At 37.8% G+C, this 72,089-nt stretch overlaps 1 protein-coding gene, 1 long non-coding RNA gene and 1 other non-coding gene across 3 annotated transcripts; 1 reads left to right on the forward strand and 2 right to left on the reverse strand.

The window, feature by feature from the left end:
• Positions 1–8,515: 8,515 nt before the first annotated feature.
• On the reverse strand, positions 8,516–12,124 carry LOC113706370 (probable serine/threonine-protein kinase PBL15). Its single transcript, XM_027228261.2, has 5 exons — positions 11,536–12,124; positions 10,426–10,561; positions 9,762–9,898; positions 9,465–9,588; positions 8,516–9,137 (listed from the first exon to the last, which is right to left on the reverse strand). Exons 1-5 carry the CDS (start codon positions 11,953–11,955, stop codon positions 8,680–8,682), a joined length of 1,275 nt encoding a protein of 424 aa, XP_027084062.1. The 5' UTR covers positions 11,956–12,124; the 3' UTR covers positions 8,516–8,679.
• A 1,887-nt stretch (positions 12,125–14,011) lies between these two features.
• On the forward strand, positions 14,012–16,238 carry LOC113706371 (uncharacterized). The gene is made up of 3 exons (XR_003451996.2): positions 14,012–14,193; positions 15,774–15,903; positions 16,041–16,238. It is a non-coding gene; the product is annotated as an uncharacterized lncRNA (long non-coding RNA).
• A 55,411-nt stretch (positions 16,239–71,649) lies between these two features.
• LOC113707566 (small nucleolar RNA R71) lies at positions 71,650–71,756 on the reverse strand. The gene has a single exon (XR_003452289.1). It is a non-coding gene; the product is annotated as a small nucleolar RNA R71 (small nucleolar RNA).
• Positions 71,757–72,089: the final 333 nt, after the last annotated feature.

The following is a 72,089-nucleotide window of genomic DNA, read 5'->3' on the forward strand; positions in this document are numbered from 1 at the left end:
AGTGCTTTGTATATGTTAAATGGATACTTAGGCGAGAATGTACTTTATCTCACTCGTCCTTAGCCCATCTATTGTTTTGATTTACAATATGAGAATATATGTTTTGTGCTGAGTAACACCCTTTTGCTGTGTGCTGATGGGGGTGATTACGTGACTTGAATTGAACCCCATTTGCTATGTGGTGTTTGGGGTAAGTATTTTGTTGTATATTTTGTTGAGAGATACCATCTATTAAGAGATCGGATATCTCAGGGATTGGTTCCAGTCCGGTTCCAAGGGTAGACGAACTATTTGAGCCAGCCAGGAATTGGTCGAAACTAGTTCCATGCTAACCTTGGGATTTACTTCTTTGTTAAAGCTTTGATGAAAGCTAAGTTCTTGTTTCGCTTCAGCTGTTGTGTGCTATTGACTGGCTAGCGAGGGTTGATAAGGTGAACGGGGAAAGTTAAATGGACTCTACGGATCATGAGTACTTTGGTTGACGGAGTGTCAACAGGCATTCAAGTTCGAGGAATTGAATTGGTTTTGGAGCCACCCGTATCCTACCATTGTGATGTTACATTTCTGTATTGATGTTTGATTTATATGTTTATTTGAATGTGCTTTTACATTTAACCCCAATTATTCACTAAGCACATAACTTACCCCATTCCATTTTTTTTTCCTTAGTAGGGGCCGACACGGGGATCGCTCAGGTAGGTGTATAGACTTTTGGTTATAGACTATTTGACTTTGTACCTGTTATAAGTTGACTAGTAAGATGTATATAGTTGTCGTGGTGGTAGTAGTATCGAGGGTTTACTTTCTAGTACTCGTGATATGTAATTCTTGGAGAATTGGATGTAATATTTGAAATTGATCTTGTAATTCATTTGAGGACAGTAGTGAGTGAGTGAGCCCCGGCGAGAGTTGGGCAGGCGACCCACCGAACCCTGGGGTACGCCCTAGGGAGAGGTGGGCCGTCACACCCGCTCGTCAAGGTTTTGATATTACTCGAGTATATTGTGGCAATACTATGCGAGTATGCCAAGTAAGGTCTCTCCAATAAATCAAACTTCATGTTTGCTCATGGTTTACTAAACTCCTCGACTGAGCCCATGCCAGCTCGATTCGCAAAGTTAGCCGATGAATTTGGGCGTCTGCCACGAGTAGGATTGGTCGACGAGACATCGCTCCAATCAACACCAAGTCACATACGAGTATAGTTTCAAGTATGAGCAAGTCAAGTAACTAGTCAAGTAAATCGAGTAACAAGTCAAGTAAATCAAGTAACATGTCAAGTAAAGAGAGCGAGTGCGATAAAATACACACTCGTCTTGACAAGTTAAATTCACGTATTCAACTAGATGCATTTCAAGTATTAGGCAACAAGTCATGCACTTGACACTCACCAATTCAAAATAAGTGAGTAAATAAGTCCTTTAGTGTTCCGCTCTGAGGTTTCCTTCAATATCCTCTTGAGCGCCTGAAGAAATAGTGATCAATTATCACTCACATATACTCACAATTACTTAACATACAAGGAAGGAAATATATTTGCTTAGACTTAGAACAATGTCTCAAAAGAGCTCCATACTATTGAAATTCAAGATTCAAAAGTAAGGATTTAAAATCTCAAGGGAAAACTTGTATCCTCCATGAAGTCGGGTTTAAAACAAACTATCAATATCAAAAGGAAATGAAAAGTTCTTAAAACTTATGTCCTACGAAATCGAAAATTTTCCACTTTTTTTTTTAAACAAAAAGTATCATCTTTTTATTCATCAAAACCAGAGCACAACGCCAAGGAACCAACTAGATCCCTATATCCTAAGAGAAAAATGAAAACTACAGAAATTCTACATGTCCAAAGATAAGAGCCCCCTGGAGCGTTGGGGTAACTGAGACGCTAAAGTGAAAATAGAACGAGAGCCACACTCCACCCCAAACATTGCCAGCGAATCCGCCACCATGTTCCCCTCTCGGTAGCAATGACCAAACTGATGGCCAGCAGAGGTAACCAGCCGAATAGCACGAACAACTGGCCGAATCACTACGGGGACCCCCCAAACCCCCTTTAAACAATTGATCAAGACCAAGCAATCGGATTCAACAAACAACTGAGAAATCCCTAAGCAGTACCCTAGCTGAAGCCCTAACAGGAGAGCCCGAGCCTCAGCCTGCAGGGAATCTAGGGGGCCAAAAGAGTTAGCAAAGGCAATAATAAGTTTCCCCCCCGAAGCCCTAATCACCCCACCGCCCCCACTACCACCAACCGTAGAACAGCCGTCAGTGTTAAGCTTAAATGCACCCTCCACAGGGAAAATCCACCTCACCACCTTAGATATTAGCACCCTCCGGGTTGACGACAAAACCTCCAGGAAGCCCTCCCACTGGTGAGGCAAACGCGCAATCCCCGGAAAGTGGATTTGAAGTAACCTGTGCAATTCAGAAATGATAGAGACCCGAACCTGAGCCCCAGAAACCTTGCGCCCCTCAAACCTGGACGTATTCCTAACCCGTCATAGGAACCAAAGAATAAGGATCGGAAGAATTCGAGACACCCAACGGAGCGCCTTCCCTTTTACAGGGAACATCCACCAATCGTAACATCGAGACCTAAAGGAAACACCCCGTGCACAAACTCCTAAGGAACGCTCAAAGAACACCCAAGTCCCAACTGCCAATTGACCAGTAGAGAACACATGTTGCAACGTTTCACCTTGAGCCGGAAAGCAACAATGACACTTAGATGGACCATGAATCTGGAATTTCTGCAGCACATCATCCACTGGCAGATGGCCGTTTAGTAAATGCCACATGAAAAAGGATACTTTCCTTGGGACAGACGACTACCAAATATAGGAACACACCCAGGAGCGAGTCCGAGCCGGGCGAACAAGTTGATAAGCAGACCTCAGCGAGAAAACCCCTGAGGGCTCCAAGAGCCAAACCAGATCTTGAGTTTGAGAAGTCCAAAATTAGAAAACTCTATATCGTTGGAAACTAGATCCAAAGTTCTAAAAGTTTTCAAGAGACACTTTTCCAAGATTCCAAATGGAAGGCATTCATTTTTCAGCTCAAAGTTGCTGATTGAAGAAGGTAAAACAGAACCAGTCTTGGTTTTCGGCGATATTTGAAAATTCGGCAAAATTCACAGAAAGTGAATCAGCTTTTGAAATTTGTAACACAATAAGAGTTCCATACAAAGTTTCAAACGCAATAAGTGGAACTAAATTTGGAGTTTTGAGCAACAAGATATAACAGTTTGAATTCGGTTGATTTTTGTAATCTGATCAGTGAATTTCCAGATTTGAAGAGCAATGTTTGGGGCATTATTTAGGCATCGAAATGGTATTGAAATTACACCAAATTTGGTACACTTAAACCTCCATATAGCGACTACTTCTCTATAAAAATTCAGGTAAAAAATCACACGAAAAGGTAATTAATGAAACGACCGAAATTTGGGAGAATTTCAAAGCTAATCTGCCAACCGTAGTTCTCTTCCTTTCTCAAACGTTTTGTCCAACACAATCAGCCCCAATTCGCTCCAATTTTGAAACCAAGATTCCAGAAACATTTAATAAGTAATTTATGGTTAAATGACAGTAAAATTTTTGAAATATAACATCCTAAAACAGATTTGACCATTTGGTCTGCAAGGAAGGGAAAAGTTTCCAATTTCCAGCTTTGTCGCATTTTTGAAATCAAGCCATATCTAACTCTATGCAACTCCAAATTGAGAATGCTTGATGGCATTGGAAACTAGGTTCAGAATTATACAATTTATCAGAAGACCTCATTTTGAAAATCTTTTCACAAGTGGGACAAAATTGAGCCACAAGATGCAGCTTCCCAGTTTCATTCGAACACATAGGCAAAGCAGAACAACCGACTTTTCCGATTCGCTACGAATCACTCAAAATGAACTAGTAGGCGATTTTTATACCGTTGGAAAGATATCAACGTCTAGTTTTGAATGCCACAAACGGCACTCATGTTTGATTTTTATACAAAGAGTTACATTCAGACAAAGAAGCACTGTCTGAGTGTATTGTTATACGTTTTCTAGATTTGAATCTTTACCAAAACTCAAGTTTTGTGCAACCAAATGAAACGATTTTTGAAAGGCACCTTGTACACACAATATACAACATATATGTATCAATTTCACGATCAACCAAGTATCAAAATTTTGAAATACAAACAGGACAACATGGACAGAATTTTCAGCCAGCTTCCTTTCCAAGTTTTCCTTCGATTTCTGTCTACTTTCTAACCGTAATCAAGTTATATATCACATAAACAACCACAACGAAACTGTTGATCTTGATCCCTATCTTTTGATATTTACAAAATAATAGATAATACTGATGTCTCTTCAAGAAATATTTTCAGTTATGAAGCAAATCAGATTCAAAGATCAAGTGCAAATGAAAGGGACAATGGCTGCTGAAAGCTGTCGAATGCTTGGATCGGACGTCCGATAATCATTGCGCAACTTCAGACGCATGAAGAACTCCACCGCCATACGTCCGAAGGAAATAATACATTCCCCCTGGCTCACTGACCTCGATTGGATGCAAGCATTGGACGTTCAATAGGATCGTTCAAACTCGATGAAAGCTGTCGAACGCTCACAAAGACAATACCGGACGTCCGATAAAATTGAGATATTCCTTCTAACTCATTGCCTGCTTTCGGATGCAAGCACCGGACGTCCGATAGTATTGAAGAAGATTTTTCAAACTCACTGCCTGCTGTCGGACGCAAGAAACCAGACTATCGGACGTCCAATACTCCAACGGCTAGTTGGCTCTTCAGCTACTTTCTATTCGTTGGAAGCATTAATGAAGCACTTTCTTGGTCTCCTATAAATAGAGTATGGTCAGAAATTTTAAACAATTTTTGCACACTGAAGATACAAAAGATCTAGAGTAGTTTTAGTGAGAAAACACTCTCCAAGGAAGATTTGTAGTCTTAGTAGTGTGAGGTTCATTGTAAGCTTTTTATTTGTGAGTGAATACTTCATGAGTGTAGCTCTGTGAGGGTTGTCCTGAGGGATAGTAAAACTTCCTAGGTTGATCGAGTGGAGTTCGGAGTAAGGAGGAGGTGAACCTTTCTTTGTACACAAGAGTGATTGTAATTCATCAATTTGAAGAAGCTTGTTTGAATTAATCTACAAGCTCAAGAGGAGTTGGGTAGTTAATTGGTTTGCAATTATTTCCTTTGTATTTACTTATTGTTACGTTTGTGATCTTTACATTGCTTATCTCTTTTACTTCTTTCAAGTGATTTTGTTCATTCATTAATTGATTCATTGTGTGAACACTTAGAAAAGAGGGTAAATTTCATATTGAGCAAAAAATGCCCATAACTTAATTAGGTTTTTAATCAACCTAATTCATCCCTCTTAGGTTGTCTTCGATCCTTACACAAACAATCAAGCCTCAAACCAGCTACCTACAAGCCTCCTCAACACCGCTAGCCTATGATTTAAAGCGAAATAAATGATTTCCTCAAGTCCTCTAACCTATTTTCTTGCTTAGGGTTGTAAACCCATGAAGATTAACCGTTAAATTTCTTGTAGTTTGAAAGATAAAAGAGGTGGAGTGGTTACCCTTAAAACCCTTGAAGAAAACCAGATTATCCACCGAAATTTCCTCCAAGAAATTCCATAGGATTGCTTCTTACTCCAAGCTTGGATGAATCTCCAAGAAACTAGAAAGTTGGATGAAGATTTGCAAGTGAATTGGAGCCAAAGAAATGGAGTTTTTCTTCTTCCTTTTTCCTCTTGATTGGTCAGGCTGAATGAGGTGAGAGAAATGAGGGTTTTGTGTGATGAAAACTTGGAGAGAAAGAATAGAAAAAGCTACTTTAAGATGGTGCACAAAAGTCAACTCTTAATAGTGCAAAATATGGTTTCGTACTACCATTTTCTCTCGGGTTTGATACACTCATACACTAATCCTCCAACGTAATTCCTTTAACACTGTAATTACTCACTCTTACGAGTCTAGTATTAATTTCTCAAATCTTTACTTAGTTGTTTCGACGCGAAATGCGCGAACTTTCGACTCGTGCGCGATAAAGCAAAATTTTGAACTCACTCACCTCTAATTCCTCAATTAACTTTTTTTAGTCTACTAATGATCATACTTAATTCTCCAAGATTATTGCACTCTCGGATTGAATATTGCTTCAAAAAACGTGCACTCGTTATTCCTTACTAGACGAGCCGCAGAAAAATTTAATTTGCTAACATGACGTTTTAAAAATATAAGTGAAACATTGTTCCATGTAAATGAATTTAAAATGGTTGAAATAAATTATTTGGAGAAAACGGGTGAATAAATAATTAAATAAACCAGTAAAATAGAATTAAAAGTAAGTAAAATTCGGGTCCTCACATCTTAGGTTCGTTCAAAAGGAGGAGAAAATGAAGTGAATTTTGCTCAAAATTTTCAAGATAAAGACCAAAAATATCTTGGTCAAAGGATGAGTAGTTGGCCAACAAGTGTCGACTTAGGATTTAAGCTTATCCCTTCATCTTTCCTTTGTCTCTAATGGTTAATAATCTATATTGTTTCCTCTAATTCACTCTTAGCACTTCTAATCATATAAACCCTTTAGTAAAATATCCGTTTTCATTCACTAAATTTTTTTTACGCACCTCACTAGTGGATCCCACTTCTATAATGCGCTACGAACTTTATATGCACTAATTTATAGAAAAAAAATGATTAAAAATCTTGATTCATTTATAAAAATATCTGGAAAACTAAGGCAATAAAGTAAAGTAAGGAACATTGTTCAAACAAATAAAATAAAATAAAAATAATTTTCGGGTCCTTACAGGAGAAGGAGGAGGAAAACAATCAAAGCTCTTTGGCACACAGATTTGTTATATCACACAACTCTCTTTATGCTAACGGGCAAAATAAATTTCTGCTTTTTCTTTTTTAATATTAGTAAAGGTCATAACACGCATCCAAGTGCTACTATTGAGGATGCGCAAAAAGGTAAGCTCTTAGTGTAAGCCTGGATTACAATAACAGCGTGGGTAAGACTTACCCACATAATATATGCTACACTTTAGATGGAAATTAAAAATTGTCAATTGTATAAAGTAAATGTTAGAATCCTTCTAGAAAAACCGGAAACTTCTCCTTGTATTTCAATCTTAGAGTTAAAATTTCTCAATGGCTTCCAGCCCAACTTGAGATTCAAAGCCCATATGTTGATTGAGTATATGATTCTAAAATAGACACCTTGTAAAGCCCTAGGTTCATGGTTGATCCAAGCAATTTTTGAAATGAAATCACAAATGATAACTCAAGTTATTCAATAGTTCATGATTCATGAGTTATATACTATTCCTTTCTCTTGTCCAATCTCAACTTGGGACATTTCACCTTTAGAATTTTGCATGCATAGAAACCACATGAGATTTGCTTTAATACCATTTATAATGGTTCTAAATTCACGGGTTGGCCCAAGTAACTTTTGAAGTGAAACCACGGGTTCGAAATAGTGAATCCAAATTATTCAGGAGCTGATGAGTGGTAGGTTATATATGATTCCTTTCTCTTATTCCGTTTTGGTGTGGGACATTTAAGCCCTTGTAGCCAAATTCAGTTTTATATTTTTGATGTTATCAAAGTCACCTTTTTAGTCTTGTATAGGAGATCAATATTTCCTGCAATTATTGGTGCTTATTTAAAGTTCTAATGATAACAAACTTAAATGTATGCACGTTAGAGGTGTCAATCATAACGCATTTGTATTAATTCCGTTCAAACCTGCTAGTTAATAAGTTAATTTAGATATGCAATGTACTTTAAAGAGATTTAAATGAATGACTCATTTAGACCAATTTAATTGATGGGCAGTGGGTTGACTCAATTCACTCATTTATATATATTTAAAAATAATTATATATTCAAATTCAATTTTTGTTAGATATTAAGGGGATAAATTTGAATTTCTTACTAATCTAATCACAACAAAATATCCTCATTTCTTGTCAAACAACATGCAAAAAAAATAAATAAAATTTCAAGTGAATCATAAATGGGTAATTGGGTATACCAGCGTCAATATTATATCGAGGATATGCGGTTGTGGAGGCATTTTTCCTAGCGGCTAAAAAGCAATTGCCTTGAGACTGTAGCACTATTTGAGAATTATCTTTAGTAAGTTAATTGGTAGCACTTGAGGATATAAATAAATTGACCTAATTATACCCATTATTCAATTATGAACTGTCCAAACCTATTTAAGTCACCCTTCTTGACACTTCTAATGCACATGTATGACAAAAAAAAGAAAAAGAAAAAGAGAGTTTGGAACTTAGCATTGGCTGATCCAGGCACTTTAAACGAAAAAAGAAAAAAATTGTTGTGTTGGTTTAAAAGTTGGTGTCATAGGCTGATCCAGGCCCTAATTACTTTTCTCACATGTGAACGGGGAGATATTGATTTTTTTCTTTTTTCATGGAGAGATATTGATGTTGAGAGTTTATAAATAGACATTGAAGGCAATTGAAAGATACATTTGATACAAGCATGCAAGTTGTCGCATATTTACAAGCTAGTCTTAATAGCTAGCAATACGTGCTTTAGGTAAACATAGATACAGCATCTAAACAGCTAACTTTCTACACTCTCACACTTTTAGTTTTTTTTTTTTATTAAATTATTTTGTTTTAGGGCAAGCACTGGCAAGAATGGCAGATCGTGTAAGGAAAATCCCTTGTCCCTTTTCTCCTTTTCCTCTAGCATTACAAACTGCAATTTTGTGAGATTTTGGTGATGCTGGCCACTGTCCACAAGTCACAGCCATGTCCCTCAAGTTTTGAAGGCTTTCAAGAGTTTCAATAATAACAGGCATTTTTGGCCTATCCCTAGGGTTCATACTCACACATTGTAGTGCCAAATGAGCCATCTCCTTTGCTCCCTTGACCGAGTATTGCCCGGAAAGTCTAGGGTCGACAACACAGCGCAACCTCCGGCTGCTGGTCAAGTAGGGTTTTGCCCAATCTGCAAGACTTTGCTCGGTTTTTGGCCTCGTTTTATCCATTGCCCTTCTTCCCGTTAGTAGTTCTAACAGTACCACTCCAAAGCTATATATGTCACTTTTGGTTGTTAGGTGACCTGAAACACATTAATTCAAATTGTTAGCAATTAGGCATTGATTGTGTTTTTAATCAAGATTTTTTTAATCTAAACTGCAATCAAATCTCAACATTTAGCCTTGTATGATAGTTAATTTGAGAAAACAAAAACCACATTTGAAACCAAAGTTTGACACTCTGCTTTATTTACAATAGTAAGATAAGTCGATTGTATTATGATGTCTTTGTAAATTATGAAATTTCATGGATCTTGTTAGAAAATATCTGCATCAATTTTGTCGGCATCCATCATTTTTAATTTATTGCAAGTATTTAGTGCCAACAAATTTTGTTTCAAGCAAATTACCTGTGCTTACATACTCTGGAGCAGCATAGCCATATGTGCCCATCACTCTAGTGGTAACATGGGTGTTTGATCCTTCAGGCCCCATTTTGGCAAGCCCAAAATCTGACAATTTAGCATTGAAATCCTGGCGAAATAAAAAAAAAAATTCTTACTAATTTGTTTGTTGATGTATTAAATTATTTGCACTTTCTACGTCAACTAATTAGCCCCAAAAAGCCAAAAATTAGATCAAAGAAAAATTTAAAAAAAAAAAAGAAAAAGAAAAAAGAGATAAATGATCAACTTCCATATGCTTACAGAATCCAGCAAGATATTTGAGGTTTTGAAGTCACGATATATAACAGGCTTCTCTGCGCCATGTAAAAAGGCAAGCCCTTTTGCAGCACCTATAGCAATCTTCAATCTTGTGCCCCATGGCAATGAAACTGATAACCCTGCATATTAAATTGTAATAAGCTTCATAATATACCAATTCTACGCGAGAAACTAGAAATAAATATTAGTTTTTATCTCACTATGTCTCACCTATATAAAACCATCTTGTGCTAAAACCGATGAGTACAATATTATCTCTCATGTACAATTGTTCCTGCTACAAATATTATTTAGTTCATCTTACCCTCTCTCTTTTTTTTTTTTTGCTAGTCTTCAGCACGCCATAAATAATTTATGAGTTTTTCTTCAAAACCTGTATACAGTTTCAAAATTTTTTTCTTCAACAATTACCATGTGGAAGCTTGAAATTTTGCATAAACAAAAGACTCCAATCAAGTCGTTGAAAACACCCGAAAAACAAATGAAAAGAAAAATTATACTATGCAAATATTTTTATTTCTGCTTAAAAAACTTGTGTTTTCAGGAGGAATTGACATGTAAACCTTTGTAAGTAGCTAATTCAAAATTATAAAGAAAAGCACTACTGGGAAACTTGTATTAAACTGAATAGTACTAAGTAACTTACTCTTGAATAAATGGTTTTCTAAGCTACCCCGAGCCATGAATTCATATACAAGCAACCTTTCTTCATCTTCACAGCAGTAGCCAATCAATTTGACCAAATTTGGGTGCCTCAGTTGACCAAGGAAAATCACTTCGGCCTTCAAGAAAAAATTTGTCATAGCAAGTATAATTAAAAGCCCAAAAATCTGTTTAAACTATAATTAGCAGCAAATATTCTGATGTTGGAGCAGTTAAACATCAAAAAAATAAAACCAAAAAAAAAAAAGTGCAACAGATTAGGCATACAAATTTTGTCACCTTTAAGAACTTATACTGTTAATCCTAAAAAATAAACTAGATTTGGAGTGAACTGAATATTTCTCGCAGGGAATAGTGAATGGGTTGGGCCCTTGGGATGCTTAGGCGATCCATCCCATGACGGCTTGTCCGATATGAACGGGCTCTATAATAGGCTAGTAGGTTTGGGTCTACCGGTATACTGAAAATTTGAAACATTTTGCAAGGACCAATAAGAAATAGTGACCCATATCATTGGACACTAACCTGACTTTTTGCTGATTTTTTATTTCTGTTTTTGGGAGGGAAACTATAAAAAGCTCTCTCTGTTTTTTTTTTTTTTTTTTTGTAAACAACAAAGAGAAACTTCTCATTACTCCAAAGACTAATATAGAATCGTATCAGACTTTCCACCAAAAGGTTGAAGTCTTACTAGCTTGATTGTCATTAAGTCTTGTTCTGCAGAATATTCCTACAACATTTACATGTGTTGAAAGGGACCCCTCTGAGAATTAAATAGTTTTATCCTGTCATATCCAGTATTTGTTTATGGCCAATAGTTTGCTCAAAAGTCAAATGTCTTAATCTTTGGTGCCTCAGGTTTCAAATGTTAAATTGACTATATTCTTCTTGTGAAATGATATTTTTCTGCATCCCCAGAGCCTACTATCCTAAGCAAAACTGAAAAGTTCTTGTTAGTATGCTAATAATGTTTTCTAACATGAATAAGAAAAATTAACATCCAAATTCCAATCATGCAGTCATGAGAGCATTTTAATCAAAACAAAAACTTTATTATTGTTAAAAAAAAAAAAGAAAGAAAGAACCGCCTTACAAGCCATTCACGGTGTCCTTGCAGCCCTTCAATATCAAGAAGCTTAACAGCAACAGCTTGAGCCTTCAAACCTGGCCTAAAGTTATCATCAACATAGCCCTTATGTACGGTCCCAAAACCACCCTCTCCAAGCAAGAAATTGCTCGAGAAATTCTGTGTTATAGCCCGCAATTCGCTAAGCTGAAAGTCGAACAAGTCAGGGCCGAATGATTGTGCAAGATCCTCATTGATTCGAGCGGAAGAAGAACTACTAAGATCAGAGAAGGACAATCGACGAAATGATGGCATTGGAGCAATGTTCTTAGAGAATTCGGACCTAGATGGACGACACCGGCTAAAATTTCCAAAAACAGTATGGTCTTCAACTGTGCAACAGTTTGCTGTGAAAGGCATCCAAGGCTTTGAATTTGAGTCCTTCATTTTTGGTGGCAAAGATGGAGAGGTTGAGGAAGAATATATGTGTTATAAGTATGAGAGATTCTGTTGAAATAATGGTTGATTTCTCTCATCTGAAAGCATGCTTTTGAGGGAGAAGCAAGTACAGGACATTCTTTCTCTAACTGCTCCAACCACTCTACTAAATAGGCTATTTTGTTCTAATCTTCTTCTATTATGCAAATAGTTTTAGTTATGTGTTTTGTCATCTATTTTGTGCATTTTTGTTTTCATAGCACAAAGAGTCAATGTAGTAAGTATTGTTGCAAAATGTCACGTAATGTTATCTTAACTATGAATTGAGAATGAATTTTTTGTAGCGTAAGGAGTACTAAAGTAGCAAAGACAACAAAACATGTCAATTGGTCACACTATTTCTCATCACTATGCACTATCACTCTAGATGATGTGTTAGGGAGGAAACAGAAATGTAGCTCAAATAAATTGTATTTTCCTTTGTTTAGATTAATGTTCTCATATTTGAGAATTATCTTCAGTAAGTTAATTGGTAGCACTTGACGGTAATAGTTGAGCCTATACTGATACATTAGTTAGTAAATAAAATTGTTTACCCAAATAAAAAGAGAAAATGAACAAATAACATTGCACAGGATTTTCTAGATGGTGTTTCTATTTATACAAGAAATCAATTGGCACAATAATTGAAAGTTTTGCTAAAGTTTTGGAAGGGAGGGAGGAAGAAGGACATGTAAAAATAAAAGCAAAAAGAAGAGAACACTTTTAAAAAATGTCTTGCAAAATTTAAAATATAGCCATTTGGTTGGTGGGTGATCATCAAAATTGAACAATTAAATACCCACTAGTAATTGGCTTTAAATATGTAATTAGTTTTAATTTTATCTGATGGATGATCCAAACTCACCCACTAATTAAATAATTTCATTAGATCATCCATTTAGACCTAATTAAAATTAAGTGCACATCTACACTCATTTATTTAATTGGTGGGTTTTGGTAAGTTAACCAAATTAAAATGGAATTGACACCTATATTAACATACAGGATCATTGTCCAATTGATAATTTTTTTTATTCAAAAACTAGTATCCATGTACCGACATGGCCAAGATGGCATTGAGAAGAAATGTACCTGCTAAAGTGTTAAGGTACAAGAACTCAAAAGTACAAGATCTCGGGGGATGCAAAATACCGCCAAGGGATTAACTCCACTTACTAATAAAATGTTGTATTTCGAAAATTTATACTGATATATGTTTGGCAATTATAGTTTGCTCTAAAATGTCTAGACACTCTTCTCACTGAAATTCAAAATATCACAAATATTTGCTAGTAATAATTTTAATTTGAGGGGGTGAAATACATGTACATATAAACTTCCGAATCAACATAAATTTTTTTAAAAACAAATTTTGAGGGACAAATAATATAAAATATATAAAACCTTTCAAATTTTCTAAAATTTTAAGTAAAAAAATAAAAAATATCTAGAACTTGCCTTAGTTCCATCCTTGCTCTAAGCATTTTTTCTAATTTGATGATGTCAAAAATCTGTTTTATTATTTATTTTTTTTATTTTTCATAGACCTCTAATCATATCTAGCAGGTGGATTTGGTTAGTTTTGTGAGAACCCGAAAAACTAGGTTATATTCATTGTATGACTTCGCATAAATTTTCTTTACTTTACTTTATTATATGAATTTTTTGGAGATTTTTATAAGTGAGTATAGTGTTTTAATCATTTTCCTCTTATAAATTAGTTCATGTCAAGTTTGGAATGTATTATGGACATGGGACCCGCTAATGCGGTTAGTACGATAAAAATTTTGACGATTAGTTGAAATTTGGTAAAGGAATATTATTTTACAAGGTGCCAGTAGATAATGAGAGGTTAGTTAGATAAATTAACCATTGGAAGGTAGAGGATTAGAGAAAACTCTAGAAAGGCCAAGTGTCGCGAACCCATTGGAAGTTGGACTTGAACAAGTCTTACTAAACTTTACTAAAACGAAAATTGACCCAAAATCTTCTTCATTCTTGCCTTGCTTGGCCGGCTCTATGGAGAGAAAAAAAAGAGATAAAGATAGCTTCATTTTCCACGTCAATTTCAAGATTCAATCTTGAGTTCTAGCCAAACCCTTTGAAAAATACTCCATAGAAGTAGATTTCTAAGAAAGTTTAAGGGTTTTTGTGGAGTGATTTGGGAAGATAAAGATGTTGGTAGCTCTTTGCATAAGGTTCAAGGTATTTATGGCAATAAACTTTCCTCTACTTCAAATATATGCAAACTAGTAGCTTATGGTTGAGATTTTGGTAGTTTTCCATGAGTTGAGGTGGTGATATGGAAATTTTCAGCTTTAGTAGTGAATTTTCTGCCCTCATATGATGCTTTATGATTGGCCAGGGTTTGATAACTTTACCATGTGTAATATTGAGGGTTGATGTGGTAGTTAACTTGTTTAAAGAAATTTCCAACTTATGTGCCTAAATTCCAGCTTTAAGGTTGAAACTGCCCTGTTCTGACATGTTTAATTCGTTCATGTTAGAGGCTAAACAGGCTTAGGTCAAAACATAAAAGTTGTAGGAAATGGTGTTAACTAGCTGCCTGCAAAATTTCAGCTCAATCGGAGCACTGTAGCATGTAAAATGACAAAAATACCCTTGACTGCCAAATGTACTGTTTTGCGGACAGTTTTCTGTTTTCCTCTAAGCTGTCACATTTTGATATTGAAAATGCACGAATTGGATGTTGATGTCTTCATAAGAAATGTAGTTCTCTGTCTTAGCTTCGAAACAGCATAAAGTGTACTCCAATCCGATAAGTGTAGTTTCGGTTGTGACCGAAACGCCAAGAGACGTCAAACCTGTTATTTTATTATTTGTCTTGAACATTAGTTCCGGTCGCATTGCAAGCATTGTTTTGTAATTGAATAACATTGAGCCTAGTGAAAGGCTATTGTGTTAAGAGTATTTATGTGTGACTTTAGGACTGAATTGAGAAAAATAATGAAGCCATAAATGGGTGAAAAATAGCTAAATACAAAGGGCATGCTGCCCAAATTTTCGCTCGAGGGCAAGTTGGATGTACTCGCGACTTGAGTGAAAGGCTTTAGGGTTGTTCATGTTTTAAGACCAACTGCTACCTTTTTACTCCAACGCCACATTGTTATGTCTTTGCCCTAGTAGTTAACTTGACTAGGCACACGACTTGTAGTCGAGCGTCATTTGTGCATTCCGTTTCCTGGGTTTGTGGATGGGGGAACCATAATTATTTTATCTTGGTTGTTATTAGGACGTGGCGGTGATCAAAACCATCCTTTGGGAGGAAACTTTTGAAGTTGTCCTTGTTTGAACTGATGAGTGTATCACTCCTATGATTCGTTGCTTAAATAAATGGGTTATATGTACTTGCAATTTGTGACTTAAATGACTATACCATCTGTTTATTCTGTACGAGACGAGGGTGTACTTTATCGCACTCGTTCTCTACCCTGTGTGACTGGGTTATTGTACGAACTTGAATTAGTTGATCCTGTATGCGAACTTGCATGTTTATGTGCATCTGAATCGAGACCCTCTAGTGGGGTATAGCCGTTGTACTAGCTTGTTGTATTGTCCAGCACTGCCAGGGACGAAATCCTGAATCGAGACCCTCTGGTGAGGTATAGTTGTTGTGCTAGCCTGTTGTGTTGTCCAGCACCGCCAGGGACAAAATTCCCGACTTAGGGCTAAGTTATATTCTAAAGTTCTGGTATACTCGAGTATTATCATTTCTGTTTCTGTTGAGGTGTTCGGCCCTAATAAGGGGTATGTTTGGTGGACAGAATTTGGCGTAAGGGGGGTCTATGGACATGTTTGTTACATTAAACATTGACGGAGGGTCAACAAGTTTGGAATCAAGTCCTACAATGGAAATTTGGCTCTTGAGAACCATCAGTATCCTTTCTATTTGAGGTGTTTGTTTATTTTCTCATTTGGTGTGTATATTTGGCTGATTAAAATGAAGTTATATGATTCTTTACTGTTTGTACTTTTGGTACCTCATTGAGTGAAAACTCGCCCCTTCTCATTACCTTTTGTTTTCCTTACAGGGGACAAACTTTGAAATCACGATTTTTGGAAGAAAGGGTCGAGCTAGTGTAAATGTTCTTTTATTAAGCTCTTTTGTAATCGAAAACCTTAGTTGTAGTTTGATCAAGTATCACATTTTGACTTGTAATGTTTTCAATCTATGTATCTAAGTGTTTAACCCTGTAAATTAAGTGTATTTGTTTGAGTTGTTATGTTTCTATGGCTTTGTGGAACTTTTCTTGTACTCGGTAGAATGCCTGGGCGAGTGTGGAACTTGAACGAGGAAGAAAACAACTTTGGCGGGAACACTGTTCATCGAATCCGGCCGCATATCCGGTCGGATCTTGGTCGGATAACTGGCCGGATTGACAGGGGAATTGAATGACATTTGGGATGAACTACTGCCTCCAATCCGGCCAGGAATCCGGCCGGATATCCGGGCAGATCTCGGCCGGATTGTGACATGGCAGCTTTTCTTTCCAGTTTTCATTTTTTATTTTCCTTTTCGTTTCATTTTTGTTGAACGTTTAATCGAAGTACCATTTCACCATGTGGTTTAAAAATCATGTTTTCAACTTAGTAGCCTCCGATTGTTTGTTTTCTTGGGGTTCTATCGCGTGTTATGTAGGGTTGGTGTGTTGTGACTCCGTAGTCCTGGCGAGAGCTAGACAGACGGTCCCCCGAACTCTTTGGTTCGCCTTAGGAGGAGGTGGGGCTGTCACAACTTTTCTCATGGATTTTTTTTTTTGGGTCTCAAAAATATACCCGAAGAGGATGCATAAGACACATTCATTTAATTGGATTGAAATGCTCTCCCTAAATTTGTTGAAGACATGCATATTCTAAGCCATGGGAATAGTCCACAGACTCCTCACTATCTACCTGGAAGTGGAAGAAAAATGCAGATTGGGAGGGGGGAAAGGTGAAGTCGATAATACCGAAAGTTCGTTCTTTGATGAACAATGGATTAGTTTTTCATGATCTTGTGAAATACATAGTAATCTACATTTCTTTTGCTACACAATTTCTAACGAAAATGTAAAGGGAAAAATATGACTAGCAGCAAAAGTAACTATAATTAATAACATGATTAGCATTTGGCTTAAAAATTTTCATTTTTTCAATGGCTTTATCCTTGCCGCCTGATGCGATTATGCATCTGAAGTGCAAAAAGTCAAAGAGAGTCAATATAAACCTGAGGACCGGATTGATTAAACTAATTTTCTCATATACATATATATATATATATATATGTATTTTTCATGAGTTTTTGCAAAAGGATTAACTGAAAACATCACATTTGCACTATTTTTCATTTACTATTTCACTATAAAATATGCACTATCTATTAATTGAGTAAATTCAAATTTCGCATATGTATATCATGCATTCAAAATTATGATAATGTATATAAAATTAATTCCTATTAAATTAATTGGTTTTAATTAATTAACCAATAAAAGTTTCTTGTTTTCTTTTGTTTACGTGAAAGTTAGCAAGTCAGACAGATAGAGCCAAGAGTCATCGCATTAACCATTCATCCCTTCAAGAATTCTTTTTTTTTTTTTTTGGGTGCTTCGTCTGTTGATCAATTGCTTACTCATTCATATACTTTCAACTTTAACACACAAAATTCGTTCACTTAGCTCTTTCTCAGAGGTCAAATTTGAACTACAAACAGTGCCATTCGTTTTGCACACTTCAATATTAACTACTTTGAATTTAAGCATTTAAAAATGAAACACCATAGGAGGATCCACTTGAAATATGAAATTGGTGTACTCAAGAATGATACGGAGGTTCTAATGATATTTGAATTCATTACATGCAACACTAAGTTGTAAGCACACTTCCTAGACAATTACAAATTTACACTCCCTCTGCCCCAATTTTTTTATTATGTTTTGGAAATTCAACTCTTTAAAAATATTGATTTGATTGCAATGTTTACACTTCTTTTTCTAACTTTATTCTTTGACATTCAAAATTTGAATTTGAATGTAATATGTGCTTGATTTAAGGAAGAGACAATCATGAAAAAAATAGACTAAAAAGAATTTCGACTTTCTTAATATGAAAAATATTTTAAAATATTTCAAAATAAAAACTATGATATATTCAATAGAACAAAAACACAGTATTAACTTAGTTGCATCTTGAGAGCAATATGGCTATGCAGCCGAGGCCACTACTTGTTTTCCCCTACGTGATGTTATCTATTTTTGGATTAATGTGGAACCCACATAACGCAAACATAGTATGCATCATTGTCAACCAGAACATATTTCTAGCCTAAGTTTTGGCTGCAATATATATATATATATATATATATATATATATATATATGTCTCTCTCTCGGAGCAGTTAAGAAAAATGAAGTGATGAATGACGTCCATAGAACAGCCTTTCCTGCTCCACAACAACAACTATGGTTTTGGGTACTTTTAACTATATTAAAAGGACTATACTAGACTAGGGGATATTTATAATATCTTGCTTTCAAGGTGTAATTTGTGGCCAGCATACGGAAATTGCTCTTTTCTGGACCCTGCAGGATTTCGAGTTTGTGATTTGGCAGTTGTTTTTTAATGTTTTTGTCTTCGTGCAGAAGATTTTTTGAGTTCTTGGTTACAATGTTGCTTTTTTTCTATTCTTTCTTTCTTTTCTTGGGTTCATTACAGTTTGCTTCCCTGAAAGTTTGGGTAGTTTCAGTTTTGCCCTAAATCAAAACTTCATGTAGAGGAGAGCAAGTTGCACCCCTGAAAGTTGGTTTCAACGTAAAGGACTTTTATAAGTACAATACAAATAAAAAGTATTAAGAATTAACTCCAGTTTTTTCTTAATTATTAGTAAACTATAAATGTCTTTTTTTGAAATAAATTTTGGGTGCAATATAATTTTCCACTTCTTTAGTTCACCCACTAATATTACTAATAAAATTTAACAATAGTAGCTATTATTAAACAAAATCTGTTCCTGTAAATGTTGTATTTGGTTCTTGGAAGCAATTTGAGAATCGAACTAATTTTCTCATACTAATTTAAGGGAATTGATTTTCTCATACTTGGTAGCATAGTTATTAACCCAACCCAGCCCAGTGGTCGAACCAGTCAACCCGATGAACCGGTCATTGGACCGAGTCGGGTTTTCTGTGACGGTCCCACCTCCTTTCAGGATGTACCCTAAAAGTTAGCGAATTGTTTGCCTGGCTCTCGCCAGGACTCATTAATTTCACATTAACTTCAAAGATAACATTGTGGTATACTAAAACTACACGTTCAAATCTTTTACAATGCCAAGTTTAATACAAAACTTCAGCTGTGATATGATACCAGATAATTTACAATTACAAAAAACTTCATGTTAACTACCTAAACTTCCTCGTTCGTTTTTCGACCACCAACTCCTGTAAGGAAAACAAACTACAAGGTTGAGCTAAACCTCAGTGAGGTTTGCCGAACAAATAACATTCAATAAACACTTAAACCAGTAAAATTAAGCAAGTAATGAACATGTCATTGTATAGTCATTTTCAAAAGGATACAAACTCCTTCTGGGAGTCATTTCAATATCATTGTACACTCATTTCAATATCATTGCACACTTCGCCAATTCACCTCCTTATGTCCTCCAAAACAATAAACAATCTCCTACATTCAATAATCAGTTCAACAATCTCCCAACTTTAGGGTAATACTCGAGTATACCGAAACACTTACCCAAAGCTTTCGTCCCATCCGACCAAGCCTTTTGTTGGCTCGAATAGTGCCATCCTACCAAGCCCTTTGTTGGCTCGAATAGTCCGTTGAACAGAGGGTTTTGGGGCCCAGTTCAGCCAATGTGGTAAAGTACACATACGGCTTACATTCATGCACACTTGCAATAACATTTGATCAATTATCAACCTTCAAATTCAACTAAGTCGAGTGCGATAAAGTACGCCCTCGACTTAGAAGGCGAGGGACAATTGAGATACACTTTATAATGAATCACTAGCAATATTCCATAATAAGCACATTTATCACATAATTTCACTTAAGTAAACATAAACAGTTAAACACACAAATTCGGAAACACTCACCAAATACCCAAATAAATTACTCTCAAGCCTTGGGTTTGTTTCCTAACTCACAGCTACTTCTTGAGACAAGTTCATAATTCCAAAGTAAATATATAATTTGTAGATGTTCACCTATTATTTATTATCCTATTATTTAAATTATTAGAATTAAGTTTGACTTTGAAATATAAAATATAATATATTCAATATTTATTCTACATTTCATTTCGAGACTTATTGACTTTATCATTTTAATCGAAGAAATATAAATATTTCCAAGTTTATAATATACAAAATATTTGAATCAGAATTAAACCATTTTCCACTCAAGATTCTAAGATTAAAGTGTGTGGACACTCTATTGGTTCCTATATTAACTAGTTAGCTCTAAACCATTTGTAAATTAGATTTTATTTCTCTACACTAGTCCTTGAAGTTCTAAAATCTTTAAAATGCTTGTGAGGACAAGATTAGGTGATTTGAAGTCATGTTATGTATATAGCTATAACGAGTTATTTTAGGGTTTCCAAAAATGTCATAGAAAGGTTAGCTAGCTACTGTTTTAGTCAATATCTAAGTTTTAGCAATATACTTCATAAATTATGTTAATATTTCATCTTTTACTTGGCCAAATCATTAAACACTCGATATTTATTCTGTCCCTGCTTAAACTAGATTAATCAACATGTATTATCAATACATAATTCTAGCAATTCATTCCATCAAACATTTATTCCTCCAACAATGTAGCAGTTTGGATTTCCGCTTTTCCTTGCTAGTTTTAGCTAGAATTTTCTAAGGATTTACCAGCCTTTTAAGTGTTAAAAGTCAATAGAGTGCACATGAGAGCAGGGACAAGATATTACACAATGTTTTACTCAAGATGGCAGCTGATTATCATGAAATCAACCCCTCTTTCTCTCTACCATTAGATAACTTTCCAGCAACATTACTTCAGAGATTTGGTGGAGATTCCATCTTTTACTTGCCCGAAACTCCAAACACACGACATACGTTCTGTCCAACATGAATTAAGGTCAATGTCTCATAATTTCAACAGGTTATTCGACCAAATTCCCCTACAAAAACTACCATCAGCTATTGTGGCCTTCAAGTAGCTTCCTAGCAATATATCAGTCCAACGTTTGCCATTTCTCTCAAGTTCCACCGTCCAATTTTATATCCCAACTAGACAGGTTAATTACATTTATTGCAGAACGTGGAAATTTTTGCAGCTAACTTAGAGGAAAAGATTGATAAACTCTTCCCTTCTTCTCTCGGCCATGAGACAATTCAGTGGCACATTTCATAGTTTTCCTCCCTATTTGCCTTAGTTCAACTCTACTCATGGAACTAGTCATAGTTACTAAACCACAGAGTAACCTTAGTTCTACCTGTGGAAGTTCACAAAATCAGACATTAGAAGAAAAACTGCTCCAAAAACTGATTTCCTTCCCTTTAGTATCATAGCAGATCGTATCAGCATCCTTTTGTCAAATTTAGTTAAGCTTCCTCAAGTTTTTCTGATTTCCAAGGCACCTATCTGTTAAGGTAAGGAATTAAAAACAACAAATTGTAGAGTCTACTTCATTCCCTCGGCCAACCAACCTGCCATCACCTGCACTCATTCCTCCTTTAATGCTTAGTTGAGTTGCTACTGGTTTCAATCTTCCTTGTTGAGGTTTAAGTTGTTGGTGTATTTTAACAAAATCTTAATTTTTGACCAAATCTTTACAAGGAGTTACAATAGAATTTATTGGTGAGTTATGGGAATTATAATTGTGGGAGTTACATTGCATTTTGAATGGAGTTATTGTATAATTATTTGAATAAGAGTTATAAAATAATTATTTGGTCAAATGTATTATTGTGGGAGTTACAAAAGAATTATTTGAATAAGTCTTTATAACCTATTCAAATGTGAATTAATTCTTTAGGTTATAAATTCTACCAATTAACTACAATTTAATATGAAAAAAACCGTTACACATTGGTTTTTCCTTTACCTAAGGTTTTGTAGCCTATAAATAGTGGGATTCTCTAAAGAATTTTACACACACTTCTCTCAACAAAAAACCACTCTAAAATACTATCCTCCTCACATTCATTTCTTTCTCCTTCATTCTGTTTTCTTTGGGCAAAGAAAGATATTGGGAAGCTTCTGCTTCTCTTGGTTGTGCAGATCAAAGAGAAGTAACAACTATAGAGTTGGGCTGTTGTATCCTGGAGGCAGCGCGCTAGACCTTCTGCATCGGTTTGAAAAGTACCGTAGGGGGGCGTATCGTCTTAAAGAGAGCGTTCTACGCGCCTCAGCCCTACCGAACTTTTTAGTAGCTGTCAATTCCAAGGTGGTTATTTTTTGAAGATTAGAGATTGTTCGTGTACTCTCCTCCAACAATTTTAAGACGATACTCAAATAGAGAGCAACACTAACTCTACTATCCCTACATCCGTTGGAAGTTCTACAGATCTCAACAAGCCTTTCAAGTTCAATGGCGAACACTTCAAAAGATGGACTAAAAAAGTACTTTTCTACCTAAAACTCATGAAGGCAGCTTGGGTACTTACGGCAAAAATCCAACCAAAATCCATGTTGATGACATGGATGAGCAACAGAAGCAAGAGCACGAACAAAGTGTTCAAAAATGGAGAAGTGATGAAGAAGATTGTAAAAACTATCTTCTTAATTGCTTATCTGACGAGTTTTATGATTACTATTCCACTTCTTATTCCACAGTTAAAAAGATTTGGAAGGCTTTGCAAAAGAAATATGATACTGATGAAACTGGAGCCAAGAAATACGCTTGTAGCCGCTACTTCAAGTATCAAATGGTAGAAAATAAATCTGTCCTTGTTCAAATACATGAACTACAAAATATAGTTCATGAAATTCAATCTGAAGGCATCAAGGTGGATGAACAAATGCAAGTGGCCGCTATAATTGACAAATTACCAAACTCTTGGAAGGATATTCAAAAGGGACTACGCCACAAGCAATCGGAGATCACTCTAGTCAATTTCATGGCTCGACTTAGAATTGAAGAGGAGGCAAGGAAGCAAGATAAGCCTGAGGAGACAAATGGCAATGGTGACACTAATAAGGTACATTTTATTACTTCAACTGATAATGTCTCTAGAGGTCAGAATTTTAAGAATAATGCATACTTGAGACCTAGAGGAAAAAATATGAAAAATAAGAATAGACCACATTATCAATATAAAGGACCTAGAAAGAACCAAGAAACCCCTTCTACTAATAATAAAACTCTTAGGGGTCCATGTTTTGTATGTGGAAAACCTGGCCACCAAGCCAAGGATTGTTATTTTAGAAAACGTGGACAACCTAAAAAGTATGGTGATAAACCTCAAGCTCATGTAGCTGAAGAGCCTTTAGTGGCTATGATAACTGAGGTGAACATGCTAGACAATCATGAAGGGTGGTAGGCAGATTCAGGTGCTTCTAGGCACATTTGCCATGATAAAGATTGGTTCAAAAGCTACACTCATGCTATAGAAGGTAAAATGGTCTTACTTGGTGACTCACATACCACTAAGGTGGTGGGTGTTGGTGATGTGGATCTAAAATTCACCTCTGGCCGTACTTTAACTTTGAAAGATGTTCTTCATACTCCTCAAATCAGAAAGAACTTGGTTTCAAGTTATCTTCTCAACAAAGCTGGATTCAAGCAAATTATAGATTCTGATCAATATGTGATTACAAAAAATAATGCATTTGTTGGAAAAGGCTATGCATATGATGGTATGTTCAAATTGAATGTTGAAATGAATAAAGTATCTCCTAGTTCTGTTTATATTGCTTCTAGTACTAATTTATGGCATGCTCGACTTTGTCATGTTAATTCTAAATACTTAAAGAATATGAGTTATATTGGATTGTTACCTAAGCTTTAAAATGATTTTGAAAAATGTGAGTATTGTAGCTTGACAAAAATCACAAAACAGCCACATGTAAAAGTAGAAAGGAGTAGTGATTTACTTGAATTAATACATACTGATATTTGTGAATTTGAAGGCACTCTTACACGTGGTGGTAAAAGATATTTTATAACCTTTATAGATGATTTTTCTCGATATACTTATGTATATCTTATGAAACATAAAAGTGAAACACATGAACAACTTGTAACATATGTACAAGAAATTGAAAATCGTTTTGACAAGAAAATTAAAAAGTTTAGAAGCGATAGAGGAAAAGAATATGAAACTTTGGGACTAATTGATTACATTAAATCTTTAGGAATTGTTCATGAAACTACTCCGCCTTATTCACCTGCATCTAATGGTGTAACAGAACGTAAAAATAGAACTTTAATAAATTTAACAAATACAATAATGGTGAATGCAAGTGCACCAAAGAATTTTTGGGGAGAAGCAATTCTGACAGCTAATTACAAAATGAATAGAGTGCCTGGAAAACAAACTCTTTTAACACCTTATGAGTTATGGAATAAAAGGAAACCAAATTTAAACTATTTTCGTGTGTGGGGTTGTTTGGCATATGTTAGATTAGCCGATCCAAAAATTCCTAAACTAGGAGTTAGAGCTAGAAAGTGTGCATTTGTTGGATATGCCTTAACTAGTAAAGCTTATAGATTTTATGACATAGAAAGTAACATTATTGTAGACACCAAATTTTTAACTTTATTTTTCATTATTAGTTTTATTGATGTTTATTTTAGTTTGGTTTTACTAATCTCATTTTTAGACATTTTAGGAAAAAAAAAAAGAAAAAGAAAAAGCATTCAAAAAATATGATTTAGTCGTTTGTAATTTAAATTCAATGCTTTCTTGAAGGTGAAAAAAAAGGAAAAAAAGTGAAAAATGATGAAAAATGAAAAATGAAAAATGAAAGGAAAAGGTTGAAAATGGCAATTTTGTTGTTTTAGTTTGTTTATTTTGATGTAAAATTGTTGTTTTTTATTACTTAGTTTTTATTATCATTTTTGTTAAATTACTTTCAAAAAAAAAAAAGGAAAAAAGAAAAAAAAAGGGGCAATACACGACAGCAAGCTGCGTTTTTTCCGCAGCTTTGCAAGGGAGGATCGAGCAGCCCCTTAGCTGCAAATATAGGAGAAGTTGCTAAGGGTTTAGGGTTGGAAGTTCCCGTATAAAAGGAAAAGAAATGCAGCCGAAGTAAGAGGCGTTGGCGGCTGGGCTGAGTAGGAAGGAACAAAGAGAGGTTTTAGAAAGAACCGAGAGGAAAATTGAAGAGGCTACAGCCTGGAGCAAGAAACCTGAGCAAAGGGTTTGAAGAGAGATCAAGAGAGAGGAGCGGAGAGATAGAAACAAAGGAAAAAAGAGAAACGGAAAGCTTCATCTGAAGGGGAAAAGTCAGGAAGGCCGAGAAGGGTTTTAGAGAAAAGAGAGCTTTGTGAGGCAGGGGAAAAGAAAGCAGAGCAATCGCTGCTCATCGCCACCACCGCCCGCAAACCTCCATAACCACCTCCCGCGAACCTCCCACCACCAGTCCGTATTTGCTGCCGCTGCTGTCCGTCGACCACCACCAGCACCACCACCACCCAGGTTCAAGATAACTTCAGAAACTGAGAGCACTTGGAGGTTGCAGTGATGCTTTTCTTGGTTGCAGAAGAGTTTTTCCTCGTATGCATGCATGCAAAGGTTCCCAAAAATTGCCTTTTAACCCCCCAAGTCCCTTTTTGTTTCACTATGGCCCAAACAATTGGAGAAACCAATCAAATTGACCCCTCAAATTTCTTTAGTTTTTGCAATCAAGTCATTACTTGTTTTAAATTTTACATGGGCTGTTCACCTTCCTTTAAATGCCTTGGATTGATTCAATTTCATGCTCATCCCCATTTCATGTGATTATTTCTTGATTAAAGTGATGCCTTGACTCTTTTATTATTTTGGAGGGTAAAATAAGTGATTTCACTCCACTAGGGCACCGTTGCAAGGGAGGTAACCCCTATTTTCTTTGAGTTCATTTCTCCTACGTGCTCCTACGTGTTATGTGTGAATATGCATGCTTTAATTTGCTTTTCATTTTGGTTTAATTGCTTATTTTGCTTTCTTTTATTTCGCCTTTCTAATTGGCAAGTCGTTTGAAAGGCACTTGAATGCCAAATTTGTAATAGTTAGGTATTTATTTTAATTATTTATTTATTTCCCCTTTTAGATTGTAGTAGGGCCTCCCCAAGTGTAATAGCTAGGGATTTCTTTACTTTATTTGCCTTGTGTGTTTTTGCATGCCTATGTGTTTATTGCTTTATTAGGTTCTTGCATCTAGTCGAGCATGCTAAGTGTTATGTGCTATGTGTTTATGAGTGTTTGGCATGTCTACTCGCTTTCTATAGTCGTAGATGAATGTGATGGATGAATGTACGTCACCACACTAGTCCAATGCTAGTTGTGGCTCATTATCCCGTTAGGAATTTATAGAAAGGGTTAGTCCAACGCTAGACCCTTAGGGATTTCCCTTTTGTTAGTGCATACTTGCATGTTCACTACATGTCATGCATTTTTCTTAGTTTTATCATTTGGCATGCTCCTTGAACCCCTTTTCCCCTCATTTTAGGATTTTTGCACCTCATGCTAGTCATAGGGTACATTTGCTTGAGAGTCCCCTTTCGATAAGGGAAACGAGCGAGTGTGGCTACAAAATAGCCTTAGCACGCTAGTTCTCCCTTCTAATCAAAGGGAAAATTAAAGTCACAAAGTTAGGACTCCCCGTTCCCGTCTTGATGCATTCCTATAGGATTCATGCATTTTACTCATTCGCTATCACATACACTTCTACTTTATATTCTAGCCCTTTTTCCACATTCTCACTTCACACTACTTTAATTTTACACGTTTTCACTCAACTACTTATACTTTATAATATCACTCGGACACATGCACTTTATGTTATCTCACATACATTTTCACATTATTACTTTACTCACCTTATATTGTATATCCATTTGCACACTTCCACTTACACACTCTTGTTTTTATCACTTTTTCACTTCACACAAACTCACATTTTCACATGGCATGCATTCATTTCACTCATTTTTACGTCATTTAGGATTATGCGTGACCTCTCCAAAGGATCATTATTGGGCACCACACAATTAATGTGATTGGCACCACTCAAGCTTTGAAGAGAAATTTTACCCCCCGATGTTCCTCTAGGTCTAGGTTGCATTCATATAGTAACGTCCAAATGTGATAAATCTTTCGATTAAAACAAGAAAATCCTTGACTAAATCACGCAACTAGCCTTGGCTAGGTTGAAGGGGTGCCTTGGATTTCATCCTTGCCTTCCCCTTCGTCAAATGTGACTCCCGAACCTTTTTCTTTGATTTACGTAGACTAGGAGTCTTTAAAAGGGGTTTTTTTCACTTTTTTCCTTTGAAAACTCATTTTAGGTGACTTGGTACACCTTAACTCAATACCAAGTGGCGACTCCGATTTTTTTTCAAAAACCCTTTTTAAACTATTCTTTGGGCCTAAATCGTCGCACTTTCAAACCCCATTCGAGACCCTTTTCATTTTTCATTCATTTTCAAAAACTCATTCTTTAATCAAATAAATCAACAATCCATTTTTCACAAACCTTCTTTTATTTTTCTTTTATCAAAAAATGGGGCGCGACAGTTGGCGACTCCACTGGGGATTGGAGCGCGACAATTGGGTTTGCCCCTCTTTGTCTGAATTTTGGAAAAACTTGAGACAAAGAAGTAGATACCAAATACTTACTTGCATTATTCGGCTGCGAATGATTCCAACGATTGTTGCCCTTGAAACGAGGACTGATCTCTTTATCAAAATGTTGAGAAATGGGATTGACCCAAACAGAAATTTAAACGGGATTGACCCGAACAGAAATTTAAACGGGACTGACCCGAACAAAAAATTTAAAACGGGACTGACCCGAACAGAAATTTAAAACTGGACTGATCCGAACATGAATGTAAATGGGATAGACCCAAACAAAAATGTAAATGGGATGAAATAAAGTGAAATGAAATGTTAGTGAAACTGACCTACGTCTAATGATAAGATGAAAAATGCGCACTAGTGAGAATGAAATGCACACTAGTGGGACAAATCCAACGGCTAGTGGCGAATGCAAATAAAAGGCTCACTAGTGGGACAAACCCAACGGTTAGTGGCGAATGCAAATGGAAGGCTCACTAGTGGGACAAATCCAACGGCTAGTGGCGAATGAAAATGAAAGGCTCACTAGTGGGACAAACCCAACGGCTAGTGGCGAATGCAAATGAAAGGCACACTAGTGGGACAAACCCAACGGCTAGTGGCAGATTGGTCAGTGGGATAGAACCCAGCTCTACCGAGGTTGGCGGGATAAAACCTAGCTCCAACGTGATATAAGCGGTCAGTGGGATAGAACCCAGTTCTGCCGAGGTTGGCGGGATAAAACCCAGCTCCAACGTGATATAAGCGGTCAGCGGGATAGAACCCAGTTCTGCCGAATGAAATATTGGCGGCACGAAATCCAGGCCCAACGTGATCTTGTGAAGTTGGCGGCACGAAATCCAGGCCCAACATGATTTTCACCTTTGTTCGGCAAGCTTATTTTCACATCAAGCCACTTTGAGGCTTTCAATTCCATTGAAGCAAACTCCTCTGTCTGGAGTCAAGATTGTCGATGGTTCGTTGTTCCATTGTGTTTTCCTTTGGCATGAAACGTCAGCCTTGGCTCTTTCAAATATCTTTGCTCTGGAGTCTAGTGTTGTCTTGTGCTTCTCTTTTTTTTTCGCTTTTCTGATTTTTCTTGATTTTTCCCAATTTTCCATTTGGGAGAATCTTCTCAAAATAATTTGCCCCAATGTCGGGTCCATTTTTCTCTCCTTCTTCTTGCTTCTCTTTGCAGTATCGGCATTCCGCCTCACTGGATGCTTTTCGTCATTTTGAACCATGAATACCTGCACAGGGCTTAACAAAGCATGACATGCACTTAAATTCCATGAAAAGAGCAGCGGAATGTTATTATTTGATTTTGGACAAAAATCTCAAATGTATTACAAAAAATTTGCCCCAGTATGGGCTTATTTCATGAAATCTCACAAATAAAATTTTGCCCCAGTGTGGGCTCCCTTGATTGCAAAAATTTGTTCAGATGATTTCTCATTTATTTGAACAAAGAAAAACCGCATTTTCTAAAATTTAGAAAAGAATGCACATATACAACAATGTGAAGAAACTTTAAACGTCAAGTTTGAACTCATGCAGAAATTTCATGATGAATTCCTCGAAGTAACACCAAATTCAAGAAGATTTCTTCCTCACTTTTAGCATTGGTGCTTAGGGTAACGGGTCACCACTTCTGGTTGGCTCATCTTTCAGGACCAATCAAGTGACTTTATTTTTGAAATGGCTAAGGAAATGGGAGGTCAGAATTTGTCTTATTTTTTTTGTGCCCAAAATTGTATGTAATCCCTTCAATACTACATCTTAGTGAAAGCAAAGAGTTTGTCACTCTTATTTCTTAAGAAAACTTAGTCAACGTATAAGCTTTATAGGCTTGCAACAACATGGGTAGAAGCGATAGCTAAACCTGTGAAAACTGGTTATACCTCCATGATCACAAATGATTGATGGATTTCTTACGAGCATAATCCTCACTTTGGATTGTCATGAAGGAATAAGTCAACGATGGACTTTGTTAGCTTGTAATGAAGCTTGAAAACGATAGTTAAAGAAATAAGATTTTAAGGACATTGCACCGAAGATCGCATTTTTTCTCAAAATTGCCCCTACGTTGGAACTCAAAGATCTCAGACTTTGTTTGCATTTTCCTCATCACTCACCAGGGACTTCAGTGTCGAATTTTTCTCTGCATTTTTCTTGCATTTACTTTTCTTGCTTTGCTTTTTGCCTCTTTTTCCTTTCCCTCAACTTGGTGGGTTTTCACATGAGTAGCGTCAACCCCATACCCAAGCAATTCAGAAATACAACTAAAATTTTTCGACATCAGAAATTTTCTTGACAGGGCCATTGCAAAGAACAGAAGTCAGGACTTTCAACTTTTGTAATGGGGTCTGGTGGGGTGTTTAGAAAAGTTAAGGCCTGAAGGCAGATTTCAAGAGTGGTTTAAGTAATCTGAGATCGCATTGTTGTGCCAACCCTATTTTAGGGTTAAATCATGACTTGCCCCAGAATTATGCTCAATTGAGGCTTTTCGCTTTCATTTTCTTTCTTCTTTTGATTCTTCGGCCTTCTGCCATTCTTTGAAATTTTCAAAATTTGCCCCAATTTATTTGTGAACTGAGGTTCTCTTTTCTTCTTTTGTCTTTTGATTTTGTGGCTTTTCACTTTTTCACTTCTTGAATTTTCCTTTTCAACTCAAACTTGCCCCAGTGTGGGGTTTGCGATTCTCAGGGGTTGCCAAATGAAGTATTTTATTCTGAAGGCTCAAAAGGGATAACTAGGGATAGAATGATTGATCGGAAAAGAAGAGGGCCTGACTTTTATTCTGTTCCTTACAATAACTCTGAAAGGAAACTTTCATTAATGGGAAATTTCTTGCATGTATCTGAATTAATTGACTGAGGAAGACTCTTGCTCATTCATATCTATGAAACATAAGTGATCCGCCGGACAGAATTTGTCCTTTTTCCTCTTTTCTTTTCTTTTCAAAATTGAAACCCAGGTAGAATCGAATTTCCCCAATTCGCGGTTCCCTTTCCTTTTTTTTCAAAATTCCCCAATTTCCTTCCCCAAAGTGGGGTGCGATCATATGTGCACTCGAAAAGAACCACCAATTTTTTAGCTCAAATGAGGATGCAAGGGATGATCAGTGTTTAGGTTGTAGAAATGACTGCCAAAGCATCATTCTTACACTTCATGACAATCAACGTAATGCAATGCTCATTGAAAATTCACTCCCTTTTGATATTTGAAAATTTTCCATGTAGGGTAGTGATCATCAAGGCGCTTATTTGAAGCGAAATTATTCTTTTAAAGGCTCAAACGGGAGAGCAAATGATAAACTCTGTATAGATAGAGAAAAGAATACTCGAAGTATCATTCCAAATTTTCAAAACAAACAAGAATAATGCACATTTTTGCTTTCACTTAGATGTGAATTGAATCGGTTAAACACAATGGATATTTTCAAGCAAAGATGGCCCCAATTTGCAATTTATCAATCAATGTGACTGATTTTATTCTGGGGTTAAGTGAAGGAGAAAAGGTATCTCATTGGGCCTTTTGAGTGACCGTTCACCCTTTTCTGAGCACTCTTATTGTATAGCTCGGATCACCAACCTAGTGTACATGAGGATTTTAGAGAGTATACACTTGCGACATTCAGGCTATAGGTTGAAAAAATCTCAATTTGGTCTTATTTCTTAAAATTCATCATGAAATCTCTAATGAGTAAGAATAAAGAATGAAATGTATATATACACAAGACAATAATTGTCCAAAAATTTTATTGCTGAAAAAGTTTGAAACAAAAATTCCTGTTCAATTACGATACAAATGAGAAGAGAGAAACTTGTAAAGAGCTCCACATATACACTTTTTGTCTCCTTTTCTTTTGGAACAAAATGTACTAACTAATCAAATATACAAAATTTCCCTTTGAAAAACAATTACAACATCTCTCAGAGGCTTTAGCGTAGAGCTTTCAGATAGATCATTTATGTTTTCATTGTAGGATCTGCCCAAAAATCACACAATACTTGTAATTTTGACATTTTATTAGATCCAAATTATCATCAGATATAGAAAAATATTTTCACCTTATTGAAGCATTTTTTTTATGAATGCAGGGGAGGGGGAAAACAAAAGAAAAATACCCTGAGTTAGTAAATAAGAATATAAAATCGGTATGCATGTTCTATGGGAGAACCCTTTTATGCCAAGGGTAGGCCTAGCATGAAAATACAATCCTTCAGAGTAGGCACTATACAATACCTGATGGATCCGATCGACTCATTGAGTGAAAAATAATTTTGAAGAATTTGGTCAATTGGAGAGACGAAAGACATTTGTCAAAATAAGGACAATGTCCGAATGAATTGATCACAAATGCACGGGTTTGACCTTGACGAACTTCCTATCGAAGAGACCGGAATTCGTTTGACAAAATTTCCTCAGTAAAGCACGGGTCAAAACCCCAACTGATCAAATGGCTGGATGCAGTGGATGGTTTTCTCAAAACCGACTAGGTTTCCCAATTTAAAATTCGATCTTGAAACCTTAATTGGTTAAATGGGTTGAAATTGATAATTTATTTAAAATCGACCGCATTACCCTAAAAAAGGGAAACGAGTCAAATGAATTGAGTGAAATTTAAAAACTTACTCAAAATTGACCGGATCATCCTAAAAAAGGAACTTGATCAAATGAATTGAATGAAATTGAGAATTTTATGCAAAATGGACCGGATCGCCCTAAAAGGGTAAACTGGTCAAATGAAATTGAATGAATCTGATGATTTGAATTTATTCAAAATCGATTGAGTTGACCTAAGAATGGGTAAACTAATCAAATGAATTGAATGAAATTGGTGATCTTATTCAAAAATCGACTAGATTGCCCTAAAATGAATAAACTAGTCAAATGAATTCAAAATCGATTAGGTTGCCCTAAAATGAACAAATTGATAAAATGGACTGGATGAAATTGAGGAATCAAATGATCCAATGGACTGAATGGCTTGATGCATTAGTCTATGAGCCTTCTAAAATCAAATTTTGGCCTCAGTTTATTTATCGTCTCAATAGGAGGAATCATTTGTGAATTTCTTCAAATTAATGTCCTTTACGCAAGGGATTTTTACCAACTTTGATAAAATGGCCAAAAAGTGATTATTAGACGCTCATATTCCAAAAATCGCTCTTATGAAGACGATCGGATCCTACCTTACCTTGTGCACTACCCCTTTGGATGGTACAAAATGTAAACGTGCAAGTCTCTTTGGATTAATTATCCGAGACACAAGGTGGTTTATTCCTGACACGGGATCCCCTAAATGGCATTCCCTTTCTAGGGTTATGCATGATGCCATTTATTAAAGCAATGTAAATATATGACAAATATGGCCTAAGGGACATAAATAATGCATCAAGGGGGGAAAGGTCTAAAATGAAATGTATTATTGAAAATTAAGTATAATGACTGAAATTTAAACATGTGAGTTATCTAGTGGGTAGGCCACTAAAAGAGGGCCAACGAGGCCTCTTATTGCTAAGGCACATGAATGCAAACAAAAAACAACGAAATGGTTAGTGCAATTGATAGTACACATAACATATTGGGAGCAATTAAGAAAAGGAAATACAATAAAGCAAGTAAAAGGGGTGGAACCCCTTCCCTCATGCCTAATGTGCTTAAAAGAGGGTAAGGCTGACTCTAACCTAGGAAAATGCTAATATGGATGCATGAGATTGGGGTTCATTAATGCGACTAGACTCGATAAGGCTTAAAAGGTCCCCAAGCCTTCAGACCTAAGGGAATGGGTCATCAATCCCAAGACCCTCGGTCGGTGGCTCGAGCGGTCCTCTAGGTATTGCTATGGGCGCAACGCACACCATCCACATATCTAGAGAAACCATTCCTAGTCCTACAAGGTGGTGTGGGAAAGAGCCCACGGAAAAATAAAAATAAAATGAGATAACAGTAAGTAAACGTGCACGTATGAAGTGTTCCCTATTTTGAGGGAAAGGGTTGAGAACCACGCGAGGCTCTAAAGGTGACATACCCCCCCCCAAATGCAATGCAAAGCGCGAAACAAGTAAATCATTCAACCATCAATCAAACATACGCAAACGTGAGGGCGTAGTTTGATACGTGCGAAATGCAAAAATCCTAAAAAAGGAAAAATGCAACCCTAAACATCCAAATGCGATATATGAAAAGGTTAAAAGAAGAAAAAGATTGACTAAATCAAATTTGCTCGGACTCTCTAAGTCCCCAGTGGAGTCGCCAACTGTCGCGCCCCATTCTTTAATCAAATAAATCAACAATCCATTTTTCACAAACCTTTTTTTAATTTTCTTTTATCAAAAAATGGGGCGCGACAATTATAATAGAATCACTTGATGCAATTTTTCATGAAGATAAATTTCCATTTAAATTAAGAAATAGTGGGGGTGAAAAGGAAAAAATAATAAATGAAACTAGCTCTACACATTTGAAAAATTTTGAAACTAATGAAAATTTGAGAAGAAGTAAAAGAGCTAGAGTAGAAAAGAACTTTGGACCAGATTATTTAGTTTACTCTGTAGATAGTGATCCAAAAACTATAGAAGAAGACTTAAACTCACCTGATTCTATTTTTTGGAAAGAAGCTATAAATGAAGAGATGGAATCTTTATTGTCAAATAAAACTTGGAAGTTAGTTGATTTACCTATTGGTTGTAAAACTATTGGATGCAAATGGGTACTTAGGAGAAAATTAAAACCAGATGGCACAATAGATAAATATAAAGCAAGACTTGTAGCTAAAGGCTTTAGGCAAAAAGAAAATGTAGACTTTTTTGATACGTATTCAGGGTCACCTCTGGCACAGTGCTGCCACCGAAAAGCTGTGCCCTCGTCCTTTCAGTTGTCGCCTCTCTTCGGTCTCCGTACCATTCTTAAATGCGTTCACATGGGGTCGGTTCAATTTCAAACAACCGTTTTCCCCCCATTTCACCCCCTATAAATAGGGGGCATCAGATTCCAATCGACCATATTTGCCATTTTCTCCTTTCTTCACGCATTTTCATCCAGCAACAAGGCTTCCGGCTTCCCGTGCCCAGATTCCGGCTATTCCTCCATCTTTTCCTACTCCAGTCAGTAGTAAGTCCTTTCCTTTCTCCTCTCGCATTTTCTTTCCTCCTGTTTGCCGCCTTCTGCTTTTTATGTCGGGTCGTTCCGATGTTACTTCCACCGCATCCCAAGTTCCGGCCCATCGTAGAGCCGCCAGAATCCTCATTTCTTCCTCATCTTCATCGTCGCCTCCTCCTCCTCATCTCTCTTCTTCTTCTGCCTCTAATCCTCACTTCCCCACTGCTGACCTGCTCGAGCCTATTGATATTATGAGTTCTCCTTTCGCCCATTCTCCTTCCGTCCGAATCCTAGAGGAGGCGGCCGAGCTCAATGCCTATATCGAGCGACAGGCCACCTCCATCCCTTCCCCCAAGTCTCCACATGACTTCTCTGGCGGAGCCCAGGGAAGAATTGGGGAGGATAGGGATTCCTCCGAGGGGACCCCTGCTCAGAAGCAGGGGGAAGATCCTGAATTCAACTACGGCTACCCAACCAGCACGAGGCCACCCTTTCACCCGGGGCAGTGGCCGAGCTGGCCGAGTTTTTTTCCATTCCTCCGGCCTTCGAGCCAAGGGCGGCAGGGCCCAACGACCGAGCCAGTCGACCTCCCCTTGATTTCGTGGCCATCTATAGGGAGCAGCTGATCGCAGGGCTCCGGCTTCCCATTCCTTCAGCCCTAACCGAGATTCTGAACTACTGGGGGCTTAGAATCACCCAAGTCCATCCAACTCGATCATGATCATCATCGGATTCCTGATCTACTGTCAAATCTACTCCATCCCCAACTCTCTTTCTCTCTTTCGAGTCGCTTACATCCTCAAGCTCTCTCTTCTTGGGTGGTACTACTTCTCCCGCCGAGGTGCCAGCCAAGTCCGTGGGGGGAAAAGGCACCCAAGATCTGCTCTACGGGGTCCCTTTTTCCGTGGAAAATTGGAAGGAGGACTTCTTTTTTTGTTAAGTCCACACATTTTTCCCCCAATGTGTGGAAGGTTGGGGAGGTCGAGTCCGACCCCTACCCGGAGGACTTAGATTTCGAAACCCTCAGCCAGCTGGTGAGCTCCAAGGTGAAGCTCCATGCCGCTAAGTTCTCTACCGAGCAGATCTCTGCGGCCGAACTGATGGGGACGTTGTCCGGGTCCCCTGGAGAGGTGGTGGCCTCCCCTACCGACCTCGACGCCTGTAACGCCGACTCTGTCCCTGTAACTCGTTGTATTTACGTATATATATTATATATTTTTCCCACTGACCTGTCTTGGCTGACCTGGCTATGTTTGCTGCAGTGAAGAGGCTCTCCAAGCTCCTGGGCGCTCCTACCGTGGAGGTTGCCCCCACCCCTCAACCAGAGGCTGCCAAGGAAGCTTCAGGGGTGTCTCTGGCCCCGGGGGGAGGCTCAGCCCCCCAGAAAGAAGCGTCACACTCCTCCCCTTCCAAGCAGGTCGCCAGCAAGAAGAAGGCGACCGGGCAGAAGAGTGGCCGAGAGGACGAGCCCTTGCAGCCCGCGAAGAAGCTCGCGCCAGTGCAGCCCCCCTCCTATTGACATTGGGAGGACCGGTCCACCTGAGGGTCGGCTCCGTGGAGGAGCACGCACGGGAGTCGCCTCCCCCCAACTTGTAGCATTTCCGCCACGTGGCCCCCCTGAAGCCGGGCCAAGCCCCCACCATGCACGACTCCCGTCGCTTCTGTCCGTCCTTGGGGCTCTCTATCAATGACCGACCCTAATTTCCAGAGGTAGCTCGTGAGCTGATTGCGGGCTCGGTCCTCCCGCGATACAGAAGGTGGATGGAGCTGGCCACCCCCTTCGAGCTCCAGGACGCGTATTACACCGCCCAAACCCAAGTAAGTTCCCTACCCCTTGGGCCAGTTGTGCCTCCGCTTTTCCTCTAAGCTGCGTAGTGTGCTGACCCCTTTTTCCTTCTCTGCAGGCCAATGCCACTGGTGCTGCTCTGGTAACTCGCTTCTCCGAACTGTCTCTCGACTTGGAGAAATTGCAGAAGAAGAACCGGAAGACGGAGCAGAGGCTTACCCAGGCCCTTAAGGAGGCGGACTCCCTCAAGGCCAAACTGGGCAAGGCTGAGAAGGAGCTGGAAACAGCCCAGGTCCAGCTCGCCTCCACTAGGTCGGAGCTCGACCAGGAGAAGGCGGGCGTGACAAAGCTGAGGAAGGACCACGCCATCGAGCTCTCCGACACCGTCAGTTGGGAGCGGAAGAAAGCTGTTCGGGAGTTCATCTCCTCTCAACAGTTTGCCGAGGACGTCGCTCTCCTCAACCAACCCATCCTCCAGGTCGGCTTCACGCGAGCCCTGGACCAGGTCAAGGAGCTCGGCCTGCCTGGTTTCGACTTGGCCGCGTTCAAGGAATACAATCCTGCCGTCGAGGAGAAGATAGACTGGCTCTTCGATGGGTACTGCAAGGGGCATGCTCTGAAGGAGCTGGTAGGCAGGACTGACGTGGGAGCCGACCTGACGAAGGTTCCTCTGGAGGAGGACAAGGCTCCTGGCAGAACTTCCGGAAAGGAGCCGGTTGCCTAGGTGGCTTGGGGATCTCTCGGGGGTTGAGCTATGGAGAGCCAGGTTTTCATATCGGGAGCGCAGATATCTAGCATCACCAACTCTCCCAGTATATAAAACCTGCTGCCATGTTTTCCTCATGTCAGCAGTCACCTGCAAGGGGTTTGTCCACCTAAGGGTAGCGACTACCCCAAAAACCCTTTTCATTCCCCTTGTATAGCTCGGTAGGCTTTGTAATAGTTAGTCTTTGTAATAGATAGGTTTTGGATGTATATATAAAACTCGAAAGAAATTATCTTGCAACTCTCGCTTGCGCCAAACTCTAGCAATCAAAGCTCTGTGCCAACCTCCCGGGTCGAGCACCAAATAAATCTCCCAAGGCAGCGCGCCGGCCTCTTGGGCCGAGCATCTGTCACATTTGCGAGCAAACCACTAAGTTGTCACAGACCATCAGGCTAAGGTATCAACAAACTCCATAAAACTGCTTCCCGTCGTGCCGACCTCCTGGGTCGAGCATCAAATTTTACAGGCAGCCAGGCCGACTTTCGGAGTCGGGCGTCGAGATTTCTAGGGTAATCCCGCCGACCTCCCGGGCCGAACGAAACTGATCAATCAAGGTGATGTGCCGGCCTTTTGGGTCGAGCACCCTCCAAACTGACAACCGCCCAATTCAAACCAACTCACCAAAGCGACGTGCCGACCTCTGGGGCCAAACACCAGACTCTAAACTTTTGAGCCTTGCCAGCCTCCTGGACCGAGCGTCAAGCTCTCCCCCTAACAGCTAAATTGTCAGGGACAACAAGTTAAGGCGTTATCAGATTGGGGCAGAACCAATTTGACCTAAAAGTTTTAGGCCGTGCCGATTTCTTGGGGTCAAGCATCCATTCTCAAACTTTAAAGGCACTCCATCCATTACCAATTTGCCATGCGCTGGCCTCCTGGGTCGAACACCATACTTTCAAGGCAGCCATGCCGACCTCTAGGGTCGAGCATCTACTTTCAAACCCAAAAGTTTTAGGCCGTGCCGACCTCTTGGGGTCGAGTATCCATTTTTAAACTTTAAAGGCACTCCATCCATTACCAATTTGCCATGCGTCGGCCTCCTGGGTCGAACACCATACTTTTAAGGCAGCCATGCCGACCTCCTGGGTCGAGCATCCACTTTCAGACCTAAAAGTTTTAGGCCGTGCTGACCTCTTGGGGTCGAGTATCCATTCTCAAACTTTAAAGGCACTCCATCCATTACCAATTTGCCCCAACCCCCCACTAGGACACTTAGCATTGTCTGAGTGTGCTAGTGTAGGATTTAAATTTCAAAATTAAAAGGCATTAATAACGATGAACTAAAAACTTGAAAGTCGAACATTTATTTAATGATGAACTTGTATGCGGATTCCGAAGAACAGACAGTAAGACATCCTGGCCTAATCTACCCTACGAACAATCGCAGATTCGAGAAGTGCCAAGTGCGGGGTACCTCTGCTCCATCCAATTTCGCGAGCTTGCAGTAACCAGCTCGGCTCGGTTCCACGACCTTGTACGGCCCCTCCCAATTAGGGTCGAGCTTGTTGGAGCTATGAGCTCTACTGACCGAGTTCTTCCTTAAGACTAGGTCTCCCGGCTGGTATTGTATGTTCCTCACTTTGGCGTTATGATAGCGGGCGAGCTGGCTTTTGTACTTAGCCATCCGTATCGCCGCTTCCTCACGCTTGGCTTCCAGCATGTCCAAGTTACACCTCAGCTCTTCCTCGTTGGCCGATGCAACGAAGTTCTGTGTCCGAGGCGAGGGGAGATCGATCTTCGCGGGCACCACCGCCTCTACCCCATAAGTCAGGGAGAATGGGGTCTCGTGGGTAGCTGTCCTGGGCGTAGTGCGGTAAGTCCAGAGGACACTAGGGAGTTCCTCTAACCAGTTAGACTGGGTTAGTTCCAACCTAGTTTTTAGTCCTTGCAGAATGGTTCGGTTAGCATTTTCCACCTGGCCGTTGGCTTGGGGGTGGCCGACCGATGTGAAGTGCTGGTTGATCCCGAACTCGGCGCACCAGCTCTTAAAGGGATTTTCGGGGAACTGGCGCCCATTGTCAGATATCAAGACGCGGGATCCCGAAGCGGCAGACTATGTTCTTCCAGAGGAATTTCTGAACAGCCTTTCCAGAGATAGTGGCCAGAGGCTCCGCTTCCATCCATTTTGTGAAATAGTCGATAGCCACCACGAGGTGTTCGTATCTCCCTGGGGCTCGGGTGAAAGGCCCCAGGAGGTCTATCCCTTACTGAGCAAAAGGCCAAGGGCTATGGATGGGGACCATTTCCCGAGCTGGCTGGTGGAGCAGTGGGGCGTGCACCTGGCAAGCTCGGCATCTCCGAACCAGTGCTGCGGCATCTTGGAACACCGAGGGCCAATAGTAGCCCAGGAGAAGGCACTTTTTAGCCAATACCCGGGATCCCACATGTGCCACGCATAAACCCTCGTGAATTTCATGGAGGACGTAGTCCTCCTCCTCAGGAGTCACGCACTTTAGCCAGGGAGACAGATACGACCTCCTGTAGAGGGTTCCCCCAGCGTAGGCGTACTTGGCAACTCTGAGCTGGAGTCGACGAGTCTCGATTTTATCCTTGGAGAGGACGCCCGAGTTGAGGAAATCTAAGAGAGGAGCCATCCAAGTGGCCGGGCTGTCTATAGTCAGGACCGGGACCTGGTCGATGCTTTTGTGCTTGACCAACTCTACCAAGACTTCCTTGTTCAGATGCGCAAACGAGGAGGACGCCAGTTTGGACAGGGCGTCCGCACGCTTGTTCTGGGACCTCGGCACCCGCTCGATTTCGAAGACATCAAACAGGCTTATTGCCTCCCGCACCTTGGCCAAGTTTTTTTTCATGATGTCCTCCTTGACCTCGTACTCCCCGCGGATCTGGTGGACTACGAGTTGGGAATCACTCCGGACTTTGATTGGGCTATACCCATCTGGTGGGCTATCCGCAATCCTGTCAACAGGGCCTCGTACTCAGCCTCATCGTTGGATGCCGGGAAGTCGAATCTGAGCGCGTAGATCATCTCTTCCCCGGTGGGCGAGATGAGCAGTAGGCCGGCTCCGCTTCCTTCTTTACTCGAGGCCCCGTCTACGAATAGCACCCATGGCTGTTCCGGCTGTATGTCCGTGGGCAATGAACTCGGCTCGGTCAGGGTCAAGCTAGCCCCCTCAGCAAGGAAGTCTGCCAAGGCCTGAGTCTTGATAGCGGTGCGAGACTGATAGCCGATGTCGTGCTCGGCCAGCTCGACGGCCCACTTGATCATCCTACCCGAGACCTCGGGTTTTGTAAGTATCTGCCGTAGGGGCTGATTGGTCATGACGACAATGCTGTAGGTCTGGAAGTAAGGCCGGAGCTTACGAGCCACGTGCACCAAGGTTAGGACCAACTTTTCGGCTGGTGAGTACCGCGCCTCCGGCCCTTGTAAAGCACGGCTAACATAATATATTGGCCTCTGAACCCTCCTGTCTTCCCGTACCAGAACCGCACTGACGATCTCGTTGTAGGCGGACAAGTACAAGAACAAGGTCTCCCCCTGTTCCGGGGCGGTCAAGGTGGGCAGTTCTGCCAGATACGCTTTCAGATCAGTAAAGACTTTCTGACAATGCTCAGTCCATCGAAAGTCCTTAGGAGCCTTCAGAATTCAAAAGAAGGGTAGCCCCCTCACCGCGGAACGCGAGAGGAATCTACTCAGGGCGGCCATCCTCCCTGTGAGCCGCTGAACCTCATTTACGTTCCTCGGAGGGGCCATGTCCATGATAGCCTGGAACTTATTCGGGTTGGCCCGGATCCCCTCCTGGGACACCAAGAAACCCAGGAACCTTCCCGACCTGACCCTGAAGGTGCATTTCTTCGGGTTCAGTCGCATCCGGCTCTCCCATAGGATGTTCAAGATTTCCCTCAGGTCGGGGATGAGCCGCTGGTCAGTTCGACTTTTGACGATCATGTCGTCCACGTAGACCTCCATGCTCCTGCCGATCTGATTTTGGAATAATTTGTTAACCAGGCGCTGGTAGGTAGCTCCAGCATTTTTCAGCCCGAACGGCATGGTCCGGTAGCAGTAAGTTCCTTCCTCAGTGATGAAGGAAGTTTTCTCCCGATCTTCCTCGACCATTTCTATCTGGCGGTATCCCTTGAAGGCATCCAAGAAACACAAAACGTCAAAACCCACAGTAGAGTCCACTAACCTGTCGATCCTTGGCAGGGGAAAACAGTCCTTTGGGCAGGCCTTGTTGAGATCTGTGAAGTTCACGCACGTCCTCCACGACTGGTCCTCCTTCCTCACCAGGACGGGATTGGCCAACCAGGTCGGGTAATGTACCTCCAGGATGATTTTGGACTCCAGCAACTTGTCAACCTCCTTCTTGATCACCTCGTTCCTCTCTGGGGTGAAACTCCTTTTCTTCTGTTTCACCGGCTTGAAGCGAGGATCCACGTTGAGGTGGTGGACTGCCAGGTCGGTTGAAATTCCGGGCATGTCCTCAACCGTCCATGCGAAGATCTGGGAGTATTCCCTGAACAGGGCCTTCAAACCCTCCTTCTCCTCGGAAGGTAGCGACGCGCCGATGCGGAGGACCCGGTCGGGCCTGTCCTCTCTCAAGGGGAACTCCTCGACCTTGTCCTGGCTGCTCAGCTGTCGAGCCTCCTTCCCTGGAATGTAGGGCTCCAAGCAGGTCGTCTGAGCGACCACCTTCTCCTGTCCCCGAAGCACGGTCAGGTAGCAAGCTCTGGCCACCTCTGGATCACCGTGCACCTCGGCTATTCCTCCCGGAGCGGGGAATTTGACGCTGAGGTGGAGCGTAGAGGGAATAGCTCGGAGGGCATTCAGAACAGGCCGACCCAGGAACACGTTATACGGGGACTATTGCTTGACCACCACGAAATTGACAGGGATGGTTCAGCATTTGGGGGCCTGCCCTACCGTGACCATCAGGGTGATCATTCCCTCCGGGTTGATAGGCGGTCCGGTGAAGCCCACCAGGGGTATCCGAACCGGGGTCAGCTGTCCGTCCTCCAAGCCGAGCTCCTTGAACACCCGATAAAACATAATGTCGACCGCACTCCTTTGGTCGACGTACACCTTTTTCACCCTATAGATGTTGGTTACAACATCTATCACGATGGATTCATGGTTCCCGGACGCTAGGAAAACCGCGTCCCTTGGTCCTAAGGTGATCTCCTCGTCCATGCGCTGGCGTTTCAGGGAATCGTCCCCCTCGGGGGGAGGTCGCCTGTTCTTCAAAGCTGTGTGGCTGTACCCCCTGTGGGGCCCCTAGCGATGGTGTTTATTACCCCCGCTAGGTTCAGGGTGTCCTGGTCGGGGGAGTGGCCCCGAAGCACGTCACGCCGCCCAGGGCGATCGCGACGCTGGCCCTCGCCCCTGTCTCCGCGGTAGGTGCGTCCCGGCTCCTGGTCCGGTAGACCTTGCCGCACAAATCGTCTCAGGAAGCCGCGCTGGATCAAGTCCTTGATCTCCTTCCGCAAGACCCAGCATCCCTCCGTATCATGCCCATCACGGTGAAAGGCACAGTATCGGTCCTGATTCCTTTTTTTCCGAAGTGTCCCCATCTTAGGCGACCGTCCTCCTAGGCCTTCTGCCTCCATGAGGGCCAGGATTTGGGCCCTGGGCCGAGTCAGGGGGGTATACCCCTTTTCCGGAAGCAGCGGTTGAGCGGGGGCTTTCTCCTTGGAGAGGCGGTCAAAAACGTTCTTCTTGGCTGGGCCGTCCTTGCTTTCAGGGGGGTTCCCCCGTCCTCTCCGATCTCCAATCTCCCGATCCGATTTCCTCTTCAGGCGTGCAGCCTTTTTTGCGTTAGCAGTTGCGTGCGCCCGGGTCAAGAGTTCTTCCAAGTCTCCGGGGGGCTTCTCGGACAACTTGTAGAAGAGCTCCTCTGCCCTGATCCCGTTCATGAAGGCGGCCATGACCACCTTTTCATCTTTGTCCCTGATCTGCAAGCTCTCCGTGTTGAAGCGGGTCATGAAATTCCTCAGTGACTCGTCCGGCTTCTGCCTGATCACCATCAGATGAGTCGCATTCTTCGAGTAGGTCTTCGAAGAGACGAATTGGGCGACGAACTGTCTGGCCAGTTCGGGGAAACTTCGAATGGACCCCGATGCCAAACCCTGGAACCAGAGCCGAGCCTTCCCCTTCAGAAACATGGGGAAGGTCTTGCAGTGAATTTCGTCCGCGACTGTTTGCAGGCGCATGTGCGTCAGGAAGACTGAGAGGTGGTCCTCCGGGTCGGTTGAGGCGTCATACAGAGGACCAAGAGGAGCAAGTCCCATATGATAAGTCGCGCTTCACCTCCGCCGAAAATGAAGCATGGTATAATTCTAGGAGGGGAGCTAAGGTATTGGTGGAGAAAGATGTCACTCCAGATGTTAAGGAGGTCTACCATCTCAAGGCATCCTTTGCTAAATTGGGATGAGAAAACTTGTTTAACATCCCAAACTTCTATTATGAGGAGCTTGTCCGAGAATTTATGCAAATTTGGAGGACAAGAAGGTTTTTCACTACGCCATGGAAGTGATTACCAGTACAGTGCGAGGGAGAAAAGTTCGAGTGCATAGAACTGATTTGAAGCGCTATTTTCATGTTTCAGATGTGGGGTATAAGGTAGATTTGAAGAAAGCTTTCAAACCCAGTGATTTGGACTCTTGGAACATGCTAGAGGCACTTGTACGCTTGAGGGTTGGGTACAAGGCTACTCGGAAGACTGTACGATATTCAGTATTGACTTCATCATTTCCAGAGTCGCAACGTCTTCTTATTTACCTGTTTGCCTCCAACATTATTCCGAGGGCAAGTAGAACCAATGAGGCGCGCACAAGTGACATCTATTTCTTGGATAAAATGGAGCATGGTCTAGGCAACATCCAAGGCATTCCATTGGGAAGCATTATCACCAACCACATGTGGACAGTGGTTCGCAGTAACGACATTAAACATGCTTTCTCATATCCTCGCTTCTTGACCTTGGAGTTTCAAAGGGCTAGAGTGGATTTTTCTAACGCTATCCCTATAGGTTTTAAGAAGAAGGATGTCTTTACACTGGATTTTTGCAAGTTTATTTTGAAGAGTAAAGACGTAGGTGGTCCTTCGACCCAAGGAGGTGCTCAGAGAGACATTAGGCACGAGGAGGAAGCTGAAATTGAATGAATTGAAGAGGCTCAAGGGGTTGAGACAACCACCCCACCGGTCTCAACTGAGCTGTCTTCCTCACGTCGTCCATCCTCACCTTAAGACACTCAGTCGATTCTGAAGAAGATAATGGATAAACTGCTTTGCGTCGAGACTGAGATGAAGAAAAGTCGACAAGAGAACAAACGGAACTCCGAGAGTCTTCGTCGCATTGAGACCAAGCTAGATATTGAAGCTCCTCCAACTCTACCTTCTTCACCTGACCAAGCGACTACTTGAAAGAGTGCTCGTCACCACGTAAAACTCATTTTAAACCATAAAAATGTGCTTTTCTCAACTGAATGCAATTAGAATCATGAAATCATGCATCAATATAACATTAGCATTAATCACTTTACATGCATGATTTGGATCAAATAAACAAGAAAACTCCCTTTTTGCTTCCTTATAAGCGCTTTTGCACTTGAAACAATTTGCATGAACCCTTGCTATTGCCACCTATAAAACACACAAAAAACACTAATTAAACAACTAAAACTTACAAAAAATAAGCAATCGTTGGGTTGCCTCCCAACAAGTGCTTCTTTATAGTCATTAGTTTGACTATATTACCTCATTTTTCAAGGAGGTTTAGTTAACGAGTAATCCACTATTTTAGGTCGTGATGGATCATTAAAAGGTGGCTTTATAGCAAAAGCCACATGTTCTAATGATAAGAGAAATGGAAGTGGCTTACCTATCTCAAGTGATTCATAAAAATTACCTTGAATGTGTATCACTTGAAAACTTACCAAAGAAAATGTCATGAAAATATCCTGGGTAGCAATACGCTTAGAACCTATACTTTTAATGCACTCCTCAAGAAGGGTGAAAAATGAGTCATTAAAACTCATCTCTTGAGGAACAAAGTTAGTTCCAAAAATATTATCATGTGAAATGGATATTTGCTCATTAAAACACACTTAAGATTCATCATTTTCATCAAAATGCAACCCATTTTCACATACAACATTCCCATCATTCATGCTAGGATCATTTTGTAAATTATTAGAGGAAATAACTTCATACAATGCATTCAATTGCTCATGTATTCTACTAAAATGAGAAGTTAATTCATCTATTCTTTCTTCAATCCTATCAAAACGATCGGAAGTTGCATTTGTTAACTTTTCTATTGCTAAATCAAATTGATTAGAAAAATTTTCTACAGCTTGCTCCGAAAATGCATTAGAATCATTAGCTAATGGTTCACTTTCTAACTCCCAAGGTAGAGGTACATTAGCTAACTTCTCTATTGCCAACTCTCAAGATGGTTTTAATTCATATTGGATATTTTCAGGTTGATAATCATAAAAATATGAATAATCATTATAAGTACATTGATTATCCCAACCATAACCAGGAGAATTGCTCCAATTAGCACTATATCTATCAAAACAGGGATTGTAATGCTCTAATTCATCATAATAATCCATATTTTGTACTTGCATACATATATCAGTAGCATGATAACTTCCATATAAGTCACAAATCACATGATAAGAATTAAAACCATTGACATTCCTTCCTTGCTCAATTTTATGCATAATTGTGTCCATTTGAACTTTAATATCATAGCATCAAATTTAGTCTTTAAGCATCTTAAACCATCTTCAAAAGACATACATTCAGCAAATTCTTGGTTACCTCTGTTGAAGGAGCTTTGCACTTGGTAACCATCCATTGCCAAACTTCCATTTCTCAAGCATTATCCTCTAAATTGACCTACCCTCCTCATTACCTAAAATTGCTTTTAAACAATTTAAGAGCAAAATTAGTAAGAACAATAGGTGATAAAACACATACACTCATAAAACACTAAAATAACAGAAAATATCATTCACACTATAGCCAATAAAATGTCTAAACTAATAAAGTTGTTCTTCACACCGATATTGCCAAATCTTCCCAGGCAACGGCGCTAAAAACTTTGTGGCGGCCCCACTTTTCCCTAAGGCGAACCAGAGGGTTGGCGGGTCGCTTGCCCAACTCTCGCCAGGACTCACGCAAGCAAACCGACCAATAATCCATGTATAACTTAAATTAATACATAATTCATCCTCCGAACATGCCAAACTTTTTAACGACTGGAATACTAAAACACATTAACTTCAGAGATAACATTACCATTAAACATCCAAACGTTCACTCTTAAGTACATCTCCGACTAGTTCAACACAAACAACAAATATACATTACAAACCACACAGTAAGTTCATAAAGCTCAGATAAATTCACACAGGCCAAATCTTAGGGTTTGCACTTTTCCAGTTTCAAGTGACAACCCAAAAACAAAGATACAAAGACGATTCGAAACAACATTTACAACAGCTAAAAGCAGACTTCAAAACATCCGAATGCTGAAACCTGTTAAGGAAAACAATATCGTGTGGTGAGCTAAAACTCAGTGGTGCCCAAAACATGCATTCATATAAACAAATAGCAAATAATCATTTCAAACTTAAATTCACAAATAAGAAAGCGTATAACAGCACAAGGTAGGATACAGGGGCTCTCAGGAGCCATTTTCCCCGCACTTGATCAAAATGAACCGTAGTTGACCCTCCGTCAACTTTCACTATCTAAAGTCCATGTAGATTCGTTATTATTATTTTTTTTCTTAACACGCTCCAACCAACTTGCTCCCCCTACCGGGCCCGCACGTCACACGAGAGAGTATGGTATTACTCGAGTATACCTTTATGAACTAGTCGAGGGATTCACCCAACGACGTCACAAAACTAGTCGAGGGATTCACCCAACGACGTCACAAAACTAGTCGAGGGATTCACCCAACGACGTCACAACACGCTTTTACCAAGTCAGGATAAGAGGCCCTCCCACCCTAAGGTGTGGTACATTCCCCTGCCTGGTAGATTAGTTGACGAGTCCACGTTCCAGTCAACAATTGCAAAATATTCGAGAAAACATTTCAAACAAGTCACCACTCGAAAGGCTAATGCGATAAAGTACACACCACCACTTCGATGGTTCAGGAAAACCACTTTCCAATTATCACATAACAAGTCAAGAAAGCACTTTAACACGTTTATCATAGAACAAGCACGGACACTCACCAAAAGTGAAGCTCAAAAGTCAAGCTGGGAATCGAAGTCCACGTCCTCGCTAAACCCTAGAAATCCAAGTTTTAAAAACTATAAGTTTTACTAAATAAACCCTTGGTTTATATCTATAAAAAAAATTATCCTGTATGAAACCAGTTTAATTCCTCGAAACAAATCAATAACTCTCTTGAAATTAAGGCTGGAAAAGGACTAAAATGTTTCGTGTGGTCTCTTTTTAAAGATATTTCCCTTCTAGAGGGCAAACTAGGACCAAATTAGTTCAAACAAGTTTTCTTGCTGAACAAGCTTTTTATGTCTTTTATCTGAAATTATTCAAATCCAGTGTTTTTAACAAATTTCTTCTAAAACAACTAGTCAAGGATAATTTCATGAAAAACTTAAAGTTTGGAAGCTAACGCAATTATTCCCTAAAGGTACTAAAACTAGGTTAAGCAAAGAAAAGCATTAGCTAGTCGGCAAGGTTTTAAAAGTCCCGATATCTAAATTTTAATATCAACATACTATATTCAATGTATATAACTTAATATTAAAGCAAAATATTTCCACAAGGCTTGATTTAAGGATATTTGAATTCAAAAGATTAAAATGCACTTCACGATTCCAATTCATTTGCACATTGTCTTCCAAGTTGCCAATATAGCTAAAACACAATTCAAATATAAATGTCACCAGGGTTTCATCAATCATTAGCCCTAGGTCTCAATAGATCCAGTTCCAAACAAAATTCAATAAAGAAAGTCCAAGGTATCAAAACAATCCAAAATGCAAACCATGGACCTTCCAAGCACATTTCAGTCAACCACTTGAACAAATTTACCAAAAATTAAATTCTTACAAAAACTACTCAAATGGCCAAGAGCTTCATCAATCATTAGCTCTTGACAACAAATACTCACTTTCAATCACAAATCAATTCAAAACAAGAAGAAAAACCACAACCAACTTGAATTCCAAGTGATTCTAAGAATTCAAATTTTCTTTTCTTGTTTCGATAGTCAAGAAAATTCCAGCAAATAAACTCACCAAAAGTCCCAACCAATTCGACCATGCTGGAAAATATTTTCCTTCAGAAATTGCTTTAGTTTATGTTCCAATACGCCAATTTTTCAAGTGTTACAATCAATAAGATGAACATGAAACTAGCACAAGATGCTATAAGACATTTTACTTAAGATTATAGCCAATTATCAAGAACATTCTTCAAGCCAATACAAGAATTTCAGCTCCTTTCTCATTCGGCCATTAACCAAATTTTCCAGCAACAAGACTTCGACATTTTACACTCCCAGCTTATCATGCAAATTGTAATTATTATGCTTACGGGGTCTCTTAATCAACAACATAAAATTTACAGCTTGTAACATAATTTTAGAACCCAAAATTCGCAAAAGAAAACTGGAAAATTCTTTTCTTCTTCACTCGGCTACACTGGAAAAATTCCAGCAGCGTCAATCATTAAATCCGGATTTTCCTCGGCCAAATCACTGAATTATGTACTCAAAGCTAATCATGCATGACTAATAAATGAAGTTACTATCAATTCCAGTCCAAAACAGGGTCGGTCACCAACAAAATTCATCCAAAATTCCAGAATTGGTTCAACTATTTACGAATGACATGCATGCAGCAGATTTTTGGTTTCATTCACATTTCTGGTTTACACACAGCTAATTAATCTCATGCAGGGCTTAATCATTCAGTATTTAGTTAGCTAAACACACAACCAAATGAGAATCAAACACCTCCCAGCAAAATTCATACTAAAATACCCATACAACTCCCAAAACAACTCCATCGGCTAAGCTGGAAAATTGGTTTAGCAGTCCAACAACTTCCAATAAAGATTTCCAGCCATGCAACCGAATTCCTGGCCTTAAAGTTCACATGCAACACCAAATAAAGAGCTATCTCATAGATTGGGTCCAACACTAAGCTCAGATCATCACAAATTAACGAATTAAGGCTGCAAATTTCCAGCTCAAGCTCTCGGCAAACAACAATTCCTTCTCAATCAGATTTTTTTGAAACTTAATCTATCATCTAACCACACAACCCCACATGCATGCTTATAACCAGCTTCATCAACCCATAAACAACTCATCTAAGTCCAGAAATTACCTCAAATGGAGCTCACTCACGCGACCAGAAAGCTGAAAATTTTTTCTCTCCTCCCGGCTTTGCTCACGCACGCGAGGATGATTGGTTTGAGTTCAGTAGTTGCAGCTGTGGTGATTGTGATTATATTGATCACAGATGGTTGAAGGTGAAGAATGAAATGGCAGCTCTCGAGTGATGGAGGAAGTAATGAAGCTCGCACGGTTATCCCTTCACTCACGCACTCTCGGACAGCTCAAGGTCTGCAACTCGCACAGCTCTCCCTCTGGTTTCCTCTCGTCGATGATACCAAGGCAGGGAGTGAAGTGAATTGGAATGGTGTTGTGGAATGTTGGAGCTGCTGAAATGGAAAGCTAAGCCGCGGATGAGGGAAGTGGAATGTGTATATATATTGAGGTGTTGTGAGTGGAGTTGAGTCGGCAATGGCAATGGAAAGTGCTGGAATGAGAAGTGGAAATTGGAACCGGCAGAAATTGGAAGTGTTTGAAGCTAAGTTTGTTCAAGAATTTTTTTCCATGGTTGCATGGTGAATTTGAATTGGAGGAGGGCTATTTCGGTCTTTTAACATATTATTCAACCTTCCACTTAGGTTCCTCATTCGTAACTAACTCCAAAATTTTACCCCAAATGAAACTCAATTGCCTACTAGTATACTAACCTCGCAAAATTCAATTATCGAAATACAATGTCCTAAGTGTAATTATAAAAAGTTTTGACTTTAAAACGATTCGTCTTCATTCTAGTTTCCCCTTAACACCTATCATTATTAATATTTAAAATTAGTTATTGAAATCAAAGAATTAAAATAAAAACAATGACACACTCAACGTTAAGAAATATTAACTTAACTTGGCAAAAATTCAAATAAATCTAATATTTTACACAATTGGATTATTTGAGACCTAAAACAAATTATTTTTGCACACTTATTTAAGATCAAATAATAATAAAGTTTATTAAAAGTCTAAAATGCACATGCAACGCGTACATACATGTATATATGTATATCTATACTTTTCAAGGATCTCACAAACTTGACGGGATTTTTCTATACGTACAAGTTAAAAAATCCATTTACACCCGTTTCACTGCAAGTATACAAGTCAACTAGTAGTTTAGGGTATATATCGGGTCGATCCCACAAGGAAGATTGAACAATTATCGGCACTACTAAAGTTTCTCTATTATTTAGACTATCAATGAATTATAACAAGTAAACCTACTGAATTTATGCAAAATAACAAATGAAAGCTCCTTACGTTATGATATCCCTAACTACTCATGCAAATGCTATATTTGGATCATTGAGTATTACTATCTAAGCTAGTTATGATGTAATTTCCTTATGCATATGAATCCTACTTTTGTAGTGAATCAATTATACTTATAACTAATTCATACCTATTCTTATGGTTATGAAATTAGCTACAAGTTCATTTCTTCAATGAAATTACATGAAATTAATCACCAAAACCACATAGGTGCACCTCTACTCTCATGAGTGTACTCCCTATGTTTAGCACTTCTTAAACCAGTGTTAAATCTCAATTTTTATTATCGAAACAACACCTTAGATAATCACAATTAATGGTACCAGATTAATCACGATTTTAAAGAGTTAAAGTGCTAAATAACTTGCTCAAATCATAGCAATCAAATAGCCAAATAATAAACACTAACAATCATAGAAAGTTCAACTAAACCCAAGGCATAAACTTTAAAAACACATATTGAACACAAAATCCAGAACTTGCATATTAACTGTACTTAAGAATCTAATACAAAAGATAAAGAGTTAGAGAAGAAATAATCCATGTCACTTGAGATTCAACTCCTCCTTCTTCATCTACATCTTCATCCTAATCTAGCCAATATACAAGAATGGATGAACTTCACTCACTCTATACTAAACTAACCTAACACTCAGAAAATGCAAGAGCTACATTTCTGCACTCCAAGCTTTCTCCCGTATCTCTCTCTATTCTCCCTTCAATCTTGCAAGTTTTGGCTATATAAAGATGAAAGAAGTCAAGAAAATGAGGCCTACACCACCCTTTTACAGCTGCAAAGTAGTTCTCACATGTCTGGCATTGCATGTGATTTGTTGGAGGTGAAAATAAGTTTTCCACGTAAAGAGCAGCCTTCTCTGACCACAATCTGGCCACAAATCCGGCCAAGTTCTGGCCGGATTGCTACAGTGACATTTTGGTGCACTTTTGTTCAATTTCTAGCTTTGCTCTGATTTTGTGTCAATTTCAACTAAACTTTTATTGATGATAAAAGGTGATTTAGCTCTTGACCAAAACATAAAACTTGTAACCATTTGAGTTAGCTTTCCAATGCATCAAGAATCACCTCATTTGGATTTGTGTAGGCTGAGAAATGACCAAAATACCCTTGACTGCTAACTACCCTGTTTCAGTTTCGACCAATAGAAATTAGCTACTGTAATTTGGCTTTTTACCTGGAAAACCTTCAAAGTGGATTCAAATGTCTTCACCAAAGTTGTAGATATATCTCTTATCTTTAAATTGGTTTAAGAATCATCTCAATCCGATCATTGTGACTCAAGTTACAGCCAAAATACAACAATGTATCAAAACTGTCAAAATGCACAAAATCCAAGTAAAAAGTGATAAAAACCTCATTTAATTACTTAAAAGCATTTTTCACCAATTATAGCCAAAATGATTCATTTTCTTCCAATAATATAACCAAAGTGACTAAAAATAATATAAAATATCATACAATTAAAATGTAAATTAGTCACTTATCAATTCGAAAGTTTCTCATCAACTGTTGTTCCATCAATATCCAGAATTACAAAACTTGAACAAACAAAACCCAATACCATTAATTTTGCCAAACATGGTATTAACTACTACTAGATGCTACTTTGATATTAGGCCATTTGAATAATAAAACTACAGGAGGATCCACTTGTAATATCTAATTCATATATTTAAGGATGACAGCAAATTTCTAATGGTACTCACTTGTAACTCAATCGTTACATACGATACCAATTTGTAAATACACTTCGTAGACAATTTGAAACTTGTAGTGACTTTTTTAAATAGACAAATAGAGTGATTTCATTAATGAGATTGCTAGAATTCGTTCAGCACCATTTGTAAGACAAAACTCGGAGGGGCATTTGTTTGAAATTTATAGTAACTTAATTCATCAAAATCTGATCTGTTTTAAATCCATTATTTTCAATCTTCCGTGCAATTAATTAAAAGGACATACTTTATCACAAAATTCAAAAGACAAATTTGGCTATGCAACCTAAGCTCGTACTTGCTCTTCTCTACATCATGTTATCTCATTGTAAGTTTTCGGATTAATGCAGAACCCACATAATGCCAATATGTTGTACATCATTGTCAACTAAAATATTTAATTCTAGCCTATATTTTGTCTGCAATACATAGATATAGTTAAGAAATTGAGGTGATGAATGACGTGCATAGAACAACCCTTCCTGCTCCATAACAACAACTATCCTTGAGATACTTATTTTTATTTTTATTTTTTTGATATTAGCCTCTTGGAAGCATTCTTCTATCCTTTGGATACTTTTATTTAACTATATTAAAGAATTATCGTAGACTACAGATATTTATAAGATCTTGCTTTGAGAAATGTAATTAATTTGTGGCCAGCGGTTGGAAATTGCTCTTTCAGGACCTGCAGGTGTCAGGACCCAAAATTTTCATACCTTTCATTTTGGCTTACTTGCTCATATATATTGTGAATGATAACGGACTTTTGTACCTATTGTTTTTTTTAATTGATTGCCTAACGTTTTGTGGCATGACATATTTATGGAAAGAAAGAGATTTTAATACAAGAGATTTCAAACCCTAGCTTTGACCAAGAAAAGAAAAAAAAGTTTTGTTCATTTTTGCTCACTTTTAGATGTTTTCAAGTTGTGTTGTGACCCGACAATTAGTTAAATATTTTCTTTGATTTTTATTTACTTGCCTCAAATTTTTTATTGTTTTATTAGTTGAATCATAATTTTGACCTATTTTTTTAATTTTACTTGGTGGATGTTTCATTTGATGCATGCTAAATCTTATAGTGCATGATACTAGTGTCATTGACTAGTGAGGTGTGTGCGAAAAATTTGGAGGATTAGAAGGAGTTTTGCGCAAAAGGAATTATATGACAAGAGGTGTTAAGAGTTAATTAGAGGGGCATTAGATATGTTAGTGATTAGAGACAAATAGAAAGACAAAAAAATAGACAATACATCTTTCCTTGACATTTGTCAATTAACCAACCAAGTTTAACCAATCAATTTTGACCAAGACCAAGCCTTTTTCTTACTTATCTTGACCAAACCTTCTTGTCTTCATCACTTTCTTCTTCTTGCACACATGATGGATGAAATTTTGAGAGAGGAAAGGAAGAGAAAACACAAAAAAATCCACCCTTGATCTCTTGCCTGAATCATGAAGAAACCAAAGAAAAACCCTAATCCACACCATAAAACCTTGAATCAATCTTGGAAGGAAGCTATTGGAGAAGTTTTGGAGGAAGAAAGCCTTGCAATCTTCTTGATTTGTTTGCTATCCTTGGGTTTGGAGGTAAAGAGGTGAACTTTGCTAGAAATCTTCCATTATTATTGAGTTTAATTGATATATGATATCATAGAACCTAAAGGAAGAACTTGTATGGTGGATTTCATGATTTTCAGGTTGTGTTAAGAAATTTCCAGCTTTTATTTTGTGAGGAAAAGGGAGGTAAAATTGCTATAAAACCTTTCATTTCTCTATTACTTTTGGGTATTCTAGTTGTATGTTAAATTTAAGCCAAAAGGTAGGAGTTTTGTGGAAGAAAAATCACTTTTCTAAGTTATAGGTTGCTGAAAGTTCGATTTAGGGGCATGTGATGGATAGTTTTGATTTGCAGCTTGTAATTGGAACTTTAATCGAATTCTTTGGTAAGAATACATGCTATATAACTCATGACATGTTGGATATGATACATTGTATAATTGCCATGGAAATAAGGTTGAAGGTTGGAAGTTTTGTTGGAAAGACTTGGGAAAAATTTACTGAAATTTCTACTAGAGCTGGCCGATTAGGAGAGAGGATATTGTCCAGCTTTTCACCAAGATTTGTGGCTGGTAAATCTTACTTTTACTCGATATACTTTATAATACATTAATCTAAAGATGTATGTTGGAATTGAGTGAAAAATAAAGAGTTTTAAGAGGGAAAACTTTGTTTCCTCAAACTCTACTTTTGCTGGAAATTTTCGCAAGAAGCTCTATGTAGCTTTGGGAAATTGGCTATAGTCAGAATTAAGTTGTTTTGTTGCGTTTGAAACTAGACTCATAGGGCTTTCAACGGTATAAAATTTAGGGTTTAGTTTAGCTCCTATAAATAACAGAAAATCTGTAAAGTTTCTCAAAAACTATGACTGTTCTGTTTTGGCACATGAGACAGCAGTGATTTTGAACTGAAAATTTGACTAACCTATGAGCTGAATTTCATAAAGATTCTTCTAAAGCCTATTAGTGCTTCAAGTCTATTTTCTAATGGTGTAAGTTTTGTGATTTTTTGACCTACGAACTCAAGTTATATTTTTTCAAAGAATATCACCAGAGTTGGAAATTTTGTCAAATGAATTGAGTGGAACTTGGAAAACTTTGAGAAAAATTTTCTAGGTCTTCAACTTTAATTTGGTGTGATTTTGGATGGTTTTGTGGCCTTAAACAAGTGTACTTTATGGCCTATAACTTGTGGTTGTGATTGAGGTTGGATTGCTATGAATATAGGTGCTGAGTTTGGATGGAAAAGTTAAGAAAATAAGAGGAAGTGCTGCTGAAATTTTTATTACTTTCTTTCTTGTGATATGAGTGTTGTTAGAGGGGTGGTTTTGGGTTAGTGTGGACTTAGGTTACTTGCAGTTGCTTGAGTCTACCTTGGTAGTGATATATGAGCTAGAATGTTGGCAAAAATCATGTGTAAAGGAGAAGGAAAAGTAATGGTTTCTTCTATCATGCTCTCTAGTTTCGTTTGCCCAACTTTAGACTTGAGGTTGGTTGTTTTCTTCTAATAGTGGTGCGTATATCTTACGTATGTCTTGCTAAAATTCATGAGTTATATATATATATATATATATATATATATATATATATAATTTTCCTCTTTTGTTTTCTTGCACCTTTTGAATCCAAGTGTTTTCTTGCCCTAGAATGCACTTGGACATTCTTCGATTGGCTTTTAAGTTTGTCTTTGAACTTTGTGTTTTGAGAGGCTGAATTTAGATAGGCGTATGACTCATGATTAAGGCTAAAGTGAGCATCTTATTAACCTAAGTTTTGAACGATCAGACCATGACATCTTGTCTTGGTTACTTTTAGGGTTTAACGGTGGGAACGAGCACGACCTGAAGTCGAATGTTTAGCGTTGGTCTACTTTAAAAGATGAGTGTTTCTTGCATGTTGTGCTTCCATTGACTATGTGGATTGTTGTGAATATTTGCTTGAATGTTAAATACTTTTCAATGATCGTTAAATGGATTTTCAATAGGCAAGTGTGTACTTTATCACACTCGACCTAAATGAACATAAAATTTTCAATGATCAAATGATTGAATGTTACTTGTGCATGAATGTAAGCCTTTGGCTGAACTGGGCCCTTGCCCTTCATTGCCAGTCGACTTGAGTCAGAAGCGGCTTTGGTTGGGCTGCTGGTGACCCTGGGATAGTATTTTGATATACTCAAGTATTATCACGAAATTTGGTGGAGAACTGGCTAGTGAATGAAATGACTGATTGAATAAAATGATCACTGAAGGAGTTTTCACTGTTAAATATTTTCAAATGTTGGAGGAATAAGGGAAATGGTCGGCGATTGAATGACTGAATGAATGAATGGCTCCAAATGATCACGTATCCTTTCAATAATTGAATATTTATTTCTTGAATGACTGTATATTATTGTGCAAAGTGTGCAAATTGTTAAATGTAATACTTCCATGGTTTCTCTACCTGATTGCATGTTTAGGAACCTCACTGGACTTTAAATTCATTCCTTTAATTTTGTTTTCCTTATAGAAGTGGAGGTCGGAGCAAGTAAGTGTATATAATCTTCATATACGTGTACTTTTGTAGATGAAATGTATTTTAAAGATTTGGTAATGAAATCTTATATTACACTTTTGGGTTGTAAATTAAGTTAAAATTCTTAGATGAATGGAACTTATATGTTAATTTAGGAGCGTGAATGAGTATTTCAAGAATGTAAGTGAATGCGTTCTGACAAAAGTTGGGCAGGCGGTCCGCCAAAACCCTTGAATTCGCCCTAGAGAGCAGTGGGGTCCTGACAACAGGAGTCAAGTTTAGGATTTCGCAGTTGTGTCGAATTGTTTTTGTCATCATGCAGAAAATTTTGACTGTTTTTTTGGTTTCAAGTCTTTTGACATTCCTTTTTACTATTTCCCCTTCAAGGCTATTTACAGTAAATTTTCCTTCTGAAAGTGGAAGAGTTTCACTGCAACCATGTATTATAATAATGTCAAACTACCTAAGAGTTTCCTAGATTGTTACCATCACAAACTTTTTGCTCTTGATCAATTTTTAGTCTCAAACTCAAGAATTGAAAGCGTACGTGAATTTTAACTACTTTTGTTAATTTTTAGTCATTTAAGATGACGAAAAAATTCCACGTGACATGCACAAGATGGCAGTTTTAATGTTTTCTTTTATGTTCTGCAATAAATCGAAACATGAGAGATGAAGCTTGGGGGTCAATTTCCAAGGTTAACGATTTTTTGGCCAAAAATAGTTGGCTGATTTGACCGAAATTTCTTGAAATTTTTCAGAACCTTTGCGTCTTTTTTTTTTGGCTCTTTGGCAGAATTCAACTTCTCGGCACCTTGTCAAAATTTTGCAAAATTCATACCTATCACGGAATTTTTACCAGCCAACGAACGGCCTCAAACTTGGCTGAAACTGACTGAAAATTAGCCACATGGGAACAAAACAACCAAGTAAAGTTCAAATATCACAAAAATCATGGCAAAATTATCCTTAAAAATAAAAGGAAAACACAAGAATAGCGTCAATTAAACAAGAAATAACATAAAGAAAAGGAAAAAAGAGCAAAAAACCTACAGTGTGAAGTTCATTGTTGAGATATTATAGAATTCGATCTACAAGACATTTGAAGTTCATTGTGAATAAAGACCAATGAGACTTTGAGATAAGGATTACATGGTTGGTTCTTGGATTGGAATATATAGAGTGATAAATTCTTGAGGTGATCTTTACGATTAATGATGAACTCGTTAATAAGGTATTAGAGTATTCCAACCCTTAGCTCATGAAAAGATTAAGAATACATAATTTACGTGATATCAAGTCTGGAATAGGTTTTTCATCAAGAAAGAGCACCTCACGTGGAAGAGATATCGGGAATGTTTGAAGTAAAGGTATGAATTTCAAGGTCGAAATTCTTTTAAGGAGGGGAGATTGTGATGCAACGAATTTTAGGAGATTGTTTTCAAAGAGGATATTAAGGTTTATTTATTTTGTTTTGTTTTAAAACCTTGTTTTGTTTTAAAAGACTAGAAACCTTAAATTTTAATCAAAAACCTTAGTTTTACTTGTGATTAAAATGTTGTTGTTTATTTGAGTTTATGTATGACAATGCATGCTTTATGATAAGTAATTATAATAAGTGGGTGGTTACTAGGCTCGTGAGGGGTAATTAAGCTTGATGGATTGTTGGATACATTAAGTTGGTGATCTATGGAGTTGTAAAATCCCTCATATTTTTCTTACAAATTTCCTTTTAGTTGGAATCCATTACGTTAGGATAGCTTTACTACGCATTCACTCCTTCAATAGCTGCAATCAATCATAGAATCAAGGTTTTTCCTTTAGGTTCCTAGTTCGCGTACATTAGGGTTTTTGTGTATTTTGATAGTGTGATCAATTGGTATAGACTGTGTACTAAATTTGGTGGTTGAGAGTGATTTTTATATAAGAGAAAGTGTGTGATTAGAAATGATAATAAAAAGTGAGTGGATCATAAGTTAAAACCCTAGTACTTGCGAAATAAGGAAAAACGGGTTGAACCGACGTGTACCGTTCATTACCGATTGAGTACACCACTTGAACACCACTTTATTAACTTAATATCCTTATTATTATTGCAGAAATATCAACCCTTAATTATCCTAGAGAGGGCAGAAATTATTGACCAAAAAGAAAGGAAAAAGAAGAAAAATTGAAGGCTTAATCTTAGAGTGATAAGTGGCAACCATCCAAGGGTTGTTTGACCAAACCAAGGAACCCTAATAACAACTAAGGGAAAATATTACGGTTAAACCATCCAAAATTTAGGTGAACCAAAGAACATGAGTAAAATATTTGTAAAACTTATCTCACTTGTAAAACTTTGAAATCTCCATTTGAGTCGAAGTGACAAAGAAAATGTATTTCTATTAGTCGTAAATTTCATTTTTCCAAGGGTACAACTTTTAGCCGAATTCTAGGTATATAAGAAGACGCAAATATCCTAGATGGTTCAAGTGGTATTCGTCCTCAAATCCTTACCTAAAAATATTACGGTTAAACCATCCAAAATTACTTGATATAAGCATTACAACCACAAATACAAGTTACTAAACAACTCCAACATGATTAAGGAAAAAGAAAAGAGTGGTCGGCCATATTACCTCAAAAACAAAGCTTGCTAGAGTTATCCTCCACTTCCCCTTGAAATTTTTGGTTCCTTAAGCTGCCCAAGCTCCCAAACTAGTGTTTAATCGGTTTAGTTTTTCTTGTTTTCACTCAAATGGTGCAAATCAAGATGAAGTGAAGTTGTTTTTCTCTTGCTCTCTCTCTCTCTCTCTCTCTCTCTCTCTTATTCACGGCTAGGAGAAAGAAAATGAGGGCAATTGGTGTGTTTTTTGATGATAAATATGGAGGAAAATTGGTTGGTCAACACTGAAGAGATGGTTGCCACTTGTCGCAACCAAAATCCATCTCAAATTTTTTCTTTTCCTTGCATTTTTTTGGTCAAATATTTCGGCTAAGAGGGCTGAGCATGAGGGAGATATTTTGCACCAATATCAATGATATTTTATGGTAAGGAAGTGGTTGTCAAGTGGTGTGGTCAATCGGTAGTGAACGGTACCCGTCGGTTCGAGCCAATTTTCCTTAAATCGCGTATACTAGGGTTTTAACTTATAATTCACTAACTTATTATTATCACCTCTAATCCTACACTTAATATCATCTTAAACTCACTTTTAATCACTAAATTTGATCCATACTTCGTACCGGATAGTCGCACTACAGATAGGCGTAAAACCCTAATTTACGATAACTTGAAAACGAAAGGAAAAACCCGTGATTCTATGTTTATTTGCACTTATTGTGGGATAAATGAGTAGTAAAACTATTCTAAAGTAATACATTCCAAATGAAAGGGGATCTTAAGAAAAATATAAGGAATTTTTTTCCAGTCGTCACAAGTATAGCTAGCTTCATCACCAAATAACCAAAGATAAGGAAGGTGGCGCAAGGAAGCAGGAGGAACTGGAGTTAAAACTTGAGGAATCAAGACCAGAAAATTTGAACAGCGATCAAACCTTAGGAAAAAGGTAAAAGGATCCTTGCACCATTCCTTCCTCTGTTGAGTGTAACTGAACATATAAGGACTGTATGCTAGCTGTTAGCTAGGAGTTTAGCTTCTAGTTGAGGAATTTCGTCTAGGAACTGAGCTTAAAAATTTGAACTTGCAGCTGATGTTAATATTTTCTGAGATAATGATGTTAAGAATTTGCAAATAATTTCTTGTCTATTAGGTATAACTGGATTAGTACATGAGCTGCATGTGAATTTAGCAAAGAAACTAAGTTCTTAGCTACGATGAGATTTTGATTTGAAAGGAATGAAACTATTGGACAAAGATGAAGAGAATGAAGAGCTATTGTTTGAATTTCAGCCTATATATGATATAAAATTTATGTGATAATCTTGTAATCACCTAGTACACTTGAATGTATATGTTGTATGCTGAATTCTGATCATGAACTGCCTTGTTTAGCTGAGGATAACCTGCAGTAGATTAAGTATCCTCTACATGAATGATTGAGACCAAAAACTGAGGAAGAAAAGGTAAGAAAATGTCAAATGATAAACTATGGTTTTGCTGGAAATTTTGTGACTGCAACCGAAAGAGAAAAGAAAGACACTTTGGCGATCCTCTACAAACTTTAGCTCCTAAACCTGTGTAGTAAGTGTAACATGTCATACAGACCTTATGTTGGAAGAGAGTGTACGAACAATCTCTGATCTTCAAAAAATAACTACCTTGGAATTGACAGCTACTAAAAAGTTCGGTAGGGCTAAGGCGCGTAGAACGCTCTCTTTAAGACGATACGCGCCCCTACGGTACTTTTCAAACCGATGCAGAAGGTCTAGCGCGCCACCTCCAGAATATAACAGCCCAACTCTACAGTTGTTACTTCTCTTTGATCTGCACAACCAAGAGAAGCAGAAGCTTCCCAATATCTTTCTTTGCCCAAAGAAAACAGAATGAAGGAGAAAGAAATGAATGTGAGAAGGATAGTGTGTTAGAGTGGTTTTTTGTTGAGAGAAGTGTGTGTAAAATTCTTTAGAGAATCCCACTATTTATAGGCTACAAAACCTTAGGTAAAGGAAAAACCAATGTGTAATGGTTTTTTTTCATATTAAATTGTAGTTAATTGGTAGAATTTGTAACCTAAAGAGTTAATTCACATTTGAATGGGTTATAAAGACTTATTCAAATAAGTCTTTTGTAACTCCCACAATAATACATTTGACCAAATAATTATTTTGTAACTCTTATTCAAATAATTATACAATAACTCCATTCAAAATGCAATGTAACTCCCACAATTATAATTTCCATAACTCACCAATAAATTCTATTGTAATTCCTTGTAAAGATTTGGCCAAAAATTAAAATTTTGTTAAAATACACCACCATTCCCCCACTTATTTTAACAAAATCTGAAAGAGATAAAGGAAATTTGGGCAAAGTGAGAATATCATGCATAGTGAAAGTGGCATTGCCTTGAAACCTTCACTTAGTGTTTCCATAATCCTCATATTAGAGTCAAAGTGGACTAAAGCCTTGAAACTAAGACTACTTTAAGATATGTAAGATTATGTCACACACATGATATTCAAGATATTAATTAATATGCTTCTTAAGCCAGCATATTATGGCCTGTGCTTTATCCCAAATTCATGAATGCTTTAGAAAATTAACCAAATTCTCATAGGAAGCGGCATTTACTTCCACACTCATATAGGTGAATCTATCAAGAATGCCCCTATGACTAAGGCATCCCACCCATAAAGGGCTGTAGAACTCATTAAAAGATTTATATCAAATCTTAACATTTTCTTCGTTATAGAACCACGAGCATGCTTTACACCATGGGAAGGGATTTAATATATGCATGCTTTTCACCCAAACCATTCTATGATTCATTTATCCCTGACCTAGTTCTTAGGATCTCCAATTCCTAGGTAGTTGTATCCTTATAGATGATTCCAATTTAAAATTTTTTAGGCTCAAGTCCCATTCCCTTTGATGTTTGAAAAATTTGTTCTCTAGCTAGAGCTTTCGTTAATGGACCAGCGAGATTTTCTTTTGATTTCACATGGTCTATATTTATAGCACCATCACATAAATATGATCTCATAGTACTGTGTTTTCTTTTAACAGCTCTGGATTTTCCATTATAATATTTGTTATGTACTCTACCAATTGCAATAGTACTATCACAATGTAAAAGTATAGGTGGTACCGGTTTATCCCAAACGGGAATTTCAAATAATAAATCTCTAGGTTAATTCCACTTTGTGCTCCCAAACTTTGGACGATTACCCACTTAAGTCCCTAAACTTCAAAATGGGACACTTAAGTTCCTAAACTTATAAATACCTCCCACTTAAGTCCCTAAACTTATAAAATGGGACATTTAAATCCCTAAACCCTTATAAAATGGGACACTTCGACCACCAACGGCATTCAGGATTTGTTAACAATTTTTCTTAAGTGGGAGGTATTTATAAGTTTAGGGATTTAAGTGTCCCATTTTGAAATTTAGGGATTGAAGTGGATAATCGTCCAAAATTTGGGGGGACAAAGTGGTATTAACCCTAAATCTCTTAACCAACTGGCCTCTTCACCAGCAAAAGCTAAAGCTATAAGCTCTGCTTCCATAGTAGATTTAGCAATAATGTGTTGTTTTTTAGATCTCCAACACATAACTGCACCACCCAAAAAAAAAAATATAGCCAGTGGTAGATAATGAGTCACCAGATTGAGTTTTGCATTAGCCCCTCACAGTCTGCTTTTGTCCCAGGAAGACAAATCTTGGACAATGTCATCATTGCACATGAAATTTTGCATTTCCTGAAAATAAAAGAACTGGTAAAATTGGCTTCATGACTCTTAAACTTGATATGTCCAAAGCTTACGATAGAGTGGAGTGGAAATTTTTGGGAAGAATTATGATGCACATGGGTTCTTGTCCTATCTTTGTTCAATGGATCATGGCTTGCATTTCCACAGTTTCCTATTCCTTTAACTTGAATGGCCAAAAGGTTGGTTTTATAAAGCCTTCCAGTGGAATTCGACAAGGAGATCCCTTATCTCCTTACTTGTTCATTTTGTGCACTGAAGGCTTTTCTAATTTACTCAAGAAAGCTGTGGAAAGAAAGCATCTAACTGGTATCAAAATCAGCAAAGACAGCCCCATGGTCTCTCATTTATTTTTTTGCAGATGACTCACTCTTGTGTTGCAAAGCAAGCAAAAAGGAAGCTCTGAAGATAAAGGAAATCATCCAGCAATATGGCCAAGCTACTGGATAGGTAGTTAATTTTGATAAGTCAGCCATGTTTTTTGCTAGAAATACTCCCATCATGATTAGAAAGGAGGTTAGTGAGGTGTTGGACAACATGGAGGAGGCTCAGAGTGGTAAATATCTAGGTCTCCCTATGAAAAATAAAATTCATAGCAAGCAATAAAATTCATATCTAGGTCTCCCTCTGGGAGAGCTAAGAATTAGATTTTTGGGTATCTGAAAAATAAAATTCATAGCAAGTTACAAGGTTGGAAACATAACATGCTTAGTCAAGGGGGTAAAGAGGTACTGATCAAGTCTGTTATCATGGCCATGCCTAATTATATCATGTCATGTTTCAAACTTCCTAAAGGTTTGTGTAAGGATATTAGTGCTAGAATTGCTAGATTCTGGTGGGGGTGGGGAAAATGATAATAAAATGCATTGGGTCAGATGGAGTAAGCTCTCAGATGTCAAAGGGAAGGGGGGTTGGGCTTTAGAGACTTGGAAGCTTTCAATTTAGCATTGCTTGCAAAACAAATTTGGAGGATCCTTACTAATCCAAATATGTTAGTAAGCAAAGTTTTGAAAGCTAAATACATGAAAGAGGAAGACTGGTTGGGACAACAGCCCCCTACGATGTGTAAAGTTAGTAAAGAAAATTTTGGTTTACTTTATACTCAGAAATTAATGGTTGCATTACTATGTAAGCAAAACTCTCATAGTTGGCTATTTATCTCAACTTACCTAGTACAACAATGTATCGGAAAGACATCCAGTCTAAATGCCTCTCTTCAATGCACTAATGAATTGTCCTATATAACAATTGAAATCGTTACGATTGTAACGATTTAACTCTATCCTAGGAAATATTAGATCTCTCATAACCCAACTTAGTTTGGCTCTTATACTCTTGCTTCCCTTTTTTTTTTCTTTCGTGAGGTTGGGTGTATAAAGGGAAGAAAAAGAAAGAAAACGCATCGAATCTTTGTGGAAAATAACTTGACAGGAGAACTAATAAACAGATTAGTCTTTAATCGATAATGAAAAGTCACCCACATCAAACAACAGGTTGGTTTTAAAAAATATTGATTTCTTCTCAAATTGCTTTGTCAACTAATTTAGTACTTAAATTTAATAGATTTAGATTTTAACATATTTAAATGTGTTTGATAATGTAAAAATAAAATATCTTAATTAATTAAATAGATATGAATTATCTAGGCAAAACTTACTCTAGAAAATAAATAAAAAAGCTATTCAGTCATCACTTAATGTAGAATACACTCAAACCTTAGGATTTTAGCATTTAACAATTTAATAATTTAACAAATTCAGATTTTAGATTTAGATTTTATACTTTGGGTTTTATATTTTAGTTTTATCAAATGCGTCCTTGGACTATTTTCTGTATACAAAAAAGTATTTATAAAAGACACACACACACACTGAACTGATGACACTGGCCATTAGGTTGTGAATTCATGAAAAGCACACGCAATGAACTGATGACACTAGCCATTCAATTGCGAATTCTAAATGTTTTTCTTTTTCTCTGAGTCCTTTTTTTGTTTCATATTGGTTTAAGGGTCGAGGGCTAGGGGGTGAGACCATTGTAATGCATGAGATTTGGGTGCCTGTGATATAAAAAAGAGTTAGATACAGAATAAAGCTATTTTTAAATTGACTTAAATTATTCTTTAACCATAGGAATAAGAATGAGGCTAAAATAATGAATTAAGTGTACATAATACTAAGCCAAAAATGTATTGTATATGTGGAGTTGTAAAAATTATAAGCAAAGATATTGATCAGACTTTTTTGTACAAGTAAGAGGATTTCATCTTTTGTATTTGGGGAAATCATAATCTAAATATGCACCTGAAATCAAATCACACATCAGAAGTGTCATTTATAAAGAGAAAAATTAGTAAGTGTTTATTTCAATTGTAAGTTAGAGTAAGATAAATCAATATGTATAGCAAAAATCATGAAAAAGCACAACTGAAGTTAGAAGAAAAATCATGAAAGCTCTCATCTTTAGTTTTTTTAGGGGATACTTTTTTCTTTTTTTGAGGGGATACTTGAAGACAAGTTTTGATAAAATGGGTTTTTAATAAGCAATAAGCTGTCGTGCATGATATATATATTTTTAAAAAGGGCTGTTGTAGGCATGACGGCCCATAAAAAATTATTTTTAGAAAAAAGGGCCATCTTTTAAAGAGTTTACAGTTTAGGGTTAAAGGTATGTTCAGTTTCTTAATAAAAGATTTAGGCCTCATTAAGTTTAATGTAAATATTTTGTGTTATTTTTTGAACTTTCAACTTTATCCCTAAAAAATTTTTAATTTTTACCATAGTTAATGTAATCTCCCATTACTCCCTTAAACATTGTAAATACTAAATTCACCGTAACTGTAAAAAAAAAATTACTAATAAATTTCAAATCTTTTACAAAGAATTTATATAAAATTTAATTGTATAAAAATTAAAGGTTGTTTCTAAACAGCACACAAATTATGTATGCTCATATCACTCGTAATTATTGATATAATATATCTATGTTAAATGACTAAACCAATTAAGTTTTCATATATTTATTTATACCTCTTTTGCTTAAATTAATGGACCAATTTATCCAATTTTAATAATTCAATAAAATAACTTATACTTTTGTATTTTGAAATATTTACTATAATTCTGCTTTAGAGTGATTGGATTAAATAAAAAATAGAATAATAAATTAAATTTCAGGTAATCAAAGTGTATATTCAATGGATGAGATTTAAAACATTGTAAATGTAAGAACCCGAAAATTTCGTGTAAATTTCATACCTTTATTTTAATTTTTATATACCTTATTATTGATAAATTTAAGTATTTAATTGTTTTTACCACTTGAGAATCCAAAATTTATGTAAATACTCTTCACGTTTTAATTAGAAATTCGAACGTGTTATATTACTTATTTATCGATTTAATTACGTGTTTAATTGCTTTTATTGTAACTTATGAATTTAAGTGTATTTTAATTCATTACAAGGTTAAACCCTAGGGATATAATACTAATAAGGACAAGAACTAACGGGGTAATAACATAATAAGATTTCAAGTATAACCTTGATTGTAAAATTGGACAAATGGATTTCTTTGCATGAAATCTCATTGGCCGATGGAGTGGTCCGCCACTTAGATGAAATAAGAACCTCATTCCCAGCCATTTCACTCAAAACTTTAGCCTTCATTCAGTAAAGGAACCGAGAGAGAGAAGCGCTTTAGTCTTGCTTCCATTTCAACCGAGGGAGGATTTGAGAGAAGCTCCTTGCCTTACTCCATTTCAGCCGAGGAAAACTGGGGAAAGCTGAGAAAATTTCCCTTGTCTTGCCTCCAACAACTGAGAGAAACTTGAGAGAGAGAGACAGAGAGCTGGAAGAAAACACTAGTCTTGCCTCCATTTCCAGCTTGTTTGAACCAAGGAGAGATCAGCAAGGTGAGCTGACTTCCAGCTTGAGTTGGAGCAGAAAAGTAAGATAAAATGGCTAGAAACCACAGCCTTTCTATATACTTTAGAGGGATTTAGATGTGTGTTTGGTTTGAGGTTGGATTGAAGTAGAAACAGGAAGTAGAAACTTGTTTCATTGCTGAAAATTTCCCAGCTTGAACCGATATAGTTAAAGGCTGTTCCTTTTCAAGTTTTTGGTTCATTCGTTGCAAGTTTGCTAGAAAATCATTTAACCCTTTTAAATAGATCAATCTTGATGGAAATATGGCATGCATGTGAGGTTTTTTGGTTGCTGAAATTCCAGGTTGAAGCCGTGAGTTAAGCAGGTTATAGACAATCATGTTCCTCAGCTTTTCATTCGAAACTTTGGAGAAGAATTTTACTGGGAATGTATGAGTTGTTGTCTTGTTCTTGCTTTGCACGATATATACAGTATCTCTACCTTTAAATCTAGTGGAAGGTTAAGAACTTGGATGGAACAAAATTGAAGAAATTGCTGGAAAAAAAAACTTGTTGAGTGGCCGAGTGAGGGAGAGGGAATTTTCCAGTTTTTCCATGAATTTCTGGGCTGCAAAATTTTAGATTATTGTTCAATATACCTCATAACACATTAATCTTCATATGCATGTTGAGTTTAAGTGATAACTAAAGAGTTTTGTTGTAGAGAAACTCGTTTGGTGAACTGTTATCTTGCTCGAAATATTTCCAGCTTTGAACCATGGAGGAAACTTGAACTTCCAGCTTTTAAATGCAAATTTTCTTGTTGAGTTTTGCTGGAATCCCTGATTAATACCTCCTCTCTTGATACAAGCCTATTATTGTGTGATTTATGGTTGAAACAAATAAGAAAGGGGCTGTTTTGGTGACAAAAATTGAGGAAAGACTTGCCTAAATCTTCTAGCCTGAACCGTAGGGAGGAAGTTGTGTTTACCAGCTTGTAGCTGCCATTTTTGTTGAAATTTTGCAAAGAAATTTATGCCCTATAGTCACCCTAAGATACAATGCATGATTTATGCTTGAATCATGAAAGAAAGTTGAATTTTTGGTAAGAAATCCTCTTGCATGTAACCTATTTTGAAGGAAACTCCTAGCTTTGAACCATGATTAAATGTCAGCCATGATTTCAAAAATTTGATGCTATTTTACTAAAAAGTCCTGCCTAAACCGAGAACATGTAGCTACAATATTCTTTTAGTTTTAATTCCAACTTTAACTCTAAATGTTGGTTGCAAATTTGTACCTTTTGGCTCATTAAACTTTTAATACTTTTAACATGATATGCATGAATAGATTTGCTGGTTTTGGAAAAATTTGGGGTGATCTTAGTGAGAGAATATTATTAAAGAAGCCTAGAGTAAGGGTAAAGTTCCAACCTTATTTTCATGAATTTGGTTGCAAAACTTTATACTTTTAATCTACATGTTTGATAACCTTTAAAACTAGAGTTTTATATGTATTTCACTTGGTTTGACCAAGATAATTTAGAAGTTTGGAAAGAAAGTTGGTATTGTCGAAAAGTCTAGTAATTGTAGCTTGGGCTTGTCTTAGGATCGGAGGTGAATTAGAAAGAAACTCCGAAGCTGAGTCATGACTGTCCACTTGATTGGTGAGTGTTCCTTGCATGTATGCATGATTAAATCTTAAAGTGTGGTTATGACTTGTTACTTGGTGAACTGATGGATTGCTAAGTGTAATTGTTCGAGTTTTCAACTAAAATTGCGGTTATTATTCCCTAATAAGGCGAGTGTGTACTTTATCGCACTCGACCTAATGACTATTGAAACTATTACTGTTAACTGTACAGGACCGTTTTAGACCCAAACCCCATCGACGGTCGGCCTATTCGAGCCAACAACAGGTTCAGTCGAGTAGGCCGATAGTTCTTGGGTACCGTTTACTGGTATACTCGAGTATCACCCACTGAGTTTGATCATTGACAAGAGTATATTTTACATGTTTTTAAGTGTATTTTATTAGTTAGTTTTGGTGTGTTTTAACTACTTTTATAACTAATTAACTATTTGGTAAAAATATACATTTTGTGGTTTAAGTGGCAAAAATTGCATTTTTATGGATTTTAATGGTAAAAATTTCATGTTTTTGTAGGTTTAATGATTCAATCATCACATAGAGTGATTGAAAAAGATAATTGGATGATTGATGATGATTTGAAGTGGTTTAAAGAAGACATGTAGTGCAAAACATTCAAATGAAGAAATGCAAGTGAAGACAGTTTTGACACATTATCGTATTTCTGTAATATCTTGAGTTACAAGCATCGGATTGATGACATTCTTATACCATTTTGAAGCTAAGAGATAGATTGGTATGAAGGCATCGAAATCCAGTTCAGTTATTTTCATTGTCAAAAAGTCAAAATACAGAAGTATATGTACATGGATAAGTGCTGGAACTGTGCTTTGACCAGGTGATGGTATTTTGGTCATATCTTGGTCCACAGAGCTCCAAATTGGATATTCTTGAAGCATTGGAAAGCTAACTCAAAGGACTACAAATTTTATGTTTTGTACAAGAGCTAGTTCGGCCTTTATCTATGAGAAAATAGCAGTTGAAATGATGCCAAATGAACAGAATTGAATACGCGATTTGGCAATACGTGGGTTGTAGTCGCGTATTCTCTAGTCGCGTATTGTAGCCTAATTTCTACAAATTGCTTGGCCACTTGCTCTGCTTTCACACTACTTTCCAGTTCAACTCCAGACAAGCATTTCGACTACACATGTTCTAGGAACCTTTTGGAAGAAAGAAAGGGACTTTATGTCTTGTCCAAAAATCACCTTTTGACTCTCTTAATACTAGAAAGGTTAGAATCATTCAAGACGGAGGGAAGGGAAACAAGAGTGAGTTCTTATCAGTTTTTAGCATTAGAACTTAGTGGTTAGTCTTGTTTTGTTCTCTCTAAGCTAGAACATTTTGTGAGAACAATAGAAGATTTCATTGTACAACCCATTTTGTTGAAGAAATAGAAGATCATTGGGAGCTTCTTCATTAATATTGGCTAAGTTTTCTTTATCTATCTTTACTTATGATTCAATATGTATTCATGCAATGAAGCCATGCTTTTTCTTATTATAACTTATATGAGTAGCTAAATTTCTAAATCTAGAGAGTAGATGAAACTTATGGCTATTTGATATGAAATGAATATGATTTACACTTGTTACACCTTGTATTAACTAGTTTATTTATACATGCTTATCACTTGTTGTTGCTTGATCACCAATAGCAAGTTTTTAGTTGTTATTATTCAATGAAAGTTGGTAATAATGATGGAACAACATAAATAAAGCTTGAGTCGTAGACTCATGAGAATAGAGGTACACTTAGTGGATTAAACTTGTATTTCATGAAGGAAACAAGAATAGATCTAGTTCTTCACCATGAGAATAGAGAAAACTAGTCTATCCTAAGCCATTTTATCATGAGAATGAGAATTGGTGATATTGGAAATGAATCCTTAGTTAAACAAGAGTTGTAACAAGAGGTAAATCTATTTATTGGTATCTTTTATGCCATAAATGGAATCTATATCCCTAGACTCAAGTATTTAGTGAATTTTCTCGATTATTGCCTTGCAAATATCTAGTTAAGATTAGTTAGATAGTAGCAATATATATTTTATTGTGTAAATCTATTATTAGTTTAAATAATAGAGTAAGTAAGGACCTAGTGCTTGCAAAGTTGCTCCCTGTGGGATTAATCCGATATAAACCCTAAATACTAGCTTGACCTGTATGCTTGAAGTAAAACGGAAATAATTCGGAATTAAAGTTGTACTTATACTAAAATTCCATCAAGTTTTTGGCGCCGTTGCTGGGGAGCGGCAATATTAGGGCTTAACAAGTTTTATTAATTTAGACATTCTCTATATTAGTTAGTTAAACTTTGTTTCTAGTCAAGTTACAATTTTTAGTAGTTTTTGTGAATTAATTGCTGCATAACCTCTTTATTTTTATTTGTAGTGTATGCATCGGTTTTACGGGTGGTAGCACCTTTTGATTCGGAAATTGAAAGGATACTACGAAAATAAAAAAGGCGTACACCACAATAAGAAGAAGAGGTTCGACAACAAATAGAGGGGATCGCAATAGAGCTACCTTTTGAAGAAAAAATGGCAAAAAATGAAGTAAATAGGCGAGCTCTTAGGGATTTTGCTCTACCGGGAACCCAAAGATCCCAAACAAGTATAGCACGCCCGATGGTAAACGCTAATAATTTTGAAATTAAACTAACATTAATCCAAATGATGCAACAACCTCAATTTGGAGGTAATGTCATAGCGGATCCCAATGCACACTTAACCGTATTTTTGGAGACATGTGATACAATCAAAATGAATGAGTTTAGTGAAAATGCTATAAGGCTAAGGTTATTCCCATTTTCATTGAGGGATAAGGCAAAAATTTGGCTACATTCTCATGCACCTAACACTTTCACTAATTGGGATGATTTGTTTAGGCCATTTTTGAATAAATACTTTCCACCGGGTAAAACGGCTAAATTTAGAATGGATATTACTAGTTTTAATCAATTAGAGGGTGAGTCATTATATGAAGCATGGCAAAAGTTTAGAGAGTTGCTTCGAAGATGTCCACGTCATGGACTTCCAGATTGGCTCATTGTATAATGTTTTATCCTTCTCTACTAAAACGACTATTGATGCAGCCGTAGGAGATGCTTTAATGGGTAAATCACTCGAAAAATCTCAAAGTTTGATAGAAGAGATGGCGGCTAACAACTACCAATGGGCTAATGAAACAGGTAATCCAAGACACCAAGCAGGTATGATTGAAATGGATACAATCAACATGCTTAGTGCTCAAATGAGCAATATGATGAAAATATTGAGTAGACAAGGCGGATGTGGTACAAGTTCTTCTTCTAATGTGCATGTTGCTTGTTGTTCTATACGTGGAGGAGAACATGATACTAATGAAT

This window comes from Coffea arabica, chromosome 8c (genome assembly GCF_036785885.1).
Source record: "Coffea arabica cultivar ET-39 chromosome 8c, Coffea Arabica ET-39 HiFi, whole genome shotgun sequence".
Classification (NCBI taxonomy): domain Eukaryota; kingdom Viridiplantae; phylum Streptophyta; class Magnoliopsida; order Gentianales; family Rubiaceae; genus Coffea; species Coffea arabica.

Bases quoted from the DNA above. Each gene is read 5' to 3' on its own strand.
- LOC113706370 (XM_027228261.2), bottom strand. From the start codon at position 11,955: ATGAAGGACTCAAATTCAAAGCCTTGGATGCCTTTCACAGCAAACTGT. The intron at 10,562-11,535 runs GTAAGGCGGTTC...TTTTTCTTGAAG, and splicing joins AAGGACACCGTGAATGGCTT to GCCGAAGTGATTTTCCTTGG. The intron at 9,899-10,425 runs GTAAGTTACTTA...TTTAATATGCAG, and splicing joins AGAAAACCATTTATTCAAGA to GGTTATCAGTTTCATTGCCA.